General features: G+C 35.0%; 2 protein-coding genes across 3 annotated transcripts in view; one reads left to right on the forward strand and one right to left on the reverse strand.

Annotated features, from left to right (window-relative positions):
- Positions 1-472: 472 nt before the first annotated feature.
- On the reverse strand, positions 473-28917 carry LOC123529891 (inter-alpha-trypsin inhibitor heavy chain H3-like). Its single transcript, XM_045310464.2, has 18 exons — positions 28732-28917; positions 26072-26229; positions 25036-25146; positions 24341-24497; positions 23553-23652; positions 20101-20252; positions 19265-19387; positions 15704-15866; positions 15117-15281; positions 13185-13309; positions 10895-11117; positions 10104-10294; positions 7048-7126; positions 5538-5636; positions 4347-4457; positions 2665-2804; positions 1762-1969; positions 473-1176 (listed from the first exon to the last, which is right to left on the reverse strand). Exons 1-18 carry the CDS (start codon positions 28816-28818, stop codon positions 875-877), a joined length of 2694 nt encoding a protein of 897 aa, XP_045166399.2. The 5' UTR covers positions 28819-28917; the 3' UTR covers positions 473-874.
- A 19373-nt stretch (positions 28918-48290) lies between these two features.
- The window catches only part of LOC123529888 (uncharacterized), a 16481-nt gene continuing 1443 nt past the window's right edge, over positions 48291-63328 (forward strand). The window contains exons 1-5 of one of the 2 annotated variants that reach the window (XM_045310459.2): positions 48291-48425; positions 56315-56440; positions 58342-58509; positions 60078-60249; positions 61540-63328. The exon at positions 61540-63328 is cut by the window's right edge and continues 1443 nt beyond it. In XM_045310459.2, coding sequence (XP_045166394.2) covers positions 56344-56440; positions 58342-58509; positions 60078-60249; positions 61540-62404 — 1302 coding nt within the window. In that variant the 5' untranslated portion in view covers positions 48291-48425; positions 56315-56343 and the 3' untranslated portion in view covers positions 62405-63328. Of the gene's footprint in view, positions 48426-53818; positions 54120-56314; positions 56441-58341; positions 58510-60077; positions 60250-61539 lie in introns of those variants that run through there. The other variant, XM_045310460.2, reaches the window with a different exon arrangement.

Here is a 63328-nt window from a genome sequence, read left to right on the forward strand (position 1 = left end):
TGGACGTCAATGGTCGTGTTTGAAGGTTTGTAGAGAAAAAAGTTACAGAAATATCAAAAAAGTAAAATACGCACTCTATGAAGAATATGCTGAATTTTATATTAAACAAAATTTCGAAACGGAACCCAAGAACTTCAAATTAGGCGCATTCCACATTAATGATATTTATCCTGGATATGCTTGCAACCCAGAATATCCAGGAAATGTCTGGTCGTCTAAGTCTTTAGTACGGATTCTTTGGTGAAAAATAATTTAAAATTGCAAACACTGTTCCTAAATCTGAACATGTGTGAATTCCTTGAAATACCACTTTATTATTTCCAGCACATTAATAATGGCGTAAGACCATAAGATGATGAAAAGGCCTGTCTTACAGAAGAAAAACAACCTTTTATCTTATGTCGCCATTTACCAGAAATCTTCTGACCAGAAAAGCATTTAACTTTTTCTGAAACAAAACAGTACACAGTAAGACATTCTAAAATGTCATTGCTTGAAAATATGCAGGACATAAATGAGTCAGTTAGATCGAAACCGACTATTACCAGCCAAAGGACAGTGATGTTAATACACTAATTTATACAATTTATGCGGCATTAGTAGCATTGTTACAAGTGTCCAGAGGATTTTTTATTGAGTTTTGTATTCAACGTCACACCGACACAATTATAGGTCCAGTTTTTGATGGCACAGGAAGACACTAGGTGCATCTGAGTAGAAAGTCTGACCTGGGTGACTTCCTGCCATGAAAGAATTGTACACCCCAATAAAAGTTTCGATTCCACTGCAGTAAGGGTAAAACACTTTTGTTCACAGTGAATGTTGAAGACAGTTTAGAGAAACATTCCCCAAAAGTCTCAAAATTAAATATCTATCAGATGTCCATTAAATCGGTTCTCATGAAGGTTGCGCGACTACCAAAGAGTGATTCTTTAAACTGCTTGTGAACCATCCAGCACATTTCTGATCCTTTTCCTATAACTTCCGATCTTTGGACAAGTCTGGCAGTAATTCTATGACGTGTTCGAGTTCCTGCGTCACCAGTGGTGCCATTTCCGCCAGAGTGAGACGGAAACCTGGCTCCTTCTCTTATCTGAAGTCTAGCCTCTGTCTGTCCACTTTTATTTATGAGTTGCTTGCGTAGATAAATATGTTTGAATCCGTTTACAAATTGCCCTGTAACATTAAATAAAGTCCTGCATTATTGCAATTTATTCTATGTTTTCCCTTTAAATAGATTATTTGAAAGTTGTGATTTTTTTAGATCTGCATTTCACTTCTTCTTTTAAATGCAAAAATAAACAAGAGTGGCAAACTGTCACAATATACATCCCGCACAACAAATTACTTTTAATTTCAAAAATGCTCTACATTTTCAGTAGACTAGTTGTCAATTTTATAAATTTCGACTAGTTTAAGGGCCATCCACCAGGTTATCAAACTTGGCCAAGATAATATGCCCATGAACATTCTGACCAAGCTTAGTGAGCATTGTTTAAGAACTGCTCAAGTTAGAAAGCGGACTCTGTCAATTTTCGCAATTTTTAGTAATTAAAGAGCCATAACTCCTGAGGCCCTGAGACAATCTGGTCGCACTTGACCAAGATATTATGCCCATATACATAGTAACCAAGTATTGGTTAACATTGAGGAAGAACTGCTCAACTTAGAAAGCGGACACTGCCCGCCCGTTAGTCGCAGGAGATCCCATACTACGCCCCGTTTAACGGAAGTATAAAAAAAGTCGATCGATTAACTTACCAATTAACCCAGTAGTCATTTTGCTGAATGCATCTTCATGATTTACATATACGTTCAGATAATGTTTTCCAGTTTCCTTTCCCGTATGTCGACTTATAATCACTTTAGCTCCAAACTTAAACAGCATGGTAAATAGTTTACCATTTTCTGACAGCATGAAGTCGTGCCCTCCAAAATGTTTCAATGTTTCTTCTTTCCACTTGAAAACCTAAAACAGTATCAATATTTACGGTTACGTATTACAGCTCATGCTAGGGTGAGAAGTCTCAAGTATATTAGCGCAGTGAGGAATCTCAAGTATATTAGCGCAGTGAGGAATCTCAAGTATATTAGCACAGTAATAAATCTCAAGTATATTAGCGCAGTACGAAATCTCAAGTATATTAGCGCAGTACGAAATCTCAAGTATATTAGCGCAGTACGAAATCTCAAGTATATTAGCGCAGTAAGAAATCTCAAGTATATTGGCGCATTTAAAAATCTGAATTATATTAGCGCAGTGAAAAAAAAATCTCAAGTATATTAGCGCAGTGAGAAATTTAAAACATCTAAGCACAGTGAGAAATCTCAAGCAACTCAGAAAAATGATTATGTCAAGATTACATTATGATTTTGATCATTTTTAGTAGGGTCATAACTGAGATATTTTAAAACATCTTTATGCACTTACCTATCTTCCACATTTGAAAAATATATCAATCTCTGGACAGCAAGATCTCTAATGAAATACTGGACCACTTGAGAAAGTTCATCATAGATATCACATAGTTTCAAGAAATGTTAAAATAAGTTATAAAAATTATCTAATGTTTGCTTCATGCTTTAAACTCATTTATGCTGTTAAACGAGAAGCAAATCAACGCAGAAATGTAAACCAACGCAGATCTGTGATTGAGCCAATACCTTGGTATCAAACAAGATGGCGTCTGGTGTGATGACTATTACATGATGAGACATGTGCACAGCTACTTCTCCAATATATGTCTTTTCTTCACCTTTTTTACCCATCCCTCCACTGATAATTTGAACGTTTACTGTGATTTCTAGATAGAAAGTAATGATACAAATACTTTTAAATGTTACATCTTATAATTTATATGATAACCTGAAATTTTCAGTAATATGAAAGGTATATATCACAATTTTACCGCGATTTATGTTTCACTCTATTTAGCTTACTAACGTGTGAAAGAATTCATCAAACTTTTCAATGATAATTATTTCGTTAATTTGTCTCGAAACCATTAGGTTTTCTAACGTTTAAATATTTCAAGGAAATGTTTCGATTATGTGCCATTTACAGGATCTGTTACGAGTAGATGGCGCTTACAAATATATACAATTTCGACAATCTGTGATGAATATATAAGAATTACCATCACTTAACTATTGCAAGGATCTTTCAGAAGTTTATGAAACTATTTCAAGGATCTGAAGTTTATGAAGCTGATCGCAACAAACTATTTCAAGAATCTGCAATTAGTTTGTGATGCTAATCAGGAAAAACTATACAGTGTATGAAAGTTAACCAAGGGTCTGTTTATGAAAGCAATAACAACAAACTTTTTCAAGAATTTGTAATAAGTTTGTGAAGTTAATCGCGAAAAATTATTTCAAGGATCTGTAATTAGTTTATGAATCTAACTCCGAAACATTCGAGAATCTGTAATGAGCTTTTGAAGCTAATCAAGATAAACTTTTTTTAAGGATATGTAATACGTTTATGAAGATAATCACGAGATCTGTAATGCGTTTATAAAACTAATCACGATTAACTACATCAGATCTGTAATGCGTTTCTGAAACGTATGCATAGCTATTCCAAGGATCTCAAAACAGTGCAAGAAGCTTACCATGCAGGACTTACTCTTTCAATGACCTGAGATCTATTTGGATGGTAAGTAAGTGTATTATGTACAAACGGTGGGTAAAGAATATATAAAATTCCCCGCAACTGTGGTTTTCAAGAATTTGAAATACGTTCGTGAATCACCTTTAGAGATCCTCGATATAGTAAGATTTGGGTAAGGTTTGTGTATCTTATAAACGAGATACGAATGAGATCAACTGTTGACGACGCAAAATTGTGTTTTCGAGGACTTGAAATCAGTTCATAAAAACGTTATCTTTGAATTACATATTCAAAAATGAATTTTTGATTCGTAGCAGTAATATGAATTTTAGCTACATAGTATTGTTTCGTATATTGAAGCTCACTCACAACTTAGTACTTCAGGATCTGTCATTAAATTACCTACCGAAGATATTTTAATTTAAGTACATGTATCATTTGTTTATACTACGTATCTTACAAATGACTAACAACTTTGAGAATCTGTAATGTGTTCTTTGTAGCTAGTCCAAATCTTTCTGTGTACAGGATCTGTAATTACAGGATCTGTAAGTAGTTTACGTAGCTTAATTACAAACGACGTTTTGCTTCAATGTTCTGTTGTAATTTACGCACAACTTACTATTCCGAGGATTTGTAATGACATTATTTAACTTATCTTCGACTTTCTTCATCGTTCGACTTACATTATATTGTATCTGTAATTATGGATTGATGCATTGCAATGACTTACTGTTTCTTGGATCTGTTATGAGATTATGAACCTCCCCTTCCTTACTCTGGACATCGAAGCAAATCGGATGTTCCATATTTTTGATACGTATCATGTAGTGGGGATCTCCTCCTGGGATGTAAATAAATCAGAACACAATAACTTTAAAAGTCTCTCTTGACAGTAGACCAATATTTTCAAATCAGTGTAAAAAGGAATCTACCACACGACCCTGTCTCTTTTTACTGGCTGAATTTTCTTCGTCGAAAAAATGGTTTAATAAAATTCTACCTTGTAGAACAAAGCGGTATGTCACGGTATGTATAAAATACTATGTTTCGATATGGATTACAGTAGATAAATTTAAATCTAAAATAGATAGATCTATGAAAATATTTAAAAAAAACACGCTTTTGGAAGACATTTTTCTAAATCGAAACAAAAGTTCCTGTCACAAAAGAGTATGACTGTTGTTTTTTTTATCAGTTGAGGAGTTTATTTATATTAACCTTGTTATATGAGGTATTTTCATTGTCTTTGAAGTGAAGGAGGGTACAGCTCAAACTCCGGTTATATATCATTCAATGTCGTGCATGTTTAACAGTAGTCGCTGACTGAGTTTAAAAAAAACTTATCATGTGTGAAAAACGGCATCAAATGTGTCCAGGATACTTAAAACACTTTAAATGTAACAATTCTGATTATTTTAGGCTCAAAATTCTGGAACTGCACATTTCAAATTTGACCGAGAATGCAAGTCCATATACACTCGGTTCACATATACAACTCAGATTAAATCAGATGTCATAAGTGAGCTCTTTATAGTGAATACAACTTCAATTATGAAAAAATTAAGCTGTTATCATATCTGAAAATGCTAATGCAACACCGCCCATTATTGACTTTGACTAAGATTTATAGTATGAAGATTTCCAAGACGTGGTCTCTCCAGTGTGTAAGCAGTAAAACTGTTTGCGGACGATGGACGAACGGATGGCAACAAACGAGACAGACCAATCTAGTCCATCCTTTAGCACTTAAAATTCTAGAAACTGACATGCATTAGGACAAGGGGCTCGGTTCAAAGACCTGGTATAGAAACAATCTCTAGGTTTAGTTTGAAGGTTTATGGTCTACATATTCACTAACCATTACACACAGATCTGCTTCCAAAACAAATGTATAAATGTAACTACAACTAAATAAACTCACCACCACCGCCGCCATATCCACCACCTCCTCCGCCCCCTCCGCCTCCGTAGCTGCTGTACTGCCGGTAGTAAAGAGCTGTTGGTGCTGGGGGCTTCGGTGCTAATTGAAACAACAAACACAATTTACATTAAATGTATGATAATATAATGTTTTGATATTTATTAAGGTTAGAAATGCAAATACCTTTGGCATGCGATTACGAATCAAGGCAGTAAAGATGTATATCCGTCAAAGACCCTGTAACTAAATTCAGATTAATACAACATTTTAAGGAAAGTAAAAATGGTTCTGGAAAGTTCTTGCAACATTATAAATAAACACGAGTCTATCTTATTATAAGTAACTTTAGTCTTAATTTCATAATACATCTTAGTGGTTAAAAACCTAACTCCTCCCCGTCTCGAGAGGTTGGTATTAAAATACCTTACGGACTTTTTGTCTGCAAAAAAAACACAAAAGCTACAAGAAAGACCGGAGTTTTAAAACGAAGTATTTCATTTTGCTTTCTGTGCATGCCATTTTCAAGGTGAGAAACAGCTGGCCTCAGAAACAACTAAGCTATCAAATTACTAAACGTGGAGGTCAAACTATTTCTAGATGATAAGCTTTTCAAAATCTCACACCCGATCAGGATGTTTTCCGTCACTAAAGTATTATCTACTTAAGCCCAAAAGTTTATATTGGTTTACACTGGTTCCTCTGTACAAGTGACTAAGATTCCTTAAACATTTACGTCTCAATAGCCAATAAAACTAGAATGTGTCTGTAGGACACAGGGTGTGCCCCCACTGGTACATTTGTCACAAATACCGGGCAATAATTCATATGTTTGCAGTCTTAAGGGGGTAATATAGCCTAAACTAACATATTATGAAAAGGATTCAGTATTCTAGGCCATATACTTTTTGAGCTATGAGCATCACACACAAAAAATACACTATTTTGGCTATTTCAAGGACTGTAACTCTGTAATAAGCACTAAAATTCTCAGGAAGAATGCCATGTGTGCAACATCACATCATGATAAAGACTCAAGCAAGGTTTCATGAATTTACGTCAAATACTTTTTGAGCTAGGCACACTATTAGGTGAAAATGTGCATTTTTGACTATTTCTGGGGTCATAACTTTAAAAACAGGGGGTGGAGCCTGCCAAAAAATAAGAGGTGCACAAGTTAACATCATGATAAAAACTCATGCAAGATTTCATCCATTCATATCATATACTTTTTGGGCTAGACGCGTCACAAGGTGAAAATGTGCATATTTTTACTATTTCAGGGGCCATAACGCTGGAAATAGGGGGCGGACCCGGATGAAAAATAGAAGGTGCGCAAGTTCATATCATGATAAAGACTCATGCAAGGTTTAATCAATTCTTATTAAATACTTTTTGAGCTAGACGCGTCACAAGGTGAAAATGTGCATTTTCTATATGCCCCACCACTCATGGGGGGGGGGGGGGGGCAAAAAAAAAACAAGTATTCCTCAAGCCGTATGTTAAGAATTACCCGTCGGTGGTCTCCACTCGTCATGCTCAACTTCTTGTTTTGTGACGACCATTGATGTCAACGGCGTCACAAATCCATACTGGAAGAAAGAGAATACTCGTACCTACTACAAATATAACTGTAAATCACAAAATCTCGGCACGTTCCGTCAAACTTTCGTAAAGTTCGATCACCAATAACCATCGAGGGGTATCAGTTGTTATAATTCAACTTATATCGACATCCTATCGCTTACTAAACCTAAAGTCTGTTTACTAAACTTTAGTAAAACTTACTACTAATGTACTTATTACAAATTTATTTCAAACAAAATTATGAAACATATCAATCATATCAGAATCCAAAAGAGTGATTTGTCGTTTAATAAACTTATTGTTTTGAGTTCAGTTGCGAAGGAATTACATCACCAGGGAGCAGTAAGAGTGATATGACAAGACCCACCTGAACGACAAACAATGATTTTTTCCAAGACAGGATAACTGTTTGAGATACATTTTTCATTTTAACACGCTATCAAGGATCAGTATCTACATTCTTGACGACATACGTAATATTGGCCCTACTAGCTTGTTTGCTTGGTTTAATAATACATATTTTCAGTCAGAAAATATATCAGGTCGTGTTAGAACTTTATGGTGGCTAATTTCTGCCATTTTGCGTTCACGAGAATTAACAAGTTAAAATGGCAGAAGCGCGGGGCAAAAACTCGCTACTTGGCGGGGGCGCGGAGCGAAAACACGAAAATTAGCGAGGTTGCGGGACGAAAGGACAACATTTAGTAACTCTAATGGCGGGGGCCCGGTGCGAACGCTCGACGTTTGAAGAGCGCTAATTATCATGTTTTCGCCCCGCGCACTCGCCGTTTCAGTAACTAAATCTCGACTTTTCGCCCCGCTACCCCGACAATTAGCGAGTTTTAGTCCCGCGCCCTCGCCATTGTAATGCTTAAATTTGCGCTTTTTCGCCCCGCGACCTCGCAAAATGGCGGGTTCCCGTCCCGCGACCCCGCCGTTTTATTTCTCTAAATTCGACTTTTTGCATTTTCGTTTAGTAAGTGTTACATTCAGTATTTTTAAGCCTGTCTCTCGATGGACCTGCTGCTTCATCAAACCTTTTCCTCATGAGAATACACTTAGTCTAATATATTATGGTAGAATGTATCTTCCTGAGAGTATCTCCGTGATTAGCTGCATCCCAGAGATGAAATTCACTTAGAATGCTAAAACATCTGTTTCGAGCCACATTTTTTTTAATCGATGCCGAATTAATGTAAGGGTCGGCGACTGGATGCCGAAGTTTCTCGCCTAATATACATTTTTATTTTCAGAAAAATAATTATTAATTCTGACATTAAAGTTTAATGTAAACTAGAGCTATCATTTGAGGTGATTAATACTCGCAGGTACCGCTTTGGTACAGGTTATGTAAAATATTGTAATTATGACCTTTGACCTTCAAATGTAACCTTGACCTTGAACCTAATGACGTGGGCTTTGCATTCTGCATGTTGTTATGGTGGAGTTAACAATTGATGCTGGTTTTATGAAAATCCTTCCAGCGGTTAAGAAGATGTTGAGAGGACACATTTTATCTTTGTCCTTTAAGTATGACCTTGATCTTGGACCTAGTGAGCTGGGTTGTGCGCCCTGTTATCGTCTTTGTAAGGATAACAACTGATGACAATTTTATAAAATTTGTTTCAGTGGTTTAGAAGATATCGAGAAGACACAAATTATAGCTATTTGATCTTTGATCTATAGGTGTAACCTTGACCTTGGACATAATGACCTTTATATATGCATAATGCATGTCGTTTCTGTGAGGTTAAAAATTGATTCTAGTTTCATGAAATTCATTTTAGTGGTTTAAAAGATATGGGGAAGATACAAAGTAGAACTAACTGATCTTTGATCTGTAAGCGTAACCTTGACCTTGGACCTAATTACTTAAGTTTGTGCACAATGCATGTCGTTTTGGTGAGGTTAGAAACTGATCTAGTTTTAAGAAATTTATTTCAGTGGTTTAAAAGATATGAAGAAGACACAAAGTATAGCTAATTGATCTTTTACCTGTAGGCGTAACCTTGGTGTTGGACCTTATGACCTATATATATGTACTCTGCATGTCGTTTTGGTAAGGTTAACAAATAATAGTTTACTCGTAGTTTGCGGAAGCAGTAAAGAGGTGCATATAAATGAGCTACTGGTCGTCTGCAGAAGCCCGCGGGATTGTTTGTGACCGAGACCGAAGGCAAACGTGGGCAAACGTGTACTGTCGCTATTCTTGCATAAAAAACATTACACGACGACTTTATGTATTGTTTTCATATGTGATGACTTGACGTTTCCGGTACATTTTTTATTACCATTCTGTTGTTCTTGGAAACGGTAAACATGTTTTAAATATCCGTATCCAGGGCCCAGAAATAAACAACACTATCAAAAGCACATCCTGAACGTTTTTAAACGATTTTTTTTATCTCTCGTTATTACAAACATAAAATTACCAATAATTGTTCATATCACTTCACAATTTGGTGGACTCGAGCATCTTTAATGCTTCAAGAAGAGGTTTTTATGAAAGAAACAAGACGCAGATACCAGATGTCAATCTTCGCAGAAATACATATACGTCCCTGGGAAAGCATTTCAAAAATAAAAATCGGGTATTAACAGTACATGAATTGCCTTGTTTGCATTTTTCTCCCGTTTATACATGGGCGGGTCCAGTGGAAAAAGTAGTTTTTATGCAAGAATGATCAATCAAATGAAGATACTGAGCGCTTTTATTTCACTATAAGATAGTGTAGCTAAATAAACTGGCAACTTAAGAAACATAAAGTACTCGTACATTTCAAACCTCATGAAGGATAACCAGAAACATATACTAATATTATAGAACTTAGTTCGGAGACCAGTCTCTTAGCACAGCCATGTTATTGGTCAACTTCACTAGTACGCTCAGAATTAACCAATAAGATACTAGAACTTTGAAACTGGTTTCAAAATTACAAAATTACCTTTGACCCAGCAATGAAAAACAACAAAACAGGTTACCTTCAAAGACAGTTTCTTTGCTCTTTTATACATGGCATGGACGGCAGTCTTGTCACTTTCCCCGACAGCACTATTTAGCAGTTGTTTTATAGTGATGTATGCCCAGGTTTTCTCCGTTATTTCTTGGAAATCAGTAAGTTGCATTAAATTGTTAGCATCTGACACATCAATGAAATTCGAGTCTTTGTCCACTGAAAAAAATAGAAATGTGACGAGTGATTTATTCGTATATTTTTGAGATACATAGGATGCTTAAGCGCAATTCTTAAGGAAAGGGTTTTATATATGTAGATTTTAAATAAATAATTCTAATATTAGATAGATTGTGAATTACAAATGTATGCTGGCGTTTTGATAGAAAAGCGTAAATAAATGTGTAATCTGAATAAGAAAATAATACCATTTGTAATTTGCGATTTTATTACTCGAACGGAGAACCTGTAAGGCTCGTTTATCATTTTTTATATATTTGAGCCGCGCCATGAGAAAACCAATATAGTGCGTTTGCGACCAGCATCCGCGCAGTCTGGTCAGGATCCATGCTGTTCGCTTTCAAAGCCTATTGCAATTAGAGAAACCGTCAGCGAACAGCATGGATCCTGACCAGACTGCGCGGATGCGCAGGCTGGTCTGGATCCATGCTGGTCGCAAACGCACTATGTTGGTTTTCTCATGGCGCGGCTCATTTTTTTTTTCTGTTTGAACTTCTTATAGATCCGGGTCATGCATATTAATGAAAGAAGTGCGGACACAAGCACGATACGAGATCGGATTTCAACAAAGTACTATACCGGTCAGCACTAAAGCTCCGTCCACAGTATTGCTGAAAATTTCAAGGTCCAGATTAGCCGCCCTAGAGTCTGAAAGTTTGCCGGCAACCACAAGTTCAGATCCCTTGAAATAGTTCTTGAACTCAGACTTGGTTAAACTCTCATCGTCCACGGCGTCCTCAAGGTATTTCACTGAGACATTGTTGAGTAATGTGACTGCTAGCTCGTCGAAGAAACCACTGATCTATTATAACAGAATTATATCTAATACTATTTTTATCGACGTGCTCTATATTGTACATTTATTAAATGACTTGCCGGTCAATAGTCAAAACTATTGCCCGCGCTCCGATATAAGAAGTAAATTTTAACAGTTTTATTTTTACTTATTAGCCCAGTGAAGATGTGGAGTTGGATAAGCATTATTCTGATATTAGGTCTTTTGTTGGGTAATTTCCCCGCTTCAAAAGCCTGATTTTGAACATATAATATCATGGTTTCCACCGGGTGATATCCCGCTTGGTATGGTTTTGTGTCTTGCCTTAGTGGGTTGGCTTTTTGGTTTTGGTTTTGGGCCAAGCTTCAATCCATCCTTTACATGTAGTAGGGTTCCGGGTTCATTGTTTGCCTTTACGGGGTTTCTTGGGCTGGTATGTTTTACGACTATAAGAAATCTTTTCAGATCAGTGTCTGCTGCAAATGTGATTCAACCCGAACAATATTGCATACATCACTTGACAGACAAAACTGGAATTGTTTCCATTTGACATGGATGCCCCCATATACTGTGTCATTCTCTAAATAGCAAAGATTTAGTAAAGACCAACTTCACATGAAGGATGTTTGACTAAACGTTTGATGCAAATTGTATTCAGATAAGGTTGTTCATCTGAGCAACTTTGTATCCATTCCTTCAAAGAGTGAATGAGGAGTTGAACACACCACAGTTCTTCCCTATGGCCTATTTTGTGAAATTCTAGAAAAATAACCACAGAAAAAGTCCATTATTACTGGTCGTCTTCAAATGAAGGTCCTTCATCTGTGAAAATTTCAAGCATATCCTTTCAATGGTGTTTGAGGAGTTGGGCACACAAAACTTTTCTCTATATTCTACATAGCAAAACTGTCAAAGGGCAATAACTGCGGTAAAAATAATCTCAGTAACATTTCCTTCCTTTATGATCATCTGCACATCTTGCTTGTTTATCTGTGAAAGTTTGAAGCAAATCAGGCTTATACTGTTGGGGCAGTTGGGCACACAGGATTTCGATATGCCCCCACATAAATGTGTGGGGGCATAATAAAAATAAGAACTTCTACAACATTTACACATGACATGTAACAACATTTTAAATTTTGTTATAATTGTTATATTTGTATGGAGGCTCCAAATTCACAGAGGGTCTTTTTTATGCCCCCGAAGGGAGGCATATTAGTTTTCAACTGTCCATCCGTTCGTTCGTTAGATAGTTCGTTCTTTCGTCACAACGTTAACTTTTTGCATGAAGGCACTTTACTCGCGAACCACTGCACCCAGGACCTTCAAACTTCACATGCTGATAGTACTTATTGAGTACACGACCCCTGCTGATTTTGGGGTCACCAGGTCAAAGGTCAAGGTCACAGGGGCCAATGTTAACTTTTTGCATGAAGGCACTTTACTCGCGAACCACTGCATCCAGGATCTTCAAACTTCACATGCTGATAGTACTTATTGAGTACACGACCCCTATTGACGTTGGGGTCACCAGGTCAAAGGTCAAGGCGCTGCGGGGGCATTTGTCAACATTAGTGACAGCTCTTGTTTGTTGTTATTTTTTACATTATCATATAGTACAATACAGTAAATACTCCGAATAGTCCTCTTGTTTAGTTATTAGTACTCTCTCTCTCCTCCTGGTAAAATTATTGGTTCGCTGGATGAATTTTGGGCTGGTGCATTATGCTGGAGCGTCCGCATCAAGCATCTGCTCTAAGCGAATGAATGTATAGTTAGTGATACCGGGATACAGCGATCCCGGTACTTAACCCAAATCAGCAGTGAATACCCAACTACGAATTAATTACCGCAATCAAGCTATAACAACAGCAAAAATAAGAAGTAAAGGCAGTGTTCATATAATTATCATCATGATATGTTTCCCTTGTGTTTTATGCTGATATTATATCATAGATAAAACATACTACACAGGATCCCGCATTGCATTTAGGATGGCCGTTAATAACGTTTCCAATTTAAAAGTCATAGAAATAACAATATATGTTGTGTTCTAAACATTTAGCTGAAAAAAAATAAATAGAATGAACTAACTTGTAAATCCGCATCTGATTCATTATATATTTTTCTAGCTACACCATCGTTTTGAATGGCCATTTTCTGTACCAGCCTCCAGTCCGCGTCACTTCCAAATGCCAAGCTGAATATCGGTATATGTTCTTGAAAATGAATAAGAAGAAGTATTACAAGTTACATAAAAGGATCGGGATGGTCTCCGTGACCTAGTGATTAAGGTTTCTGACTTCGAATCACTTGCCCTTCATCGATGTAGTTTCAAACCTCATTCGGGGCGTTAAATTCTTCATGTAAGGAAGTCATCCAGCCGGGTTACGGAAGGTCGGTGGCTCTACCCGGAGGGGCGTCTGGACCAAAGTTGGATAGTCGCCAAATACCATATAACTGTGTCAGTGCGACGTTGAACCCAACAAAAAGGGCTTGGAAACAAAATTATCGTTTAAATACAAAAAACGATTGCATGTTGTTTTGATGTCACAAGATACTTATATCTTTACATTACTTTTTTGCTTGTGTTCGGTTTAACGTCGCACCGACACAATTATAGGTCATATGGCGACTTTTCAGCTTACTGATGGTGGAGGAAGACCCTAGGTGCTCTTACGCGCATAATTTCATCACGGGCGGGCACCTAGGTAGAAACACTGACCTGCCGTAAGCCAGCTGGATGACTTCCTCACATCAAGAATTCAACGTCCCGAGTGAGGCTCGAACCCACATCGTTGAGGGGCAAGTGATTCGAAGTCAACAACCTTAACCACTCGGCCAGGAAGGCTCCATTCTTTACATTACAGCCAGGTAGCGAATATACTTGGTATTTTATCATTTCTGAATCTAAATTGTAGATTTAAATTCGTAATTGCTTAGATTTCAGCTGTTAAAGCAGCATGCCTCCAGATCTGGCTAAAAATAATCTTTCTTTCAAATTGAAGTTTGGTCTTATTATGAACATTAGAATATGAATTTTTGTTTCTAAAATATTTTAAAAGTTCCAAATCAAGGAAAAAAGATGACCGCGTCGGGAATCGAACCCCGGACCGCCGCGGCAATAAAGACATTTTCCCGTCGTCGTAACCAATAGCGCTATAGGTGAAGTAGTGAATAATGACTTTAAAATATAGATATTTATAATCGAGACTGTTTACATTGAGTAAAAGCGTGACAAACGCTTTTCGATTTTCATCGTAAAAAGTAGTAAAAACAGCAAATTCTCATGTGTTTCCGTAACATAAAGTTTGTCAGTAATTAAGTTTTAAAGCCTTCTTAAGAAATATAGCATTTATTTCAAGATATCTAAAAATATATATATATATATTTTTGTTGTCGAACGATCTGGAGGCATGCTGCTTTAAATTACTATTACGGTTACCGTATGAAACTTTGAACGCATATAACCGTTACTTGTTATGAAATATCTTATTTGGACTTTCGGCAGTTTAAGCAGGCTAATGAAGTATATTGCGGTCTAGCAGACTCCACCGGACATGAATACAAAGGCGTGTGAGGTCGAAGACATCCCCGCGAAATTTCAGTAATACAGTATTTCATATTCAAATTAATATTACTACACAAAGTTATACCTTGTATTTTAAACAGTTTTGTTTTGTGTTTGAATTGATACAATACTTTATATCTCTCCGAAAACCAGCGGTGGCAGTTCGAACAGTAAACGTTATATTGTCGCATCACCGTGAGCGCTTTCCGTGGGCAACGTATTGTGAAACGCACAAATGACGTGACGAATATAACAATTGTTTTCAACAACCATTTTGACTAATAGAAATTCTGCCTTTTTGGCAAATGAATCCCGACGTAGTTCAAACACGACAACTGTATAAGTTTAAACTCGAAACTAATAGAATAATAAGGTACGAACTATTTCTCAGATAATCAAAAACAGGGTATTGGAAATCATGCAGTCTTTAATCAAAGGTATGAATCAAGTAGTACCTTCATTGGCGAATATTATATTGCTCAGTATTCTTTTATCACTTCTTACTCCTACAGTGGGCTGGCCGTCTGTCTGGAACACAATAACTGGAGATCGTTCGCCTTCTTGCTTTGATATTTTCAGCAGGTCGAGACCCTCCAGTACAGCTTTATTTATATCAGTATCTGAAACATAGGAATACAACAATTGATATTCGATAGGCATATAGTCAAAATGGAAGGTACGTTTCAGAAGTTGATCGAAAAACCACGGTAGTTACAGCAGTTGGGCCAAATGGCAGGTAAATTTCGGTAGTCGGTCTTAAAGTTTGGTGACTCTCGGGAGAAATATGCTAGTAGCTGCAACAGAGAATCTGAAACACTTTATGTTAGTATTTAGCCGGATATGTGTGTACTAATAGTTTCTAAGCTTATGATAAATAGCCACGAATCTAGAAATTTATGAAGAGTACCTTTTTAGAGTTTACAGTGAAATAAAACATAAAAATACAGTAGTTTACAGAAATATTATGTAACTAAAAAAAAGTTTTTGTTACTATTAACACCAATAGAAAGTAGATATTCATGCAAAGTGGTACTTTACTTACCGCCTGAAGGATCAATATTCTTTATGAATTCTTTTGCTTTGAAAATATCGTCCTTTGTGACATCTATCATGTTTGGCTGGTATGTGCGTGTATAGCTGCTAAAGATTAAGATGTTGAATCTATCCCCTTCTTGTAGCTCATCTAAGATCACATACATTGCATCCTGTAAAAGTTGTTTAAAGGGAATCAAGAATTTTGCTCATAAAAATGTAATAAAGATTTGTTTGTACCATTTTCAGTGAATAAAAAAGAACGGGAAAAAAATGGAGTTTTCAAAAAAGCTTTTAAAACAAAAAAGTTTTGGCGAGTTGAAACTTTAACTTCGATTTTCTTGAAAAGTTGAAATTGGTAGTTACGACAACTCGTTTTTCAGCAGGTGATTGTAACAATAGTTATTGCACTATATTTCTTTATTTTAAACGAACAATTATATTCGTCTAAGGACGGATTACACCAAACCGGAAGTGACTACTCAGTGTTACATGTGAAGTAGTCCAAAATGTAGTTCCATGCTATGGATGAAATCTGGTATAATGAGTGACATGAGGAGGTGACAGTTAAATTTTTGGCTTATGTTTACTGCTTATAGTATTGAGAATAGATCTAGACCATTTTCATTGTAAATTTCTTGAAATAAGTTTTATTCTTTGCGGAAAATGTCTACATACGCGTAACTGCTAAACGGCTGTTTTTCATGGGGGCAATTTTAGAGGGTGATGTTTCTCAGAACAGATTATTTTTCTTATATTCAACATAACATGTCAATATTTTTCTATTTTTGATAAGAAGACATGTTATACTAAATGACCATATATGGTTTTCATATCATTGAAATGCTCTAAAGTGCTGAAAATGAGGTCTGAATGTTTTGTTATTAATATGAAATAAATAAGGAATTGAATTGGTAGAATGTAACCTCTAAGAGGATTTCAAAACTTACTTGTGCGCAAGCGCATTGGGCCATTTTAGACTGTCTCATCGTAATTTGCGCTAGAAAGTGAAATCTAATGCCGTAAAATTAGTAGATTAGTCTAAATCCTCCTAGTTTGAAAGCCAACAAAGTGAGTATGGAGAGGTCTTGATAGACCTCTCCCATAACCTATAATCATCGCTAGCTCTCGCATATACAGCTGCGCAAGTTTATTAATCTACCCCTATAATATTTCGACATAAATTGCACGTCACAACCATTTTCTGCGAGAAACATCACAGCTACCATAAGTAAATGTTTGAAATAAAATATACCTACAATAGTGATACAGTATAAATATATTTATCATTTTTATAAAAAAAATTATAATGAATGTTAATACGGCATGAAGGACAGTCGTAAAAGTTTGTGTTTGAACACTTAAAATAAAACGAATGTTCAATGACCGATTTTACAACCCACAAATCTAATTGCTGTCAAAGCATTTTGCGATTGTATAAATGTATTATCTTTGTCCTGTAGAGGCTTCACAGACATGGTATAATATCATGAGACGTTGTGACACTCAAATCAATCACTATTCCTTCTCTGGTAGGCACGTCCATTATTTTCCTATTTAATTCGAAAATTACTTCATGAAGCCGGTAGATGGAATTCCTATCCCGATCATTTGAATGATTAGGACGTTCCAGTATGTGGACTGTGTCAGAGTTAATACGTAACAAGAGAAAATAATTTGTATGTATATCAAGCCACACTCCTTCGAATGTATGAAACACTAAAACTTAAAAACTAAATCATAAAGATAGACAATTGGTGAAAAGTACGATTCTTGTCCGATAATTTACAATACAAACAAATGTCTTAAGTGTTTCAACAGTATGGACACCATATTACACAAACATGCATTTTCTGTCATATATTTACAAGTAGGAGCATCCCTAGAAGGGCGTAAAGTAAAATATTCGTTTCATTTTACGTAACCAAAACCAAACCTTTTTAACTGACCTCAGTGCCTTGTCAAAATTAAGATTATTGTAAAAAAATGATAAATGTTTTTATATTGTATCACTTTTGTAGAAATAACCATTTTTTTAACACTTTCTATTTCTTGCTGTAAAGTTACGATCCGTGGTTTGCAATTTATGTTTGCAATTTATTTCTATTATAAATTACAGGTGTATAATAAGAAAGTTAAAGCAGTTGTAAGATTAACGCTGTTTTCAATCTTTTTTTACTGATTCAACACATGGACTGGATCGTTTCTAGTGAAATGCCAGTTAATGGTGGTTTTTTACCTTAAAAGAGGCTCATAATAGTTTCTCGTCCAAATATTCAATCCCTATGCCGCTTTAGAATTTTACATCTTGCGATCGTTTAAAAAAAGAATATTAAAACAGTCTCGTAAGGCATTGTGTGACAAAAGCTATGTTCTATACGAAAAAGTGAATACGATGGTCTACTTTTAAGTGTATCACTTTGGCATATTGTTTGTCAGAATTACTGTTTTGTTCCTGAAAGCGGTTATTAGACCCGCCTATACTAAAGAAACCGGCATTGGGGCCGTCTGGTCTAGTCGCGTAATGGCCGACAGGTTTTTGAACACTAACTTTTCAATTGGTATGGCACAGTGATCAAAATTAAAACTGGCTTTTGTTTGAATTTCATTCTGGATGTATTTGTGACATTTTTATAGACATAAATGGAAGAGAAGGTTGTACTTAGTGATTTAAAAGTCAATTTATGTATGAGTAGTACTGCCAGGTTACAGCGGTGTGATTTTGATGTGATTTTACAGAAAGCAAATGTGACAAGAGAAATCTATCAAAGAAGATATATGACAGTCAGTTTTATTATATTTCTTAAAAAAAGAGGTCAGGATTTGATCTCTAAAATTGGCCTGGCTAAGATTTAGGCTTATGTGACTAATAAGGTAAGAAGGTAGTAATATGCGGGATGTACATCCGTGATCCACTCAAATAAAGTCCACTTCGGTATGTAGTGCCAGTAAAGGCCATTTTCAGGACAGGTACAAGTTTTATTGATGCTTATTTAAATTGTGAAGATGCAGATTGTTTTAAAGTCCGTTGTATGATTCCATGTTTGTCTCGAAGCTGCTAGGTAAATAGAAAGTTAAAGTAGGTATTTCCTGATGTCTACCTAGGCCTTTCCTTGCTTTATGGTCAACTCGATATTTTTGCTGCAAGAAGTGAATGGCTGGAAATGCTGATAAAACATGTTTAACACTGTAAATTTTACATAGAAAATAATAGCGGGGGCTTTTTGCACCTTTTTACCTTATTATATGGTAGGCAGTGTCGCGAAAACATGTTTCAAATGGCAAATACCAAAAGCTGACGTGTTTAAATTAAAATAAAACAAACGCATTCATTCCGATCATAAAATCCTTAGTTAGCAAAATCGTGAAATTTACTGAACTTATCATGCAAAAAGAATATATACGAGTTTTCAGTAGAAGATAAAAACTACTGTCTCCCTTATGATTAGAGGTGTTTATGTTCTTTCTAGTTTATCGCTTATAGCTTGATTTAGAACACGTATTCATTAATATACAGTTGTAACAAGTTTTATCTAGCTTAACCAAAGTATTAAATGTGGGCCTCACTTACCTGCATTTGTTCAAGTTTTCGTCCATCCATTGAACCACTGACATCCAAAATGAACATGACGTCTTTAGGAATAGATTTTTTGATATCCGGGGCAAGGAAATGCACAAAATATCCATTTACAACCTATAAGAGGAGAAATACTTGAAAATACCATGCTATGCATAAATGATATATGCTACATTTGCATAAAGGGGGCTTTCAACGCGTACACGTAATTAATTTTTACCTACTTTAAAAAGCGTATGAGGTGTCAAAATTTTGATCAATAAAATTAGAATTAGCCACACACGGTAAAGCCTAAGTATCAGCCTAGCGTACAGAATAAATCGAATAAATTTATCAGAAGCTTTCTTTTTAAACAGAAGCTTACTTTTATTATACATGAATTTGGGATATACTTCATGTACACCTATTTAGAAGTTTACATAATTACACTGTATACAACTGCAGTTAGACCGCAAGAAGCCATATCTCGACTTAACATGGTGATACGAATTAATTTTGAACTCGGTCTTATCAGTAGTATAAAATGCTTAAGAAAATCGGAATTGTTTTTATTTTTCCCGAGAATATTGTTCAGAAAATAGAAAAATGTGTTGGTTTTCTCATGGCGGGGCTCAAATGAAAACATTATACTTACAAATCTGACTTTTTTAACAAAAAATTTGAAAACCGCTTATATCACTTTTAAAGACGTTACTGCATTTTACGAAACAAATATTTAAAACGAAGGGCTAAAGAAGCAGTATCATCCCTAATTAGCCCTAGTACATAATTAAGGGACGGGGTAGCTCAGTGCACGGCACGCACTACTCTTAAGAGAATAAAGAAGATACCAGGATATCGCCACCATCCAGTGACCTGTCAATATCATACTGAACAATAAATTCTCCAGACACGCCACCAGGATCCTGTTCATCTACTGATGGAGCATAACTTATGTATGCGCTTCTGCCAGTGGGCCTAGTTATCACTGCTAAAGCATTTTCTGAAAAAGAAAATCTTTATTTTCATACGTAACTTCCAATATTTCCCAAAACTACAATGGAAAATAAACAAACAAAGATAAAGTCCAAAGGAAACATAATGCATGGTAATAGGGTTTTTTAAGTCTAGATATTTTAAGTAAAACTCAGAGGCACGGAGCGAATATACAACAATTAAGAGGTTCGCTGATCGAAAATCGGTAATCTGCGGGAAATCAGGGCGACAAGGCAGTCTGAAAGACAGCTATATCCCCCGCCATTGTTATGGATAGTGAAAGGGTTTATGGTATTGGATGGAACCATTAAACAATCGAGTTGTGACCTTGATTTTAAGCTGGCAAGGGTGAATTTTGAATTCTGCACATTGTCTTGATAAATGGAATATTACAGCAAAGTCATATCAAAATCCTTCAAGGGGTTAAGGAGATACAGAGCAGACATAAAATGGAAGACTCAAATCTTTGACCTTGAGTTGTGACCTTGACCTTGAACCAACAAGGCTGACTCATAAGTTCTGCACATCGTCTTGATCAGGTGATTAATTGACCCTTATTAAAATGAAAATCATTCAAGGGTTTTAGGAGATACAGAGCGGACACAAAATGGAAGGCTTAAACATTTGACCCTGAGTTGTGACCTTGACCTTAAGCCCACATGTCTGCTCTGCACATCGTCTTGATGAGAGGATCATTTGACCCGAGTTTCTTGAAATTCCTTCAGGGAGTTTAGGAGTTACAGAGCGGACAAAAAATGGAAAGCTCGAACATTTGACCCAGATTTGTGACCTTGACCTTGAACCAACATGGCTGACTTATACGTTTTGCAAATTGTCTTGATGCGGTGATTATTTGACCGAAGTTTCATGAAAATCCTTCAAGGGGTTTAGGAGATACAGAGCGGACACAAAATGGAAGGCTCAAACCTTTCATCTTGTGATCTTGACCTTAAGCCGACATGGCTGACTCATAAGTTCTACACATTGTCTCGATAAGGTGATCATTTGACCCATGTTTCATGATTATTCTTCAATGGGCTTAGGAGATATAGAGCAGACACAAAATTGAAGGCTCAAACATTTGACCTCGAGTTGTGACCTTGACCTTGAGCCAAAATGGCTGACTTATAAGTTTTGCACATCGTCTTGATCAGGTGATCATTTGACCCAAGTTTCATGATTATCCTCCAAGGGGTTTAGGAGATACAGAGCGGCCATGAAATGGAAGGCTCAAATCTTTCACCTTGAGTTTTGACCTTGCCCTTGAGCCAACATGGCTGACTTATAAGTTCTGCACATTGTCTTGATGACGTGCTCATTCGATTCAAGTTTCATGATTATCCTCAAACGGGTTTAGGAGATAGAGAGCGGACACGATATTTAAGGCTCAAACTATTGACCTTGAGTTGTGACCTTTACCTTGAGCTGACTTGGCTGACATATAGGTTCTGTGTTAATGAGGTCATCATTTGATCCAAGTTTCATGAAAGTCCTTTAAAGGGTTTAGGAGATACAGAGCGGACACGAAACGTTATGGACGGACAGGTACGGACAGAAGGACGGACGGACGGAGACCATTCCTATAACCGTCCACCACTCGTGGCGGGGAATTTAAAAAGTCGAGATTTATGAACTAAAATGACTGGATCATCTTTCCCTTAAAACTGAGATTTTGCTCCACGCCCCCGCTCGGCGGGGTTATGAGACGAAAAGACAATATGACATATATCATTATCCATAGAATCGAACAGTTTGGTTCTATCCGCTTGATTTATGTATGAATATCGGGTTACCAATAAACTAATTACTGGAAATCAAAGTACTAATTATTGTGTTATCATAAAGATATCCCGGTTTTCAGACCGAGGTACTTATTCACGCATACCATAGTGGACAAGCTAGGTTAGCGATACAAACATGACATAAAAATGGCACATTTGATAGGGTCAGAGTCACTAGCACCAGACCAGAAAGAAAATGCCTCTGTACATGTTATAACCTATCCTTAGGCATTCTATAAGAACCATGGTCATGAACGGAAAAATATACTAACCCATTTCAATCGCATATTTCATACCTAAAACGCGCAGTCCGGTAAATGTGTACTATGGCGATTGAACAAGTGGTAATTTATTTTCCATTGTGTATGTAACGTTTTAGTGCCACACAAATCCCGTCGGTGAAAAGCTAGCTCATCACCAAAGGTGATTTATCGTTCTTATATACTGTCATCTTACTCTAATGACAATTGACAGGTTTTCAAATTTACATATTAATGGAATTACTTCCCTTTATGCATTCAGTAATCGTTACATGTATATATGACATTTCTTCAATATTTATTTTCTTAGAGAAAAAAACGCGTAGTTTATAGTTTTTTAACGTACACAAAAAACTTGTTTGAACTTCCCTAGTGAAGTTCCGGTCTAGATTAAAAAACCATTCTGACTGGCTGATGTGAAAATGTATGTCAGTTGTCATGTAACTACACGTGTACGCAAAAAAGTGTATATGCAGCATAAATGTGAAATATGAATTAAATAAACAGTCAAGATGTATATCAATGAATGACTTCAAATTAAAAATCATAACTATAAAATGAATTTCATTCATCATTTCGAGTTTTATTGTAAAACTGTGAATAGTTTGTATTCTGTTTTTTGCTTGTTTACATTTCGCAAAGCATGTGCACATTGCTGTGACCTCTAGACCAGATGCTCATTAGGGAAGTTCAAGCAAGTTTTTTTCTGTAACGTTGACGATAGCATAAACTATGTGGAGTACCTTTGCAATATGAAATAATATTGAGACGATGTGACTGGTGCACGATAGAAGATAAATCACTGCTTGTTCAATATGCTATGTACCCATTCACCGAACTGCGCGTTTTAGATTAGAAATGTACGATTGAAATGGGTTAGTGCACTTTCCCGTTCATGACCATGGTTCTTATAGAATACTTAGGGGTAGGGTATAATATGTACAGAGGTATTTTCTTTCTGGTCTGGTGCCAGTGGTCAGAGTAGTTGACCTTTTTTGTGACCTTAACCTTGGATTTTCAGACATGACACTTGCAAGACAAACCTTATCATTTTTAACCTATGTTTAAATTTTATTGGAATACCTTGAGTCGATAGAGCTGATATCTGAAAGTCTCAGGACTGATGAAGTAACAGGCAGTGCATAAATAAGCCGTCTGCTACTGAAAGTCAATTTTGCATGTGGAGTTGAAAATAATGAATTGTATTTGTTTCAGCAGGACCAAGTATTGTATTTATCTAGTTATACTGGAATTGTAAAAGTATACCTGTGACGTCCTCAGCTTCTATAAGTACGTCATTCAGTGCTCTAATTGGCGGAACCGACAACTTTGTTAAATCACGTGATTCTTGGATTGCAACGCTTATCTGAAACGATAACATATCAGAACGGGTTTTCCGTGAATTATTCAACCTACTCAACTTCAGAAATATAATAAAGAAATTCAAACGAGATGTGGTCAAATTAGTAAACCTTCGAAGAAATTTCTCTACATACTTCGTTCGTTCACACCCTTCGGAATTAAATGGTAACGTCAGATGACATTAAATAAACCTTATAAGGATCTTACATGTGTGCCTGTGTAAGAAAGGGTTTTCCCAAAACCAAGAGTCAGTTGGGTGCTAGCGAGGTTTTTTATCCAATCTTTTCGAAGGGTTGGGAAAACACCAGTCCAGCATTACTCAAGTAGACGTGTTAGATCATTTTTCTTGCCTACCTTCTACATTATTGCGATATTTTCAAAGAAAAAATTGTAAATCAAAAATCGCTCATAGGTTATTAATTTATGACGTCAATACGTACACTTGGCTTATCTCTTCCAAAGATGGCCCCTTGTTATCCCCCGCTAGGTGGGCAAGAAAAGCGCCAACATTAAATCACCCCTACTGACTAAAGTTTAGGGTTAGGTCTAAAATTGGTTTAATAGTGCACATTCAATGCATGCATACACTCAATGCGGTAGTTTTAATGCCGACCAAACGGATAATTTGGATAACTAAATGGATATGTTCAGCTGAGATCCTATTGTTGTTAATTTGTTAATTCTGCACTTACCTGTAAGTCCTTAACAGGATATCCTGGTGTTACAAACGTCCTGTGTTCATACGCTCCTCTTACTCTCTTAAGTAGTTCCTGATAGGTTAAATTGAATGTAGATTTACCGAAAGCAGCAACTGTTATTTTGACCTTGAACGTTCTGGTATCCCTTCTCCTGAAGTTAATAAGTGTTATAGGGAGTTTACTTCCGGTTCATATCTTCAGTATTTTATATTTACGCTAATATTACATTGTACTATCTGCTGGCATCAGACTCCACAGGACGCGGCATTTTAAAATGAGACTGAAGAGCAATCTACCATTGATTAATTTCAAAACTGTCCTCAGAAACAATCAGTCGGATGATAGAGTTTTAAAATTGACCCTGGCGTCCATAAAGAAGTTCAATAACAATTATGAAAATAAAACAACGAGAATGTATTTACTGTTTAAAAAATGTCACGAGGTAAGATAAGTCATATCGTTATTTAAAAGCTGACATTCTAAGGTATTTCAAAATTTAATACATATGTACACATACCCAAACGGTGTCATAGTAATAAACGTCCGCAAAGAAATGGCATTAATTCATCAATGTAACTTTTTTAAGTGCATAATCAGGAGTGCTAACAAAATTATCATGTGTGTCACTTTTCAATTTGAGAACTAATGGCAAGGTACAGTTTTGACATAAAAACAAGTATATTTCATACTCTTGACTGACAATTCCAGTGGTCTGTCCTTTCTTCTTTGCTTCTTCATATTCCTTTTTTGCTTTATTTTTGTCTTTGACAATCCCAGGATATACAACGCCATTTATCTCACTGAAATAGGCACACTCAAGAAATGAATTTATCTTTATTTTGGAGTTCATATGAAATGAATGACAGAATATGGTCGACAAATCCATGAATTGCACCATATAGAACAACGGTGGCAAGTTATCACCAGGCGGCGTTTTCGTAACGCGTGAACGTCACACTTTTCAGTTGAAACTCAGTATCCCGACTTTTAACTGTGATATAACCGAAATTAAACTAAAATGATATTTTGAGCACGTGTGTCACGAATATGCCTTGAACAAATCTTCGAGACTGCCGGAATTTTGAGATAAGCAAGTTCGAGATATAAGCCGTGCCATGAGAAAACCAACATAGTGGGTTTGCGACCAGCATGGATCCAGACCAGCCTGCCGCGCAGTCTGGTCAGGATCCATGCTGTTCGCTAACAGTTTCTCTAATTGCAATAGGCTTTGAAAGCGAATAGCATGGATCCTGACCAGACTGCGCGGATGCGCAGGCTGGTCTGGATCCATGCTGGTCGCAAAGCCACTATGTTGGTTTTCTCATGGCGCGGCTCAATTATAGAGTTTCAACTGTATTCTGTAATGTTAGTAAATCAAACAACATAAAATTGTCATTTTTGAACGTTTTATTCTTAACAATCACAGAGATCGTGAGCATGGGATGCATTTTAAACAAGGCTATCCTTATTTTGCTTTATTGAAGAAATCTTACTGTTCATATTTTTTTTTTTTTTTTTTTTTTTTTTTTTTTTTGACAGCTGACGACAGTTTTTCTTCTTTATCAGTATCAAAATCATAATTTGAATTTAATAAAAAGAAATGTTGTGAGGTTGCCTCATTTAACAGAACTAACGACTGTTTTGGTACCAATCGAGCTATAAAATAAATTGGTAGACACTTTACTTATAGTAATTAAAAAACTAGAAAATGTTTCATATACGTACAGTGTAAAGTTTGAAATAAAGGCTTCCTGTGGTAATATGACATCAAAGACTGTCTCCTGTGAGTAGTTGGCTGGGTTGGCCACTCGGCTTGTTACCAGTGTTGTTGCAAATCGAAACTGAATATCAGTTCTTATATGAAGTGAGTAGACTCTTGGGGACTAAAACACAATTAAGACTGTATTCAGGTAGTTCCGCACGTTTGAATAAAAAAATGTTAACAAGGTTTAATCTAGAATTATTGATGAAAGTGGTTTCTATGTTCGCCGAATATTATGAACACTCTGGCTTTTTACGTTAGTTCATACCATCCAAAAATAATAATAAAAAATATATTCATGAAAACAAAATTCCCTCCCTGTATATTTTACACTTTCCGCTTAATTGTTCAGATATTCTCATGATAAGTACATTTATGTAACGTCGGTTCCTGTTAGAAATTTCAAGCATTAATTTATTTGAACAGCTGTGTGAAACTATTCCTGTTTCCCACAGTATAGAAACGAACTGCTTCACCCGTCGGATTTTGCAATGTGATTGCTACATCAAGTTGAAAAAAAAAATCACCGGGAATGATGACGTGTTCTGTCATGCCTGACACCGTAATTCGTATTTTATTTTTAACTGTCAAACCTTTTTTGAACAGTATAAGTCCGCCTAGAAAATCATGATCTGTACTCATAAAGCTGCATTAAAATGTACATTGTTGAACATTTTCTATACACGAAAATAGCATCAAAAGTGAAATTTTCCCATAGAAGCTAAAATTAACCACTCTGAATGTAGAATTATATTTGTTGTAAACGTGCAGAACTACTTTAACAAAACATAAAAAGACTATGACCTGATCATTAGGATTGCTAACTATTTCAATAGACTGTCCGCCCTATGCAAATCTGCAAATAGTATTTCTAGAACCTCAGTATTTATAAATCATTACTTTAGGACTTTCCAATGTTTACTTTCAGTTTCCATTTCGCAGAGTTATTTTTTAAATTATTCAGTAACTGTTGTAAAGCTTCTAGTTTTTTTTTTTTTAAAAAAAGGATCCACATCATATGCCTCACGTTTAACATTTATGTTTGTACACATCTTTATGCATTATTTTAAATTTCTAGTTGGTAATTTACACTTTTAGTTTTAACAAGCTATTTAAAACGCATTTTAACCTGTCTAAATGTCATAATTTTTTTTTATAAAAATAATGAGTAATTTCAAAAAAAGTATATCAAGCTGAGACATTTTGCGCATACTGGATTTGTTTATTGTGAATTGCAAAACCGTTCAGTTTAGATCAAGGTTAACTTTGTGAAAGAGCTAATCTGCGTCCCGTTTGTTACGCTGCAATGTCTGTAGGCAAATAGAATTACGCATATTATTATAGATTACTAGGAAAAACACCAATTTTCTGCAACGACAGATACCTTTGAAAATATCCTGTTCTGTCTTAGACTTAAATTTATCGTCTATGAAACCAGGGATCGTGAGTTTGAGCTCCTGCTCCTAAAACTAATTCTTTTAAACTTTGGGATAAGAGTACCGTGTATGAGTGCTTTATACCTGAAAGGCAAAAGAACCAGGGAAGCTTCTGGAATTTGAGAATCTTCTGTATCTTGCACTATCCTCGAACTAAAATTACTAACAGTCATCTGTAAAATTCCCCCATGTGGGTTTCCGGTGGCGCCTATGGATAAGCGTACAGACTTTAGTTGACCCCTATTTTTTTTCTATAGGTGCCGCCATTTTGGGCAGTTGACGTAACGCCATTTTAAGCGTTATGGTATAATAAGCATTATGGTATAATATGAGAAAAAAAAAGAAATAAGAAATAAAATTATTCCTTAAGGTAGTTCTGCACGTTTGGATCGAAATTTTTTCTACAATGTAGAATTTGATTAAACTCTGATTTTTCAAAACTTCAGAATATACCTAGAAAATTCAGCAAATAAAAAAGATAGGGTCGTGTGCTTGATTTTTTGCTAGACTGATTTGAAAAATTTGGACCTCACGCAATATTTCATAATGGGAGTCTATGGGAAAATCATTACTTTCATAACATTTTCGCGAATAGAATTTTTTCTATAATGTAGATTTTGATGAAACTTCTCACAGTTGTAAATAAACACATGGCCTATACTTTCGTAAAATAAAATGTATAGGTCCGTGTGCTTATTTTTGAGATATCTGACCATGATTGAAGTGAACCGTACATTTCACGCTAATTTTAAGACATTATTTTCATTATTTTAAAGTGTTATATGTTTCAATATCATATTTTGACTTTAGAAATATAGCAACAATGCCACTGTAATAAATTTACTCACATATTTCAATTAATTCATAAAATTATTTTCATTTCCGTACGCCGAATCCAGGCTTTATTCTACGTTTTCCGGATAAATGACGTTACGCCATCACTTCCGGTTTATCAAACGTGCAGAACTACCTTAAGAATACATTTAAAAGAAATAAGAAAAGACCCAGACATATAGATGTAGGGAATATAAAATGAAATTTGGGGCACTTTTCCGGCAGCGATAAATCAGAAACGAGGTAAATGTAACAGGGGGGACACACTTTATATACTACTAAACTGACCAAGCGAACCAATTTCCATTGCTGTTAGAATACATTTCAAAATTTTAAAAATAAATTTAACTTACTACATCGGCTTGTCCAAGCACTGCCAAAGCAGTGCAAGAAGCTATTATATAAATTCCATAGAATTTGAAACAATTCCACATCCGCATTTTTCACGAACAGAGAAATTACCAGTAAACAAACTTCAGCAAGCACGCGATAAAAGATAAACTATCATGCTTGTGGAATGTATGCCTTGACTGATTTTAAATATGAATAAACTAAATGTTTTCATCCTCAACTTTGAGCGTGAAATATACGAGAACCGCAACTCTTGTCGGTATTGATTTTTTGCCTTGTGCGCCGTTGTAGTTGTTTCCCTTTACACTAAATTATCGATAAACCTGCTGTTTGGCATTTATAGGTAAACTCGGCTCTACATTTTTGAGCAACGCATCTTGGTTAGACAGAATTATTGAAGTATGCAAATTAAAGCAGAATATAACACATCTTTAAGCTACTGTTATTAATTGTATTTTAACATTTATTTTTATAACTCTTTGATTTTATGGACTTTGCTAGATACCGACATTGTTCCAGGAGTTATAAATAATTATATTATATTAAACAATAAGTAAAATGTACGATTTTACAGTAAAAATATTTGTTTATCATGCGTATGTAATGTTCATAGACCTTTTGTAATAACTTTTAAAATTTCCTTTTTTGTGATATCGTAGATTCATGTATGGATATCATAAACTGTTTTACGATATCAATTTTTTTGATATCATCAGATGCATTTTAAGATATCACAATGATTTGTAGCGAACTATGATTGGATTATTTGATATATTAGAACCAGTTTAACTTTATGATATCCTTAATTCAATTTTACGAAATCTTGAATTCTATTTTATATCAATAAATGATGCTTTTGATATCACAAAAAGAAATTTAAGATATCATTAAACAGAATAAAGGAAATGCAAAATAAAACAATTTTCTGATATCACAAAATCCATTTTGCGATACAATTTAATAAATTCGATTTTATGATATCATTACGTGAAATATAGAAATCCTAAATAAAGAATACTTTAGCAATAAATTTTATAGAATATCATTAAATAAGAAAAAATCGCACAGCAGTACTATTGCGTACGAAAGGTTGATATCCATCACTCGAATTAACAATATTAAATTACTTTTTGATCTTATAAAATATACTTTCATTTATTATATAACTATATAAATTCTTTAAAATATCGGCTTGTATTGTAAAATGCTCGACCTGACACAGTTCTATAAAGAGCGCACATAAAAACTTCACTTAGTTCCACTTTAATATCGATAAACATTGAAGATGTCGTTCAATAACAAAACAACAAACAAAAAGGTAGAGGTATATGATAAAAGGGTTTCTACAACAGCAGGCAGATCTGGGATTTTGTATTCGGCTTTCGTGCATTTTGCGCCTCGTGAGATCCGATCTGGCAAAAGTCCGAGAGAGCCGAAAACAGCATCCCAGATCGAGCTACTGTTATAATAACCCTTTTGTATCACCATTTAATTAAAGACATTATTATATGGAAAATATTTGTATTTAGAAATATCCAATATTCTATCATCAGTTTTGTGATATCCCCAAATCATTTTAGGATGACACAAAACAAATCTAATATCTTTAATTATGATTTGTGATATCATTTATATAATGTTCTATATCTTAAGATTCAGTGATTATAACAAAAGGAAATAAACAGTAAAACGGCACCAATAGGTTTACACAAACCAGGAGAGAAAACTCTTGCTACAATATTTTTTTCTGCCTGTAAGAGTATGTCCACACAATAGTTAAAATGAAAAATATTTATGTCTCATTAGGTGGCAGGGGAGCGGTTTCGTAGTTTGGCCCCGGTCGATTGTCTGTATAAACAGGACAGGGTAGATATAAAGGCATATCTATCTTACTGGTTATTTATCATTATTAATTCTTTAATATATCTGGGGAATGAGGAACGGTTAATGATTCTACATGGCGGGTGTTTTAAAATTCCTAGCTCCGTACTTCCGGTTGAGGCTAAAACATAAACATCAGAACAAAAAGTCGGCCAGACGCTCGGCTGTCATCCATCCACTTTTTTTCAAGTGAAAATTAGAGAAATAAAGTGGTGGTTGGGAGACACATTCCACACCACCTGGGTATGCATCTATGTTCGCACTATACATATATGCTACGAAATTGGATTTAAAAATACAAAATGGATGAATGGCAGAGTTCAAAGTGAGGCCCGGTTAGGCTAATTTTGGTCTATAAAATTTGGGTGATTTGGCCAATTTTCACTACATCTGGCATGGAAAGCGACAGGTGCATAGGACCGGAGAGTCGTCTTTATGTAGTCTATAGTATCTGCAATAGTCCATAGTAGTTTCAAAGAAAAATAAGCAAAAACGAAATTTCTATGGATATTTCAACACTGGTATCCACACGTCAATGTGGAATTTGCAAATCTGCACTCCCCTGCCACCTTAGCTTAAACTGGCTGCGTATAATATCATACCGTCATTAATAAAGGTATTCGCTGCTTAAAAGTATTCCGTTTTCATTATCCTGAGTTTCGTATTACCTGCACAGTATCTTGAATCTATAGGAATTGAAACATGTTTTAGAAACAGAGAAACAGACCGTTCTATTATTAGTCAACATCAACATCTGGAGATGCTTTTTTTTTTTACTTTCAGTAAAGACTTGTCACGGGTAAAAACATACATATCCTTAGGACGACGGGCACATTTTTACACTTTTACGCAATCTCACCAGGCATACGCACAGAAAATGACGTCAGACGACCTTTAGGTATGAAGGTATTAAATGCATCCGCTGCTATTTTCTATATAAAATTAACAACTTATAACATATTTTTATCAAGATTTCTAGCCTTTCACTTCCTGCGAGACTACCCTTGTCTTGAAGGTCTGTCTTTAGGCAATCAAAATATACCCAAAAAATATGGGGTTGACCATAATGCAGTGAAACCATGGTCACGTGACTGAGACACGTGATGAAAACGTTAATATTGCGTAGGTAGACATCAGGAAATACCTACTTTTACTTTCATTTTACAAGGCAGCTTCCAATGATCTTCTGAAGCATATAACGTAGCTTAAAATCTTCTGCGGACATTCCTTTTTACAATCAAGCACAAATAAAGCTTATATCTGGCATCAAAATGGCCTTTACTAGGCGGGAAAATTGCACTATATATTGATATGGACTACATTTGAGTGGACCACGGAGGCATATACGGCTAATTGCCCCCTTCATGCCTTTAGCCTTTTCCGGAAGTAAAGAAAATGAAAGTCAACAGGCTTAACTTGAAAACGAAAGTCGCATTAGCATTGGTCTATTGTCAGGGGCCATTAGCAGGGAGTCTCCCCGTCTCTCCGTCTAAATGTATGCGCGCGGACTTAATGGGGGAGTCAATTTTCAGCATTTTCTAACGATTTGAAAATACCTGGGCATTAGCACATGTCAGCTTATATTTGAACTCGGAATAAAGCAAATCCCACTGACAGGGTTCCGTAACGGAGCACGGGTATATGGAGATTTTTTGAACTTCGTCAAATTGTTCTAAAGGTCCATTTTGATGTTGTCTAAAAGTGTCAGTATATGCCTCGGGTGTTAGATATTTCCATACTTGAGAGCAGCAGACCTAGACATTTCAGAAATAGTTTCAAAATGAATCGTATAATAAATTTTGATTAAACGGAAGCGTGAAAGGGCCATCAGACGCTAATACGTTTACAGGCGCGGAAAGTATATAAAAACTTGAATACGACAGTACACACGACTTGACGCACAACATTTTGACATGACGCGCGACATTGATGTCGCAAAGTCGTGTTATATTGTCGTCCGTCGTGTCGTGTGTCGTATCATACTGTCGCATGTTGTGCCGTGTGTCGGACGGCACACGGCATGAGCTGAACATGATTGGTAAATATAAGACGCGAATGTTCTTTTTTCTACGGCAAATTGCATATACACTTTCAATCTGTAAAAAGTCAGCGGATATTTTTTTTTTATTCCAAAATTGAATATTTTTATCGATTCAATTTAAGTTTTTCAATTTTATATGTGTTTTTCATTTTCTTATGGCTATAGGGTAAAGGCAAAATTGTAATTTCAGCATTTTTTCCAGACGGAAAATTTATTTTCATATTCTTCAGTTAGGAATAGTGTTTTCATGATTTAGACAATAAAGTTAGCTACATTTTACAAGAAATTTCAGCCGGATATCTTATTTCCACCGCATTCTACAATTATTTGAATTGATTGCGATTTTTAAAACCCGAGATACAGCTCTGAGAATATGCATTCGGTGTATAAATCGTGGTAATCTACGGAATACTGATTTGTTCATATCCTACCGTCGCCCATCGCCTAATTATCTAAGCGCGATGGTAGGATAGTAGGATGACCAGATGGTAGGACAGTAGGATAGTAGAATGGGGATGGTAAGATGGTAGGACCGTGAGTATGATGGTTGAATGACGATAGTATGATTTTAGGATATCGATGGTTGATTCTTACGGAATATTGTTTATTTCATATTCTACCATCGCCCACCGCCTAACCATCAAAGCGTGATGGTAGGATGGTAAGATTGCGATAGTAGGATAGCAGAATTGTAGAATAGCAGGATAGCGATGATATCATCGGCGATGGTATGAACAAGACAGTATTCCGTAGTAATCCGTCAGATAGTTTAAACATATTTTATTGCATATCAATATACATTAATATCTACATCTCAAATACAAAACTGAACAATATTATAGGCAAAAGGGTTGGGTAACAAGTTCTCTCAACATTATTACATACCCTCCCCGAATTTCACTTACATGAGATTCGGCTACAATACAAATATGCATTCAAAAAGCTATGCAAAATTTTATATAATTGAAGTTAAAAGAAGAGAGAAAGAGGGAAGAAAGAATAATAAGAGGAAGTCTAGTTAGATCAAGTGCAACATAATGTTTATATTTCGCTTGATACCAATAATCTAGTTTTTGCTTTGTAGATTTTTATTGTTAATCTTGTTGTTGCAAAACTAAATCTAGATGAATTTGGACACAAAAGTCACTGTAGTATTTCAATTCCGGCTCAAAACGCTTTGTATCTTTAATAAATTTTTGAACACTTCTGAAAATATTAATATTATCGTTTACTGATAAAGAAGGGTTTCCAAAAAGTAATGTATTTGTACTTAAAGGGTGATAGTCCTTGGTTGACTGGAACATAACTATTCTTTGATTTATAAAGTTAGGACACTGAAAAAGATAGTGCTCACAATCTTCAATATGATATCCACAACTACAACTAAAACTTATTTGTCGAGTTTTCGTGTTGTTGTGTCGGCGGGGAAACTGAAAACAAATTTAGGAAAATCACGAAAGGGAAACGCAAAACTTCGACGTTTTAAGGGCGCGTAGAAAAATGTTATCTGTTGATTTGTCGATTTGCGCGGAAGGAAATATGTTTAGTTTTGCGATTTTTGTCGTGTTTTCGCCGCCGTACGACAACACGAAAACCGTCAAATACTTATTGTCAATTTTCGTGTTTCGTGTTTTCGCCTCGCCGTCACGACAACACGACAAAGCCACAAATATCTATTCTATGTCAAGGTTTCCTGTGTTTTGTGTTGTTTTATCGCCCCCGCCGACACAAACAGACACGACAAAGTGCCTTTTCAGAATGAAATCCTTGCCGACATGTGGATGTCTACAGGGTCTTTTCACCATCGTCACTTTTTAAAATAGAAAATATAGTATATGCGTGGCCCTCACAGGCGTAGCGATTATTTGGTCCAAAATTTGAGATACGTAGGGGGCCAAGGTCCCCTGTACATGAGGCTATCCCACAAAGCACTTTTTTGAAATATAGGAATGAGAACAATGATGGCACTCTGTTGCATTTTTGGTCCTATAATTTGTGAAGAAAATATTACACTGCATTTGCCCTAATAATAGTTGTGGATTTGGGTGCAAACTTTGACATGTAACAGGCTAGTTCATTTTGAGCCCCGGTGGGGGTGGGGATCAACATGGCAGCGCGTCAATCAGCCCCATCCGGGCCCAAGAGGCACATCATTCCATGTATACAAATAAGAAAAATAATTGCGCGTATTATTAAATCGCTGGGGCTCCTCAATGAAGATTAACTTATTCACGCGAAATATCCCCGTTAACCTACGTACCTCAAACTTTGGGCTAAAAATGCAGTAGAGGCCACTATTTTATACATATATTTCAAACATTTAACCCTTAGCCTGCTAAATTTCTATAATGGACTGATCCATCATTCAATTTGGGCAATACCATTTATTATTTGAAGGGGTTTTCACTGAAAATTTACTAACTGAATAGCGAACAGTGCAGACCATGGTCAGCCTGCACGGATGTGGCCTGCACTGGCCACAAAAGCAGAATTAGTTGCCGCCAGCTGGCTAAAAGGTTAAAGGCAGAAACGCCCTGACCCACCTAACATGAGGGGTTACCACCTTCCGTTCCTAACCCCACTCGGCTCGCCGGTGCCGCCTTCATTCTTTAACTGTTGCCGCTCCCCGCACCCCAATGAAATATGTCTAGAACCGGGTCAGTTATACATACACTTCGTATTCTAAAAACGATAACTGACATCTGACATATTATTGTACTGTTTTATAATCTCAAATCTCCTAATGTAGCTTTAGCAAATATTGTAATGGCCGGCGGGTGTCAGGGAAAACGCACAGTAAATAACAAAGTTTAAAGTAAAGTTCCAAAATTTAATGATTCGAGTAAGCACAATAAACCAGTAACTAGTTCAATTTCACATTGAAATACGTATAACTTAATTAATATAATGTGGACTCAGCTCAGAATATACAGTATATCGGAAAGACGGACGGATGGTTTCAAAAGACTTAGTGCCTAACTTGCAGTTTGAATTTGGCTTTCTTACGCAAGAACTACGTATACGAACAAAGTGCTGACGTCATTGTCCGCCAGCCAATATAGAGCCTCCTGGGATGTGACCACGTGATGTAACTGACCAATGGCTGAAGGCCCGGTGAGGAAGGTGTGTCCGGGTAAACCAATCAAATACGGATCGGGCACCGTTCTCCAATGAAATCACAGAACGGTGACCAGCGGGATTCCATGACACCAGTCTATCTACGGAGCTTCTGCCAGGGTTTCTCGCAAATAATGTATTAAATAAACAAGGTCTAAAATTAAAGTAAACCTCAAACAATTCCTTGTTTCATAACAAGTATTTTGATATAGAACACTCTAAGAAATACGTAGTAGTTTAATCACAATCATAGAAAAACACTTTGAAGCGGGGCTGTTAGCAGACGCTCAGATAGACCGGTAACAGATTTTACATTGTCACATCAGAAAATCATAAAATGCAACAAATATGGACTAAATCTTATCAAATCTAAGTGTGGCTGGAATAATAGAATGTATACTGTTGCTGTTTACATAGGTACCTTACACCTTTACTAAGTAAATGTCACATAACCGTAAATATTTCTCTACCGGTCTGCAACAACAACAACAAAAATGGCAGCCTCCATGAAAGAAGCTTTTTGCACTGTAGAAAATCCTAGATTAAGTTAAACTGTATATCAAGTGAAGTGACTTGACAATCTAGGCAGATATACTAATACTGTAAGTAAGTGAATAATTTCTGAGTGTTTACATGCGTTATTAGTAGAAATAACAAGCTGGGAGCTGAAAAATATACATGTACAAAAATAGTTTTGGGTTTTCTTACACTATAAATAAATTCTGAATTTACGGATTTACGGTTCGTTCGAACAGAAAGGAAAATGCTTCTTAAACCATTTGCCACTGGCTTCTGAATACCTCTACGTTTTATAAGAGATGTCTGAAAAAAAATTGTTGTGTTTTCGTGTTTTTGTGTCGGCGGGGCGAAAACACGACAACTCGACAAATACCTAATTTGTCGAGTTTTCGTGTTGTGTCGGCGGGGCGAAAACACGAAAACTCGTCAAATAATGTATTTGTTGTGTTTTCATGTTGTCGTGTCGGCGGGGCGAAAACCCGACAACACGAAAACATGACAAATACCTAATTTAGTCTGTTTCCTCATTTGAAAAGTTTCCATTCTTTGAATTATTTTCAGATATAGTGTCGTTATGAGTAAGTTGTAAGTTTTTAGATCATCTTTTCTCCCAAATTCTTTATTGCAAGAAGTGCCTATGTAAACCATGGTGTCAAGTTATAAAATGACAAAGAAAGTAGGTTTTAGCCAATTTTATACTCTTGCACCTCCTCCACCACAACAACAATGAGTTGAAAAAGAATCCAAAATACTAGTGTCAATATAAGGTAGTCATAACAGAATATTCATTGTCAATTCTCTTTCGTTTCATAAGAAGGAAACCCACTCTGGTACCAGTTTTAACTCATTTCTACGGGTGATAAAACTTTAAACCCATTTTCCAAGGTGGAGGAATCCCTCATTCACTCATTTTTACTCATTTTCTAGCGAGGAGGAATGGAATCCCTAATTCAGTCATTTAACCTCCTACCAGGGAGGAGGAACCCCTCATTCACTCGTTTTAACATATTTTCAAGAGATGAGGAATCCCTGATTCACTCATTTTGACTAGTTTTGACCACAATGGTTATTATTTCAAAAGACTCGATGTAAAATTGTGTGAAGGGAATATAGTTAATTCACTATACATAAAACACGCGCTTAAAAATCTTCAACAAGGTTGTTAAAACGCAACTTTGGTTTTATACAGGAATTAACGACTAGACAAGGTGTTCAGGTTTTCATTCACAAAGCTGACAGTGTTTATTTTGTCCATTTTTCAAGTAGAGCAAATATTTAAACACTTTTCTATTGTTTAAATAAAACAATTGTACACATGAAGCTATTCATGACACAGGTGTTTCACCCTTTCTATTGTTCATGTAAAACATTTGTTCACGGAAAGCTATTGTTCTAGTGACAGACGTGTGTCACCTTTTCTATTGTTCTATCTAATCACTTGGGGCTGGACCCGAACCCCACCTCCTCCCGATTCAGCAGACACGTATCATAACCATAGGCCATCTCCGGCTGCTGTTAATGTCTGATAACTTATACAATTAGAACATTTTATTTTATCTTTGTGGAAAGTGGTATATTTGTATGGATTAATTTTGTTGGAAATATAATAACTTAAAGGAAGCGGAGCGAATTTACTTATATAATAAACGTTAGGTATTTTACGTTTTATTTCACTTTTTTTTTCATTTTCTTGCTTGTTCACAGAATCCTCAAAGAGAGTTTTTGTGGTCCTACTAGGAAGTTTGAAAGTTTGAATTGTGTTGTTAACGCGTGCACAGAAGAATGATTACATGTATTATTGTTTGGTTATACCGAATATGGCTGATTTAGATAATGATTATTTTTCACAAAAGATTTCGATGATATCAAACATAATTTATTTCTTATCAATTACATGTAGCTATTGAGATATACTATATATATATATATATATATATATATATATATATATATATATTATATATATATATATATATATATATATATATATATATATATATATATATATATATATATATATATATATAATAGGTATATGTTTTCTTTTTCGTTTGAGGCCCCAATGGGTAACCCCTTTTATTATAACCTTACAAATACAAATGAACTAAATGCAAAATGTTAAAAAAAATCTTGTATTACTGCCTTTTCTGTATTTTCAAGACGCATAATCAAACTCTGGAATGTTAGACGGTTTGACCCCTTGACATCTTGACCCCTTAAAATTTTTCACCAAAGATGACACCTTGACCCCTTAGTGACACTTTGACCCCTATTTTGAGTGACACCTTGACCCCTACTTTTTTTTATTTGACACTTTGACCCCTTAGATTTATTTGTGGCTAGGGGCATATTTTTCTGTAGTTTAATTTCTTAATGTGCATGTAAGTCATTGATAAAAGCTGTATTGATGGACTTATACAAGTTCTAGACTATGAGTAGGTGACAAAGTAGATGGTCTATGGTCTATGGGTGTTGGTTTATTCACGTTGGTATTATTAACGATTTACAGTCAACTCGTCCCCTAGTCAACTCGTCCCCCAGTCAACTCGTTCCCGATTTGGTCATTTCGTCCCCCTCGGCGATTTCAAATTGGTCTTTTCGTCCCCCCTTTTTGTCCCCCCATTTTTAAACGTATTTTTGAAAAAAAATCAAAGTATGATAAATTAAGTCGTTTTTATTTTTCAAATAAGTATATTTTATGCTAGAAATATGCATAAGTTTTCGTTTGTTTAAAGAACTTTTTGCTTTAAAAATTATTGATTTAACAAGGAGAATTTTCTGGGTTTTTTTCTGTTTTTTTTTCTTTGTTTTTGTAAGTCTGCTATGTTGGACAACATGATCGCTGTTTAAATGTCCGTATTTGATGCTGCTTATTTTCAAACTCTTGAATAAGATTAAACTTTTTATTAAACTTTTTTTATAACAAATAATTTCCTCACTCCAATCAACTATTAACACATTTAATTCTACTAGTGGAATATTTTGACACATTTCATTCGGTCAGTCAACAACTTTTCATGCAATAAAATACCATTAACACCTTCCAATCAGCCCAATCAACGCCTTTTAATGTGATCAATAACCTTTAACACCTTTCGTATGCAGGGATATGCTCATTCTACTTTTTTTTAGAAACCACTGTCTCCCTACATTTGAAGTATTTTTTAAAAAATTTAATGACAAAAATGAATATAAAGCATGTTGGTTATTTTTAGTAAAACATATGTGACAGACTGATATTAGTTGTTTATTTATTCTTTATTGTATTTCTAATTAAAACTTTCAGTATATTTCTTTTATTATTTTGTCAAACCTAATTATTTAAAGTTAACTATTTCCAATACAACTCCTTCAAAACTCTCGATGATTTTAAATACAAGTTTTCAAAGTAAAAAATATCATAAAAAAACAAAAATGCCTAAAATATTAGGGGGAAAAAATTACCAAAAGGGGGACGAATTGACCAAAATGGGGACGAGTTGACCAAATTTTATCATGAGGGGGACGAAATGACCAATTTTGGGGGACGAAATGACCAAATCGGGAACGAGTTGACTTGGGGTCGAGTTGACTAGGGGACGAGTTGACTTGATACCTTATTAACAATGATGTTTCACACACATTTGCAATTATCTAAGAAATTATTTAGATGGAATTACTAATCATGTTAGTAATTAGATTCTTTCTCTCTTTTCATTCTCACATTTCTTTCATACAGTTGAATAGTTCAATAAGAAAAATACATTACATAAAACACAATATACATTTAATAAGTACATAAAACACACTGAGACAACATAAATATAAGACATTAAACAAAAGACAGAATACTGTAAAACAGAAAAGTCAAACAAAAGACAACAAAGACAGTGAACATAAAAATGCATTTAAAGTGTTTAAAACAGCCTAATACGTTTGTGATATTTTTTTACTTTTTTGAAATATTGACAATGTTATTCAAATCATCACTTAGAGAGTGATTCACTCTCTAAATTTTTTACTCTATATTCAATTAATCTAAAATGTGAAATATTTTTGTTTGAAAAAATTTCCATCAAATATTAATATAATTTCCATTTTTTTTTCTGATTGAATTGAATCTTTTTAAGCATAGTTGAATTTCTGTCCGATGGGACTGTTGAACTGTCCAAATACGGGAAAATACAGGTTTTTTGTACGCACGTGCGTCCAATATGGTAATATACTATACGGTCAGGTGTTGTAAATAAATGTTCACGATTGGATAAATAAAATAGATATAGAATAGATAATTAGACCCTTTTCCTATTCCATGGTTATATGCAGAGTTATCTGCACATTGTTATCCAACAGGAAGCGCAGACTGCTGGGTGGACGCATTGATATATAGTAAAAGTTGTTCTTTCTTCTAACACTAATGACAAGATCGGTTTGTTTTACTGGACTTCTTCACACATTTCCTGTCGGTCGGTTCCATAATGAAAACTTCATTTTATACATATTCATAGCTAGCATATTACGATGCAAGTGAAAGTAAACGCCTGAAACTCGCACTGGGTTGCTAATACATACGATGACAAGATGCAGTTTGATAAAATGATTAAATGCGCTCTGTAAGGTAATTTGGTATTATATACATAATGATCTAATCAATTATGTTTTGTGTTCGAATATGATAAAGATCTTGACAGCATGTGGGGCAGTGCTTCTTGATTGACATCAGATTGGCTTTCTGATTTCTGTGACCAGTTATCATATATAACTAAACAGTAAACGTCAATAAAGCGATTGAAGAACACTCACGCAGTGTATTATTACAGCAATGTTTAGCAGATTCTCAACTTAAAAAATGTAACATACTCATAGAATAACAAATTATCAACTTAAGATTTCATCGTAAAAATCTCAAGCCTAAAACTATTTGGATAGGCGAGAAACACATTTACATAGCAGTAAATTACCGTTTAAAATATGCCTTTGCTATTTGATTTTATCTGATGGACGGGACAAAGATTTCCGACGTCAAAATAGGTTTTGCGGTCGATTGCACCGAATAATTGTTTCAATTTATGGAAGTTCACTCAAAGATAGTTACTATGATGAAAGAGAATGTCTGTAGAATAAAATGAACATTTTGCCGGCAAAATCGGATAAATATTATTAAAATCACGCGCTTTGACGTCAAAACTTCATTAGATATTTATTTTAAATATCCGCCATTTGTAAGGGGATGGACTTACATTCATGTTTACCGAAAATAATCACGATCTTATGTGGTACCGAAATTCGTGAGAAAAGTAACGACCTTAAGTGTCGTGATCAGTTGAGAATAGGCCTAATTAACTTACTGCATAAAAAGACATGTCGGCTGAAAAGAGTCCGAGGTCTTGCATTTATTCTAGCATAAAACTGCTGTTATTGTAACTTTTCGGGGGTGTCTCGCGCTCACGTGCTGTTTTAACACTTTTTTATATTTGCGCGTTCCGTGACAAAGCGTAAACGTATTACAGCCCTAAAGCGCATGTTCTTTTCGTGTTTAAACATCTTCAGAATCCCTCGGGAATCGTTGGTAACCAACCAATCCCTCGGGATTCTGCAGATGTTATAACACGAAAAAAACATGCGTTATCCCTACAAGGTGATATTTCAATTTGATTTTAACTTTGATTCTGACTTTAATCACTGAGTAAAAATCCAAAGCTCGAAACCCGGTTCCAAAAATCGAGGATTACTAAAGCAATAGTTATTTCCTGTTAGCTTTTGTATAAGTGACCAGTGAGCTTTATTTTTCCCAGCTTTATCTGTTTCGCTAATGATTGAAGAGCAAGCTTTAAGCTTTTGTAGGACCACATTCGTAACAGATCGCATTTGTAATAGATTTCATACGTATGCGATCGCATTTGTAAAAGGTAAAATGTGTTACGAAATGTGTTTGTCCAACATGGGGGTTGACATGAGAAGCACATATGTATCATGTTGAGTTTTATACAGCAAATGTTCAATCAATTGGTTGTCATCGCAACCTCATTAAATGACTGTCATAAGCACCATCACAAGTTAGCGTCGTCGTCGTCGACGTCAATGACGTCATAAAACTATTTCAGTCGCATCATGAAAAAATTGGCCTTCGGGAATCTTCGAGACTTTGCGACTAAAGTGGGCCCAGATCAGCCTGTACATCCGCGCAGTCTTATCAGGGCCCACACCGTTCGCTGTTATTTCAAAGAAGGCTTATTCTACCTGAATATGAAATTTTCTGACCGTAATTCAGATGCATAAAGGCACAGATCAGCCTAAATATAAACTTTCCGGAAATTCACGAAAATGTCCGAATGCAAATTTTCCCGTGACGTAGCTCAAATTTTATTATCTTTTATTATCATTTCTGCATCCACTGCCACTACCACTATAATATGATTACAACTTCAGCTACTTCTACTGTTACCTCGACTAGCTGAAATGTAGACCCACATGCTCAGTCGCTGGTTCGTACCTGGTGGCGACATACAATTGTAGCTATCTTTCGTCATCCAGAGCTGTTTCAAGCTGGGCGACAAACAGGAAATTGCCATGTCCTTGGACAAATTATATACAACTTGTCATGGACGGAGTCGTTAGCCTTAAGTCTAGGAGAGCCCGACCTTGTGCTGCGAACTAATGTGTATGAGATTTAAAGAAAATACACCTTATATTTTAATTACTCTTACCCCACTGAGCCCGCCTGTGAAGTAATAGGCCTTCTTTCATTATAATCCCGCCGTGAAATAGCGGAGTTTGTGCGTTCGTGCAGATTTATATAGGTTCTTGTCCTTGGTATAACTTGCCCATGTATAGTCAGATTTTCAAATTATTTGGCACAAATAAATGATCAGCATGGATAGAAGGTGTGTTGCGATCATGATCCATGTTGCTATATCCAAGATCAAGGTCACAGCTCCCCAGAAGTTAGATTTGTTTTGTTATTTTGTTGTAATGTATATGTTTGTGTCCGGATCATAACTTGCTTTAGTAAGATTTCCAAATACTTTGGTACAAATAACCACCATATATTGACAATCTGTAGATATATATAAGTTCTGTGCAATTTTTGTCAAAATCAAATAATAAATGTTGTCTCTATCGTATTCACAAGAAAAATGTGAACGGACGGACGGTCGGACGACGTACAAAGGGTGATCACAATAGCTTACTCTATCACTTCGTACAAGTGAGCTAAAACATGTTACAAAATTTATGTGTTTCAGATGTAAAAATGCACATTTTTGTTCATTTTTCCGATCGAAAATGACATGTGACAAATGTGATCAGATTTCACATCAAAAATCGGCATCGATCACATTCGTCTCAAAAATTGTTACATATCATATGTGCTTGATTTCTGTTACACATGCGATCTCATTTGTAACACCTATTACATATGCGATCGCATTTGTAACACCTGTTTCAAATGCGATCTGATACGAATGTGGTCCTATACAAAGCTATTTCTTAACCCTTGCAGCGATGGAATTATTTCTTTTTTACACAAAAATATATATCTTTTTATTTCTAGACTCAAAATGTAAATAGTTTCTTGTTTTTTTTTGTTTGTTTTTTTTTTGTTGTTGTTTTGGTATATCCTAAAACAAAGATTTATTATCTACGTAAAATTTTACATCAAAGCGTTTAATTATATTCGTTAAGTCTCCAAGTAAAGACTGCATATGTGTACACTTCCAGAGCAAATGGAGCAATGTTTCTTTTCCTACTTTGCAAAAATAACATAATTCTGTTTTGGATATCTTCATTTTATACCACGTGATAGCATACACGTGCGAACGTGATAGTTATCTCGCACGTGTTAGCTAACGTTTGCGCACTTGATAAATAAAATATTTCCTGTGTCCCCTCTTCGCATGTCTCGTACATTTCCGATATTATCAATAATCTGAAAAATATGTTCATAAAAAGATGGTTTATCAACATTCGGTTCATATCTGTTTATCAAAGTGAAACGTTTTGAATGAATACTTAAGTCTAGCATAACATAATTACCTTCAATATCATACAATGTATTATAAATATTGAAATCTATTGACACCTCTAGAATTTGCTTCGCCAAAGCTAAAGAAACATTCTCCATTCCATTCTGTGTACAAAGTTTTATTCATATCAGCTGTAAAGTGCAGATCTTGTAAACAATATATATCGCTATTAGTTTCTCTAAATGCAATAGACTTTGAAAGCGGACAGCATGGATCCTGACCAGACTGCGCGGATGCTGGTCTGGATACATGTTGGTCGCAAACCCACTATGTTGGTTTTCCCATGTCATGGGTCAAATGCGGAAATGGAATGTTAGCGTTTTACATTGATGTTTATATACTGCATTATGAAACTCATGTTTTAACATATATCAGGCCTAAGACCACAATTATTTTTACTGTATGTTCTATATAGGCACTGGACACTTTTGCAATTTTGCGTGCATTCCAACCATCCTAAAATACCTGAACTCAACAGAACTATTCAAGAGAAAAAATTCCAGCCACAATAAACATGGGGTTGACCGGCTCTTTTTTCCACCATTTTGAACCAAATCACATGCCTATGAAGAATACTCTCTAGATGGTCGCAAACAGGCAAAACAGGCCCTATCAAAAAGTCATGTTATGCATATTCTGACATTCTCATTCTGTCAAATTGTACATGTACCTACTATTTCATTTTTCCTCTATTAAATTATGCCATTTATTGCAGGTCTTTCACTCAAAAATTCACCATCAAACAGAGGAACTATTTTCCGAGTAACCACTTCCTTATTGCAAGGGCAAATAACTGTGGTCTTGTGCCATAGAACCATCACAACGCCGGTCATGCTTGAACACAATGCAACTGTTATTCGCTCCTTTGATTTTTTCCCTCCGGGACAATCATCGCCTTTTAATCGATATGTCTTACGCCCACTGTCACGAAAAAACAAACCTGTTTCATCCATGTTAAATATATTTTCTGGTTTGTAATCTGCACATAATGTTGGTAATTTTCCCGCCCATTCAATATTTGTTGACTGTTTTACATCCCCCTCTCTCCACTCATAGACCCAAACGAAATATCATGTCTCTTAATAAAACTTTCCAGCCAGCCTTTAGAAGCTTTGAATGAAGAATTTCCTTGTTTGGCTGCAAAATGGAGGGCTTGTTCCTGTATCAATGGTCCTGTGATATTAATTCTTTTATTTACAGCATCTTTAAACCATTCGTAAGTCAATGTGTTAACTTCCTTATTTCCTGTCAGGTAACGTCTTCTTTTTGATTGACCGGGTACATTGTTTTCAAAGTCAGATAACACACCCAGCTTTCTTTTACGTAGATTTTGAATTTGTGTCTTACCGACCCCGAATTCCTCAGGAATTTTATAAGCTGGTTTTCCCCGATCTAACAGTTCTATCGCCCTTACACCTGCTCCAAAGTCAAGACTACTCTTTTTTTTCCCCCCTTTTTCAGCGGCCATGTTTTGTAAACAAATAAGTTCTCGCCTCCGCCAACAACTTCACGCGAGATCAGGAACTGTCGTGTAAAACGTACGAGGGAGCGTCTCAAAGTCGCTGAAAACGGTCTAACAATTGATACGGGAGCCCAATTTCACAGTCGCTTGTCGCCGCGTAAGACAGGGGGTTGCTTAATTCAGACAATATTTATAGTGAATTGCATCCGGAGCAAAAAATAGAGTCGCATATGACAGGGAGTCCTTTAATTCAGGGAGTCGTTAAGGCAGTCTCGACTGTAGTGTACAAAAATGTAAAAAGGTATATAAACTACCAAAACAATATAGTTGTGTGGAAAATGGAACTACAAATACACAGATTTTGTCAAGTAATGGATTTGTTCAAAACATTAACATCTGACCATTTACACTTATATATGTTCAATGAGTGCATGTGTAATATAAGATTTTCACATGAGGTATTTTTAAAATTTGATATTCATGCATTGGTTGCTTAACTAAGATGGAGTTAATTTAGCATATTAAGTATAAATTTCATAAACATACTTTGCCTATGGAATGGCATTAATATGAGAACCATTGTAACATATAGGTAAGAGGCTGGGGAAATGATGATATAGGATACTAAGAGACAATATCAAACAAGATGATTTTTTTAAAAGTTTCCATTACATATATATAAAAAAATGACCATACACGAAACGGAATAAAATTGTACAATTTTTCAAAAGGATAACCCAAGAAAAGTTTGTGTAAAATCACTTTAAAATCCATAAAAAAATCACCAACGGCAATTTTCTTAAAAACTTACTTAATATTCGGAAATTTAGTGTCTGTAGATAAAATTCGTTATGAATCCTGGTCAAAAGTATGCTATAACTAGTCAAGATCAAACGTGATCCACATAACAGCTTACACATTACTTTATATGGTCGATATTTTGCCGTATACCGGTATTACGAGAAAATTGAAAGGACCATACGAGTCATATCTTATGCATTTCATACATTAACTCTTATCTGTCATTTGAGCCGCACTATGAGAAAACAACATAGTGTCTCTGCGACCAGCATGGATCCTGACTGATGCACCCGCGCAGTCTGGTCAGGATCCATGCTATTCGCTAACGGTTTCTCTAATTGCGATAGGCTTTGAAAGCAAACAGCATGGATCTTGACCAGACTGCACGGATGCGCAGGCAGGTCTGGATCCATGCTGGTCGCTAAGGCACTCTGTTGGTTTTCACATGGCGCGACTCATTTTATCGTATTTTTCCAGATTTCAGTGCAGATCTGCAGCTGCTGTTGTGGTGTAACAGGGTCTACTCTACTAACTACAACAACAACAACTCTGTTCTCTATGATACTACTATTTAATACTGTACTAAGTTCTAAGATAATATTTACATCAATGTCTTTCTTCATAATTCTCTAACATAACAATTCTCTGTTATTTCAAATAATCTCTAAACTTTAACATTAATACTTCATACTTCTGCAAAATAAAAGAATAAATAACGTAGTGTCTTCTTTTTTCCGTTCCGTATTTTACATTATTGAAAAGCAGAATTAAACCAAGTTGATGACTATATTTGCTGTTGTTGTTTTACCGGTACTTAAAATTGGTGTAAAATAAATCACCCTTCCCACTACGTTTTTACAGTAGATCTCTAATCTATAATCCTTGTTTTTTTATGATCGGCACCTCCCCTGATACGATAAGCGGAGATAGCCGAACCATAACGATCTTCAACACTCGCTAAAAATATCCGATATTGATCGATATTTAGCTAGACGGTCGAAGGGAGACAATAATGTATAACGTTGATCTCAATAAACAAGGAAAGATAATAGAATCGATTTTTGCCCAATTCTTCAGTATGATCGTTAATTGCCTCGGTCCTAATCTAACTAATTCATTTTGCGAGTATCGAACATACGCATCTAACCTAACTAATTCATTTTGCGAGTATCGGACATACATATCTAACCTAACTGAGTACCCGAATGATACTGAAGTTTTGTCTCAAAACTTCTACTTATGAAAGAAATGATTCGTGACTTGAGTCATGCGGCGTGATCGAAAGACCGGGTGTTTATAATTACCCTGTCATTTATCCAGTTAGTCAGTTGTCAAAACAATTAGTAATTTTGAAACATGCATTGCCGGACAATGCATTAACTGGGCGATATAATGTAACCTGTCATTTTAATGCACATGACTAATTTCTAGACCGTAAACACGTAAAGCTAAATGTGAAAAGGAATGCGAAGGTGCGCGAAATATATTCTTAAAGTACATGACTTATTATTGACCGAAAAGCTATCTGAAAAGAAATGCCTAGAAAGTATTTGGTATAATGGATTCTATAAACCATTATACCACACTGTGCCATTCAAATTACATCTTTATTATTTTATGCCTGATTTAGAATTGCCTGTTTGCTTGAAGGAATAGACTTGAAAAGAAAAATCAGCTGTTGCCAGCAACAATTATGTTCACATATCTTCCCTCGTGTTCATTTAAGAATAATTATGGATTTCGGATACATATTTTGGTCTCTAAATGCTTTTTCTTGTTTAGATAATGTTTATAAATCTATTCTGTTCTTTTACCTTTTACAAGTGCTTAGTTAAAATAAGAACAAAGGATTCTTAATTCTTATTTTGTACGGTAAAGTTGCATTTTATGAAGTTGTAAAAACTTTGTTTAATACGTAGATCATTATATTATGAAATGTTTTGATTCAAAGATAAAACTGTTGAAGTTCGGTACATTTACGTTCAAAACGCAACCCTTGGATATCTGTCATACAGTTGTTAGCAGTGTTACTGGAGGTAGATCGTTTAAAGTTACTGTCGATAAAACAAACTGATTTGGCGATACCCCCGGTGTAACTAGTCATTTGGGAGGTCAATACACATTTACAGTATTAGGCTAAATATTTGATGGATCATTTTGTTTCAGAATATATTCTATCTTGTTGCTTTGATTAGAATCGAGGGTGCAGTTCTTTTCTTTTTTCATTTAGTAAACAAACTGAAATTATACTAATATCTAACGTGCGCTGTTATCATTACAAAAACGTACTGATATATGTGATATCATATTGGCTAGTGACCTTAACTACAGTATGTATTAGTTCAGTAACAAACAATAATTTAGTTAATTAAATTTATTAATCGAGCTGATAAATGTCTATCAACCTCAGCAACAGCATCGTATGATTCAATTAACCTACACATTTTAGGTAAAACTAATTCTTATCGAAAATCCATAAAAAGTGAGTACTCTGAAAGTGTTGGCGTATGATTTCTGCAAGATATTCTTATAAATATCAAAAAATGGTGTGTGGAAATTAGAAAACCGTTGCAACGCTTTTGAAATAATGCAGAAAATTCTTCTTGCATTTTTACCAATATTTAACTTTTATTTTCTCCACTTTATCATTTGTCAGTGTCCTACGTACATTCTATGCCAAACTTGCATGTGGAAATGAACATGCTGAAAAATTTCGCCCAAACTGTGGGCGAGTAGCTTAAATGCTTAACTTATATCTTATACACTTATTCGCTTTTAAACCCTATTACAGTTAGAAAAACCGTTAGCGAACAGTGTGGATCCTGACCGGACTGCGCGGGTGCGCAGGCTGATCTGGATCTATCCTGGTGGCAAATGCACTATGTTGGTTTTCTTATGGCGCGGCTCATATGATAATTATACAAACACAAATGAATAAGCAAATGGGTCGGGCTACGAGTCCTTACATCATCAAATAACGGCCCTCACCAAACCTATTGCACGAGGGTTTATAAATTGCCGGTCAATAATGCTATACGACCCATGGTCTGTCTGTACGAACAAGTAAAAGCCTGTACGTGATAAACAGTACTTGTTAGAAAGTGAAAAAAGCTTTATACTTTGTTATCATGATCCTAGTTATATTGAATAATCACAGGTAAAGGTTTTATATAATGTCAGTACTGAGTCATATATGTACCGAGTTGAAGGTATTTGATGAATTAAAAGTGCGTCTGTTTACAACGGTTAATAATGGAAGATCAGAACCCCACCCACAATACAACTTTTGTACCAAACAGCACATTATACCGATTTTCCGAATTTCGTATATATTTAACCCTTTCTCTCACGTGACGGGTACAGTAGAAAACAGTATTGTATTGTGTAATCTAAAATGGATTCACGGTTTCTCATGTACATTGCGTTGAAAAATATACTTAATGTTTCTTTGTTTTTTTTTTTGTTGTTTTTTTTTTTCATATTAGGCTCGAGTCCAAAACTCATGTTTTTTATATTGGACGAGACAACTCTTGCTTTATAATGGGCTATTTGAATTACTTCCCTTGTATATAGCATTTTACGTCTCCTGGGATAACTTACTTATTTTGAATGAAACATATGATTTTTTCTCGTCATTTCATTTTCATCATGATATAAAATAAAATGGTAGTTTTAAATCTAACAGTGTTGAGTACAATACTGAATTTAATTGGACGAGTTAACACTGTTAAATAACCTCATATTAAATCAGTGTAAGTAGAAAATACACTCAATATTTTTTTTAAAACTGACCAAGAATTGACAGTAAGTAACTACTACGACCTTTTATTACTAACAGAGTCACACAAACGTGATTTTAGTTCAGATTATGACTTCCAAAGATATCTAGGTAGTCTGGTCATTTCAACTTTTAAGGTTGAATTAATTCCGGTCTGGAATAAGTAGTATGTAAGAAAATGAAAACAGAAAAAAGTCCTTTAAAATATCATGTCGCATTTTTAGATATCGCATCTGGAATTCTGAAGTAACATCTGATATGTATTGTGGCCTTTAATGTGTACCTTATGTTGTACCATATATGTTGTACTACTAGTATGCTATCTTTTAATATCAGAAAAAAGAGAGTTTCAGATTTCTAGCAAGTACTGGTAGGCTACGTTAAGTATTTTACCATCTTTGACAAATAGGGGTGTCAAAATTCAGAACATAGAATTTCTAACCAAATTTATACATACATATTTCTAAAACAAACTCATCGGCATTGGAGTAAAAAGGGTATGAACACCAAATATGTGTATCTCAAAGCACGAAAAAACATTCATAAAACAAATATGTATTCACAATGTTACTGCAGATGGGTGGGGTACTTGATACCTCAGTATTTGCTCAAAAGTCATAAACAGTTAGGCCTACGACAATTATCTATGCCTCTTGAACTGCATTTTTATGTAATACATGCGTATGACTATGATAAAGAAATGATATATAAATGATATTAATATTTCGTTTAACTGACTAAAATGTTAGATAAATTTGCAATACTTTGTTTAATTAAAATCTAAAGGAAGCTTCTCTTAAATATCACCTAACATCAGTTTGGCTTTGGTTTCTTTCGAGGATACTTATCTATAAATTATAAATCATCAATAAAACTTCATATAAGAAATAGTTTACGGTTCTGACATTATTTCTATTGAGTACTATCACCGGCCTAAAAAGGACTATATTTATCTATGGAACCCGGTTTAAAGCTGGTAATTGAATTCTATGACGCTACAGAAGCGTAGAAGGCAACCAAGCCATAAATAACTAGTAATAAATAAAAACAAACTATTGTTTGATAGTCTGTTCATGAGAGGTACTAAAATTGGCAACAATTAAATTTCTTTTGCTTCCTTGTGTAAAAAATGGGCAATCTGGAGAACGTGTATGCCGTTTTGATTTTTTTTCTACATCCTAACATTTTGTATACAGCTTTCCCGAGGGAAACTTTTAACCTTTAGCCTGCTAAATTTCTATAATGGACTGATCCATCATTCAATTTTGGCAATACCATTTATTATTCGAAGGGGTGCTAATTGAATATTTACTGACTGAATAGCGAACAATGTAGACCATGAACAGTTTGCACGGATGCCTGCGCTGGTCGCAAAGGCAAAAACCACTTGCCACCAGCAGGCTAAAGGTTAAATTATTCGACAATTGTCTTGCAAATATGTGTGTGTCTCTATCAGCTGGACTTTTGGGCGGCTGGCGATACAGTGATAATAACTCCATACGCTATTTTGTCATATCAAAATGTGCAATTATATAATTAAATGCACTTAATGAACATAGAGACCGGTACTTATCATAACCATAAGCCATCTCCGGCTGGTGTTTATGTCTGATAACTGCTTGTATTTTGTCTTTGTGGAAAGTGGTATGTTTGAATGGATTACTTTTTGGGGAAATATAATAACCTAAAGAAAGCGGAGCGAATTTACTTAAATACTAAGTATCTTATGTTTTTATTTCTTTTCGAAATATTCTTTCTTTTCACTCTCATAGAATCCGCAAAGAAAGTTTGTGCGGTCCTAGCAAAAAAAGTTTGGATTTTGTTGTTTACGCGCAGTGATACAGCGAGAATGCTTTGGTTACATTGAATACGGCTGATTTGCATACAAATGATTATTTTTAACAAAAGATTCCGATGTTATCAGAAATATTTCGTATCAATTACATCGGACACAGTACTGTTGTTTTTATATCCCTGAAGCTATTAAGAAATACTATAGAGATATACAAAGGTAACTAGGTAAAAGCCATTTAGATATATCATTCATCAAGTTAAAATGTAATAAAAATATAAAGTGTACAGAAATGTAAAAAGGTATATAAAAGGAAAAAAATGTTGAAAGGAAAATGAAAGTACAAATGAACGATATTATGACACTTTAAGGCGGTTAATCAGATATGGTCAAGTAATGGATTTGTTTAAACATTAACATCTGATCATGTACACTTATATATGTTCAATGAGTGCTTGTGTCATGTTAGATTTTTACTGGATGTATTTTCAAAAATTTGATTTTCATTTCCTGGTTTCTCAACCAAGACAGAGTTGTTTTAGCATTAGTATCAATTTTACACTGTATGGCATACTTTGCTTAGGGAATGGTATTGATATATGAACTTTTGTGTTATATTTGTCGACGAGCTATGCAGTGTCCGCCCGCTTTGCTCAATAGGGAGAGCGTCTGTCTACGGATCGCGGGGTCGTGAGTTCGATCCCCGGGCTGGGCGTATGTTCTCCGTGACGATTTGATAAAAGACAGTGTGACTGAAATCATTCGTCCTCCACTTCTGATTCATGTTGGGAAGTTGGCAGTTACTTGCGGAGAACAGGTTTGTACTGGTACAGAATCCAGGAACACTGGTAGGTTAATTGCCCACCGTTACATAACTGAAATACTGTTGAAAAACGGCGTTAAACCCAAAACAAACAAACAAATTTGCCATGCGGCTTTGTAAAGTTTTTATTATCTCCCTTTACCTGTCTTGATTGCGCAACCAAGATAGATTGGAAATAAATTAATTACAAGATTCCATGATTTTATTTACATTTTGCACAAGTCCCACAATAATGGGAAACATCAGCATAGCACACAATATAACGTCATGATATCCGAATCTACACAGTTTTAAAACTTGCCTTTTGGTTCAGGTTGTTAAATTTTCCAATTAATTTGAAATGGAAATGTAAAAAAATAGAAATTATATAGAAATCGAATGAATTACTTAGCTTTTTGAAATTACTTTCATATTAAAGGGGGATAATTACAATTTTTTATAAAAAAAAAAACAATAAAAAATACTTCTGTAATAGGAATCAAACTATAAATAAGTAAGTAAATATTCTATTATAGTGACATGTACATAAAACAGCAAATATTATTTCATAACATGACAAAACAAAGTTACAGAACCCGGCCCAATGGACCTATATGTCACCTGGCTGAAATAACTTTAAATATATCACATTTAAATCACGTAAGTTATAGTTATACTGGTATCAATGGTATGGCAGTTAGATAGATAATGTTAAGTAATATAATTTGAACATTAAATCAACAATGTCATAAAATATAAAATTACAACAATAGTCAGTATGATGAAATCAGAAGAAATGTTTACGAATACAACTATATGTAATGGGTCTTTTTGTTTCGTAAATAAAACTCAAATAAAATATAATTATAAACAGTGAAAAATGTCATAAAATGCTGCTGAAATGTGAATGACCACCTTTAACATCAACAGATTGTTATGTTGTTACATTGAATACTCATTTCACTCAGAAATATAGAATTAGTCACAATAGATTATAAACAGTGCAATTTTCATATTGATTTTAATCGACCAACTAAACAGAGCTAACAGCAAATACTGAAATTTGCCTTATATCAATATCATAGTCACGTTAAATCACGCGAGCCATTTACGCGACTAAATTGATCTATTTGTTTAATAATTTTAGTCCTTGAAAAAATACTGAAAAGGATGTTGTAGGACAGTTTGTGACAGGTAAAAAACGAAAGTTTCATAGTTGTTGTTTTTTTATATGCAAATGCGTCTCCGGTAATGAAATAATTTTGTAAAGTATAGATCTGTATTTGAAAGTAATTTAATGTTAACGATTCAAATTCACATATTGATAAACTACCATTCTTGATTTTTGTTTCATATTTTATGATCTCAAAATTGAAGTGTTTTTGACAAAAACAATTTTGTAGGTGCAGAGTATGACTTTTGTTGCTTTAAATGTTTGCAATGTGCATCGTTTGTTGTTTTAAATGTTTGCGATTTGTGACTTCTGTTGTTTTAAGCGTTTGGTTTATGGTGCGTGGTACTTTTTGCTTACAAGTTTGCGGTGTGTGGCTCTTGTTGTTTTTGATGTGCTATATAAATACCTCCTAGAAATTTACCTTTTATCATAGAATACACTTAATGAATGGCTTTCAAATCAGTTATCAACCCATATATTTTCCACGTGGTCCAAATGACCGAGGGCAGGTAGTTTTGACTATTGTCCGATGAGCCATACAATATGTGCTTAATTTACATAACAACAGAAATAGATTTCAACTCTTTACTGCTCAAGTATTGACTTTAGCCGAGGAAACCTGTGTTACCATAAAGGCTGACTAATGCACAGCACAGCACAACTATTGACTGGCGATTTATGTGCAAACAGCCGGCTAATAAACAGAAATATAACATATTCTTAATGTAGCAAAAATCTAGTATATCATTTTGTATCTTAACTGAAGATTTATCTTCATCATGTAATATTAATGTTTTGATTATTCCAAAAAATCTTGAAATTAGTCCTAAGCAAGATCATAAAGTTTGGACACTCAGAAGATTTGAATAATGTTTGACTGGTGAAAAGTTGCTGTTAAATTTTCTAATTTTTGAGCATACAGAAAAACAGAAAAAAATAAATTTCATGTGGCTCTCATAAATTGACGGATTTTTGTTTTTTGTTTGTTTGTTTTGTGTTTAACGCCGTTTTTCAACAGTATTTCAGTTATGTAACGGCGGGCAGTTAACCTAACCAGTGTTCCTGGATTCTGTACCAGTACAAACCTGTTCTGCGCAAGTAACTGCTAACTTCCCCACATGAAGCAGAGGTGGAGGACTAATGATTTCAGACACAATGTCGTTTATCAAATAGTCACGGGAAACATAACCCCCGCCCGAGGATCGAACTCACGACCCTGTGATCCGTAGACCAACGCTCTACCTACTGAGCTAAGCGGGCGGGTCGGAATTTTGTACAAGCATACATCAACGGTTAGAGAGTTAATGAAGTATTTATACTAAATTGTATACATTCTCGTGGACAACACCAGCATTTGTATCGGTATTTCTTAATTACCTAAAGCTATATACTGATGCACTATATAGATAAACTAATAGATGTTGATGGGAGAATTTAGATAACAAAGAAATAAGTAACAAATTACTGATACATTAAAAAATCTTAGCAAATATATGAAAATTCAACGCGTGAGATCCGCGCATATAAATTATGAATTGTGAAAACCCATTTACTCATTTTTGTTTTTCTTTTTTTTTTGTCGAAAATATGCGTTTATCTTCCTTCATCGAACAAATTCTCATCTCATCATCACCGAGGGGAAAAAGGACAATGCTCGGTATACATCTGGCCATAAACAATTTAGCTGTCATATTGACTTTAATCGACAACTTATTAGTGTTAAAAAGAGTGCGTTATTTCTTACTTAATAGGTATGTTTAATAAAAGATGCTAGATGCAACATAATCTGCTCGTTACATAATTTCCGTGCATTTGTTACGGAGGACATAAATTACTACCTTTTATAAAATCGGAGCTAGTTTTAATTAAGTGTCTTTCATGATATGGAGTACTTACATGAAATATCGGACCGGAACTTCTTTGGTTTTAAGAAATGTGCTTTTACGTAAACACGCGCATACAATGATAAGAGATCATGCTGGTGTAAGGCAAAAATAGAAGCGGAAATCTTAAATAAACTTAAAAATTGTGGCATAAATGATGATGTTTATAAGCGGTTTATTATTATTTTCCTATTGATGATACATGTACTTCAAAAGTCGTACTAGGTATGATTTTCTTGTACTGGTTTATCAATAAAATATTAAACAGATATCACATTTTATACAGAGAAAAATATCGCTCAAGTAATAGTTTTGTAAATGCTTTTTTGCAGTGAGACTGGTAACATGCATTAGGGGAACTATGTTAAGAAAATGTATTATGGGATGTCAGTTTCATGATAGGACCTCCAGAAAAACCTTATGTGCATTGATTATCACCACATTGTCCGCGTTTATAGGTAAGTTTTGTTTTTTTCTGCTTTCACAGAGCGATCTTAGTGGCTTATTCTATTTTTATCTTTAACTATAATTCAGGTAAATATATATGGTTGTTACATGTGTCTGTACATTATTATATTCAATTTACATCATGATGATAAGAGAACTTTACAATGCTGATATCTACTTCTGTGCAATACAGTAAACTCACTACATGGTGACGGTAGAACTTATACAATGCCTGTACTTACTTTACTTGTGTGCATTTAGTGTGTTTTACTGTATGATAAACTAACACTTTACAATGCTTATATCTACATTATGAGCATTACATTTAATTCACTTTATGATAACAGTGCATTGATTCCTTGCTAAGTTCCGAAAACTTTTATTATAGAATGACGATAAAACAAAGTATGTTTAGATAATGCTGCTAAATATATGTGAGCCGCACCGTGAAAAACCACATAGTCGGATCCAGAACCAAGCACTGCCATCCGCGAGTACAGTCAGGATCCAAGACTTTCGATTAACGTTTTCATTCTAATGAATAGAATGAAGCGAACAGCAGATCGTGACAGACTGCCCGATGCGCAGCTGGTCTGTCAATGCACGTCGCATAGGCACTAAGTTGGTTCTCATGATCGCTCAATTATCATACGTGACTGGTAGATTTTACTCATGTATAATATAATGCGAACGACAAGAGAAAATTATAGAATATAGTAATAAGCACATGTCATTCTCATCTAATGTAACAGTTAAAAGGGGAACTTGCGTGAATCATGCTAATGAATGGAAATCAATATTAGCAGAAAATCTGAACCTTTTTTGCACTCTTACAGTAAGTACCAGACTGTCTGTACAGAAATGTATCAGATGCGTACATTTTAAAAAGCATTTGGTTAATACACCAAGGTGAACCATAAATCAAAATATTGCAAAATAGACTATTTTATCTATATCTGTTTAGAAATATTATGAAAGATATATGTCTTGCAAGAGCATAGCTTTTATATTTGAATATAGCCCTTCAAAAACATAGAAACATTATGTGTGTTTTATAAACAAAGTTATGACAAATTTAAATTTCTGATACCTAAACGCTTTTGATGAATTCCGAACCAGAGCTTTAATCGTCACAAATGGGACTAATAGTATTCATTGAGAATAAAAACACAATCAGTTTTAGCTACAGAAAACATCATAAATGGCGCTGACACTGTAAATAACGATTTTGTATTCAGTTCTGCTTTCTTTGCACAAACGTGTCTTTTAACCATGTCAATAAATCAGTGCGTTTAGGATTTATCGACACATAAATTCTCAAAGGAAATACGAACTCTGCATCATCCTCTATCAACGGAAACGTTTCATGTATAACCCATACCTCACATCCGTCGGGACCTTCAAATCCATTAGTTAATTGTCCATTTATAGTATAGAAAGTTTTATCAAGCGTATTGAAAAATCAGACTCTCTGGTGAAATAAAATTTTGTCAGAAACCAGATACTATTTGCCTGCATTTTCTGCGCAATATAGATTATTTGATTCGATGCGTTTTAAATAGTGTCTTTTTGTGGCGGAATACTCTATAATCTCGTGTAGACACCGTTTAAGGCAAATCTCGCACCGGCTTGGAATATGACTCTATAAGCCAAACTAGACATTGTTTCAGGCAAAGAGCGCAGCGGCGTGAAGAAAGACTCTATAAGCCCTTTTAGACAGTTTCAGGCAAAGCGCGCACCGGCATTGAGAAGGATTCCATAAGCCCTACTAAATCATTATTCACAATAGAGTTTTGCTTAAGTCATTGTAAGTGGGTGGGGGGCATTGGGGGTTTTTTTTGCACGTTGAGTTGATTCGAGAAAACCGATCCAGCTTTCATTTTGCTTCTTAAAGGTTTTATTTATATTACAGTGATGATACGAACATTCGGTGTGCTAACTGTGGCTCAAGATGTAAAGTATACTGTCGATATGGATGCTTCGTCTCATAAGGGTTATAGAACTCTCAAAACAATCCGTTCCAGTTTACTTTATAAGTACGAAACTTATTTCAGCAGCAATTATGCCAGCTCTTCAAAAGGTGAAATGCATTATGTGTTTTTATCTATACTGAAGATAATACATTTTAGCTGATATGTTTAGTCATTCTTAATGTTAGAGATACACGTTTGTCAAAATCTTATCACGATTCTATTATGTATTATTACAACCAATTTTAGTTATTTCTATGAATTTTGTAAAACTTTTATTTTAATGAATTTTTAGCACATACGTGATGTATACCGTAAGGAATGCTACTGCAACATTTTAGTTTTCATACGTTGGAAATCGCGAAATAAAAGGTCAAAATTGCACTTTCCATTACTTCTCATAAACAGACTCAGTCAAACCCAGTGTGATAATATTTCACTTGGTTGTACTCTATGCTTCAAAAGAATCGTTTTACAGATTTTATTCAATCAAAACTAACACAGGAGTTAAATGTTACTGTTCAAATGTTGTCATTCTCCGCCGAAGGCGGAGAGATATAGTTTTGGCGTTGTCCGTCCGTCCGTCTTTCTGTCCGTCCGTCCGTCCGAGCTCACATTTGTATACTTAGGTGGCTATAGGAACAATTGGTAACTGTACTTTTTCTTTGATGTCATTCATTCCGTAAGGCTTTTATGTGGTATTTTTCTCTTACGTGGCTAAAAGAACAATAGAGAGAGCAAAAGAGTAGCCACATAAGTATCCATATGTAGGAGCTTCCGTCTAGAGCCATATTTAGGAAATGGTTTGGAATATATAAATAAAACTTTATATACATGTTCAACACTATAGGAAAATAATAAAACTTTATATATATGTTCAACACTATAGGAAAAGTTTCAGTCTGATTGCCCAAGTAACACCAGCGTTATGGCCCTAAGTGGTTTCTAATGTTAACTATATAGGGTACTATAAATATGGCAATTTCTGCTTCATAACATGTGACATATGTTTTTCATTTTTCATTTTCCATCAATATTTATTATAAACTATGAAGTGTTGAACCTTCACCCGGTCAACCAACCACCCACATACGCACACCTCCCAAACAAACATTCGGCGGGGGATACCAGTTCATCGAATTTGCTTGTTCTGATATATTTTTCTGCAAAATAAATTGTCGACACTGTTAAAATATGCACTTTTACATATTCACAGGGAGTGTACGAGTAAAGTACTGGTTTTATGTCTATAAATGTCTCGATGTGTACCTTTTGTAAATGGTGTGATGCCTGAAAATAAATTCAAATTCAGTTTGTAATATTGTTTATAGGAAATGAAAAGACGGCCAACAACACAAACATTTATGGTACAGCTTTCTTTGAGAAAAAAACTGATTTATTACATTACATTAAATTATCTTAATGCATAGCTTCACAAATGATGTTGAATTTTTTATCCAATCTTTGACATGATAAAAAGGTAGTATTACTCAAAATAAAAGTAAACTAATATAAATCATTTTCGGTGCTCAGGAAAGCAACAACTACAGAAAATTCATTCTATCCTTTAGAACATGTACAAAACCGTGATATTTATTGACATCATACCAGCATTTTGCTCGTCATCCAACCATTAGTCGCGCTACATAATAAAGCCTCTGTGACATTGTCTTAACAGATACAAACTTCACGGCAGTTATTTTATTGACATATATGAGAAGTGGATCTTCATTTACTGGTGAGATTCTTCAACAGAATGACAATGTGTTTTACGTGTTTGAGCCATTAAGGATGCTAAATCATCTTATAAAGACTGGTAAACCGGTGCAGTGGATGAACGGGACAAGCAGGTTAGTCATTTTTATGTTTGGTTAAGACCCGTTTAGAAATTATTTCAGTTTTTTTAAACAGCAGTTAGTTACTTACGTAATACAGTTCGTGCTTTTCTTAACCCATGCTGGACACGACTGATTCTTCCTTTGCGACCAGTGTAGATCATGATCAGCCTGTACATCCGTTTTGGTAAGCATCCCTTTTAACAGTTAATGGAACTGTCGAAATTGGAAGATGGTCAAGTTCATTATAGAAATTTAGCAAGGTAAGGGTAAAGGGTTAGTCAAATTTAAGGGAACATTGCAAATAAAAATGACATAAAGCACTACCCGAGCAACTACACAGTAATAGAATTACTGTTCGCCCAGGTAGTGCTTTCTGCCGTTTTTCTCAGCAGTGTAAAGATCATTGTTAAGAAGAAAGTATATGCAGACTCGGTTTGAGTATATCTATCTATAAGATGGGAAGGGCTGTATGCTGATGATTAAATAACTCGTAACCCGACCCTTTTACCCTTTTGTATTTTGTTGTGTTAAAAATGTATGTACTATTATGTGTATCCTTGAAACAGGGAGCAATAAAATATGATTAAACTAAACAAAACTAGTGTATCTACAAGAAGTAATGAAATATACAACACCTCTCCTGTTCCCTAGAATCGGCTTTTTCGGAAGCAGTAAGTTTTGCAAAAAGTGAAAATTTTAAAAATGTGACATTGAGTTGTGTTCCTATGTGTTTGCTAAAATAGGTCGAACACAATTTCTATCGTATGTATCGAATTCCTGGAAATGAAGTTATTTCCTTCGGTTGTAATTGACCAATCAGAGCATTTGGGACAGCATGATGTTTATACATGTGCGCAAAGCCCAGTTTAACTCAAATATTTTAGATAATAAGGAGTACCTGTATTACTCCTTTCACATGCATTTTCATTTTGAAATTACAGAATTGTAAACTTCTTTGATCTATCTGTAGCAAATTGTCAGGTTAAGTAGGAAAGGCTCTCTATGAAGATTGATGCGTTTGAAATTTATCAATATGGCTTCCATACTTTGACTGCGACATCCCATGCTTTAGTTTTCAGAGAAATATACTATGGGCGGCAGTGAAAGTATACGTTATTAAAGGCAGGCAAAGTTGATAATTCAGAATACAGGAACTTCTCATGAAAGTCTCTCTTTCGTGTCCTGAACAATTGGTAAACGTGTACCAAACAGAAATTGATCACCAAAAATAAAATTCCAAAATAAAATTCACGAAAATGGAGGTATTTTAATATACTTAATTTTATTTTTTTTTTATTCCAGTACGGTATCAACTTTAAATATAACGGATGTAAAAATGCAGACTTTAATCGGATGGTTGACATGTAATTTTTCAATGGTTTACGCTCAATCTTTCGACGACTGGTACTTTTTCACTTTTGGGAAGAAAACTATTGTGTACAAAAACTGTATCATAAACAAGTTTGGTATAAAGTTAAAGAATGGTTTCCATAATTCAGCTAGCAATAACACGATCACACATATACGAATACCTGCTTATCGTCGAGGTTTAGATGAAAAGTGCTTGCAAGATCTTCAAAACGCATGTTTGTCTTCGAAAGTTAGAATAATAAAAACAATTCGAACGCCAATGGATCTAGCAGATGGGATTTTGACCAAGGTTAACAACGGCAAAATCATACATTTGATAAGAGACCCACGGGAAACTATTATCTCTCAAGCAAAATACCGCAGTTGTCCTGGAGGTACATCGTCAGTGGCATCGTGTTCAAACTCGCATTGTAGGAAAGTGTTGGATGATACAGAAATTAAACAAAACTTATTGACAGAGAAACCTGGGCGAGTTCATACTGTACTTTATGAGCATATTTCTTCATACCCAAGTACAATGACGAAACTAATGTACAGCTTTGTAGGTATGGAGTATTCTGAAAAGATCGATAGCTACGTTACAAGTCTTGCACAAGATGGAAATGTTACTGGCTGCAATATATGTGAGCAATCATGGCAAGCCAGAGATCACTCTAACAATTCTGCTACTCGGGGAAACTTTCTGACTAAAATGAACCCGACTTTGATGTTGTATATACAAAATATATGTAGAAATGTTATACTGCAATACGGCTATAAAATCTATGAACCTAGTATGTTACTACACAACACATGACGTTTTGGGCATTTATAATCGTACATATGAGCATATGGATTTGTCAGATATACAGACATATGTTGTTCGGTGCATTTTAAAAGTTGTTATATAAGTTTTACATGTATTTTTTTCAAGTCGATTTATACATGTATAAAAGATGTTGTTTTATGTTTCAAATATATGTAAGTACGTTTATAAAATGTGTGTATTTTGAAATGTGTGCTTTTAAACATATAGTTTTACAATTTCTCAGTTTTTTCTATGCATTTTGCAAGTTGACAATATCGTTTTTAAGTTGTCTTGTGCATTTTGCAAGTAAGTTTTTTATGTCCTTTTGTAAGGCACAGGACAGCAAAACGTATATAAAAAAACTGGATTGCCCCAAAGGGGCCAGCAAAAGCATCCGTTAAATGAAACCATTTGTTAGATTTTTGAAGCAACCCGTCTGTAATATTTTTCCATTACAGCTTCTTTTTTTTGTGGGCATACTTTGCAAATACGTGGCTCTGAGGCTGTGTTTTTGGTGCTCTGTGCTTCTGAGAAATCTGCCCTTACCTTATATCTTTTTGATTTTCTTCACGATAATTTCTATCAATACCCACTACCTTAGCCGAGAAAAAAAAACAGGCATAAACAAGGTATTTTTTATCAATTGTCGTTTCGAATGTCTGTCAAGATACTTATAGTTGTATTTCAGGTAAGGCAAGTGACAAACTGAATAGCCACAAACGTGTTTATACGTTCAGTTTCCTTCTTTTCACTTTATATGTCATATCAGTTCTGTTGTATATTCGTTTTATTACCCAAACACGTTTCTTTTTACAATGCATCTTTTTGTGAATATACTGGGTGATCCATAATACACGATACCATTTCGTCTGCTTTTATAAAATCTATAAGCATTTCGTCATTAAAAAGGATTATTATACATAATTACACCTT

The sequence above is a fragment of the Mercenaria mercenaria genome, chromosome 13 (genome assembly GCF_021730395.1).
Source record: "Mercenaria mercenaria strain notata chromosome 13, MADL_Memer_1, whole genome shotgun sequence".
Lineage (NCBI taxonomy): Eukaryota > Metazoa > Mollusca > Bivalvia > Venerida > Veneridae > Mercenaria > Mercenaria mercenaria.

Coding starts and splice junctions, on each gene's coding strand:
- LOC123529891 (XM_045310464.2), bottom strand. CDS start 28,818: ATGCGGATGTGGAATTGTTTCAAATTCTATGGAATTTATATAATAGCT. Junction 24,498..25,035: donor ACTGGAATTGTCAGTCAAGA/GTATGAAATATA, acceptor TATTAACTTCAG/GAGAAGGGATACCAGAACGT. Junction 5,637..7,047: donor CGAGTGGAGACCACCGACGG/GTAATTCTTAAC, acceptor TGTTTCAATTAG/CACCGAAGCCCCCAGCACCA.